We start from the raw sequence: 72,089 nt of genomic DNA, 5'->3' as shown, positions 1-72,089 counted from the left end.
AAAGTCTCAGAAGTGTCAGTACTGATAAATGATCAGAATTATAATATTTCTGACTGTCTGAGTCAAAATGTAATCAAATCGGGATCGAATCAGAACCTTGTGAATTGGAATCAAATCAATTACAGAAATCAGTGACAATACGATCGTGGCTCAAGAGTTGGGAGTTCGTCCTGTAATCAGAAGGTTGTCGGTTTGAGCCCCAGCTCGGACAGTCTCGGTCGTTGTGTCCTTGGGCAAGACACTTCACCTACCACCTACTGGTGTTGACCAGAGGGGCCGATGGCGCAATATGGCAGCTTCGCTTCTGTCAGTCTGCCCCAGGGCAGCTGTGGCTACAACTGTAGCTTGCCTCCACCAGTGTGTGAATGTGAGAGTGAATGAATAGTGGAATTGTAAAGCGATTTGAGGGTCTCGAAAATTAAATAAATAAATTTTAATATTTTGCTGCTTTTTGTATAAGTTCACACTCAAGTAAAAGAAAAACAACAAAAAAAACCACTATTATTATTATTATTATTATTATTAATACCCAGCCCTATTAAATACGCATGTGATCCCTTACAACACTAGGGAACATGTCTAAATCTAATGGGGGAAAACCAGATGGGGAAGGAAAACTGCAACACACACCAGACATGAGACTAACAAAATAAAACATGAAGTAACTAAAGTGGGGATATCAGGGTAGGGAAAACTGAAACTCGGGGGGCTTAACGACAATTCATAAAGTAGTTACAAAATGTGAAAGAAACCGCAATCTAAGCTCAAATTAAAGGAATGGAAATTCAAACATGAATGAAAAAAAGAATATGAAACTCTCAGAAGAACCAAAAAAGACTAAGTTAAGAACAGAATATCAAACAAAACTAAAATGTTAAACTCTAAAAGCACCCTTTTGGGTCGGAGTTCTGATTTTTTCCATTCTTCAGCCAGACAAGCTGTTTGTCATGTACAACATCATCCTCAGTACAAATGGACCAGCTGCGCCTTCCAGTCTCTGCCAGATAATCTACCTCCTAAGTGTGGTAATCAGGAAAAACCTTGATTCCTCTTTCTCATGTAAGCTGGCCTAATTTTTGGCACAATCTCTGGATTACTCAACGTCTACTCTGTGTCTACCTGCTCATCATCTATCAGTAACTGTCTTATCTGAATTTCCAAAAGTTGATTCTGTTCATCTGTACGTAACGTTTTCAGTGGGAGAAACGTTTCATCACTCATCCAAGTGACTTCTTCAGTCTCAGTTGACTGCAGGTTTCCCCAACGTTATAAACAGTATGTTGGGTCTGTGTTTCCACAAGCCCCGCTGGTTTAGAGACTTATTCATCATGAAGAAAACAAGACAGTCAGCGATCGATCGATTTACTTGCAAGGGAGGCCTCGTCGGTGTCTACCGCACAATGACCCCAATGACGGCCTCCTCTCGCTGCCTTTTATTGGGAAAACAGTTCACACAATACACATCACAGCAAAAGCAACACCCACATGGTTCTAAGACAAGGCACTGTATGTACAGTGGGGCAAACAAGTATTTAGTCAGCCACCGATTGTGCAAGTTCCCCCACCTAAAATGATGACAGGCGCTGCCAAAAAGGCTAGGCAGCACCTGTATCACCTACGACAACTGAGGAAGTTCAGGGTCTCTCCAAAGATCCTCAGGATTTTCTATACAGGCGCTGTGGAGAGCATCCTCACACAGAACATGACATCGTGGTTTGGGAACAGCTGTGTGAAGGACCAAAAAGCTCTCCAGAGAGTGATCCGTACAGCAGAACGCTGCTGCAGGATTGCTCTCCCCCCGCTTCAGGACACCTACACCAGGAGATGCCGGACTAGAGCAGCGCAGATACTGAAGGACCCATCCCATCCTGGCAACAAACTGTTCCAACTTCTGCAATCTGGTAGAAGGTTCCGCATCTTCCGGGCAAGGACAGAGAGACTCAAGAGGAGCTTCTATCCCCAAGCCATCCGTGCCCTAAACACACACACCCGCCCTCTCACATCATCTATAATTGACTGAGACAGGACTCTTCCAGACACTCTAAACCAAGGCACAATGTACATTTCAATTCCTTTAATTTTAAATATGTTTATATTGTCTATCCTGTAAAATAGTCAGATGTCTATTCATATTAATGTACAGAATTCACCTGCTTGCTGCTACTACTGCACATTCACCCAGTGTATATACTATATGTATGTATATATATATATATATATAATGTTCTTCCTCTACACCCCCCCCCCCCCCCCCATGTCACATGCATAGTTATACTTGTATAACTATGCATGTGACAAATAAAGAACCTTGAACCTTGAACCTTGATGACAGAGGTCAGTAATTTGCACCAGAGGTACACTTCAACTGTGAGAGACAGAATGTGAAAAAAAAAAAAAATCCATGAATCCACATGGTAGGATTTGTAAAGAATTTATTCGTAAATCAGGGTGGAAAATAAGTATTTGGTCAATAACAAAAATACAACTCAATACTTTGTAACATAACCTTTGTTGGCAATAACAGAGGTCAAACGTTTACTATAGGTCTTTACCAGGTTTGCACACACAGTAGCTGGTATTTTGGCCCATTCCTCCATGCAGATCTTCTCGAGAGCAGTGATGTTTTGGGGCTGTCACCGAGCAACACAGACTTTCAACTCCCGCCACAGATTTTCTATGGGGTTGAGGTTTGGAGACTGGCTAGGCCACTCCAGGACTTTCAAATGCTTCTTACGGAGCCACTCCTTTGTTGCCCGGGCGGTGTGTTTTGGATCATTGTCATGTTGGAAGACCCAGCCTCGTTTCATCTTCAAAGTTCTCACTGATGGAAGGAGGTTTTGGCTCAAAATCTCACGATACATGGCCCCATTCATTCTGTCCTTAACACGGATCAGTCGTCCTGTCCCCTTGGCAGAAAAACAACCCCATAGCATGATGTTTCCACCCCCATGCTTCACAGTAGGTATGGTGTTCTTGGGATGCAACTCAGTATTCTTCTTCCTCCAAACACGACGAGTTGAGTTTATACCAAAAAGTTCTACTTTGGTTTCATCTGACCACATGACATTCTCCCAATCCTCTGCTGTATCATCCATGTGCTCTCTGGCAAACTTCAGACGGGCCTGGACATGCACTGGCTTCAGCAGCGGAACACGTCTGGCACTGCGGGATTTGATTCCCTGCCGTTGTAGTGTGTTACTGATGGTGACCTTTGTTACTTTGGTCCCAGCTCTCTGCAGGTCATTCACCAGGTCCCCCCGTGTGGTTCTGGGATCTTTGCTCACCGTTCTCATGATCATTTTGACCCCACGGGATGAGATCTTGTGTGGAGCCCCAGATCGAGGGAGATTATCAGTGGTCTTGTATGTCTTCCATTTTCTGATGATTGCTCCCACAGTTGATTTTTTCACACCAAGCTGCTTGCCTATTGTAGATTCACTCTTCCCAGTCTGGTGCAGGTCTACAATACTTTTCCTGGTGTCCTTCGAAAGCTCTTTGGTCTTGGCCATGGCGGAGTTTGGAGTCTGACTGTTTGAGGCTGTGGACAGGTGTCTTTTATACAGATTATGAGTTCAAACAGGTGCCATTCATACAGGTAACGAGTGGGGGACAGAAAAGCTTCTTACAGAAGACGTTACAGGTCTGTGAGAGCCAGAGATTTTCCTTGTTTGAGGTGACCAAATACTTATTTTCCACCCTAATTTACGAATAAATTCTTTACAAATCCTACCATGTGAATTCATGGATTTTTTTTTCACATTCTGTCTCTCACAGTTGAAGTGTACCTCTGGTGCAAATCATCTAGTGTGTGTGTGTGTGTGTGTGTGTGTGTGTGTGTGTGTGTGTGTGTGTGTGTGTGTGTGTGTGTGTGTGTGTGTGTGTGTGTCCTCCTGCTGACCAAAAGGGTTATAAAAGATAGGATGTATCTGCAATAAGACACTACAGCCCCCCCACCCAGAACCTCGAGAATCTGGGGAAGGGGACAAAGAATTCCTTTCATCACAGAGTTAAAACAATGTAGAGATGGTAAGCATAAAAATGACAACATTTAACAATTCACTTTAACACAGTAAATTTGCATAATGACTGAAACCTGCCCACTGAAGGAACAATGGGCTGGGGGGTCAGTTCCTTTATCCTTCATCTTAATTATGCAAATTCTTATGACCATTGATCAAAAATCACTGATCAATGGCCATGAGTACCACTCACAGAGAGTTTGGCAATGGCCGCAATCACAGCATTGTAAGATGACGTAAGATGTACCCTTAGGCCCCCTCCTCGATTAAGAGATGGTCTTTCCCTTTTCACGTACGGGTACCTAAGGGATCATTTTAAAACAAATGACCGTGATGAAAAATCTTAGTACAACATAGACATCAAAAACAGTAAGTGACATAGTTGCCAAAGAGAAAAATAGTTAAGCTAAACACAGGTAAACACAGTGCGTAAAGTAGAATATAAAATAACAATTTTACCTGCATGTATTTCGCCCATATTATCCGTCTGTGGCCAAGAGGAATGCGGGACTTTTCATGGCTGTTTTGATGTCGCTGTCCCTCTTAACCAATCAAATCTCACTGTGATAGCAGCTTTCAACTCGGTATGACCCAGGTTGATAGAGGGTGCCCAGTCTGGATTGCATTCCAGCATTTTGTAGGCTGGTTTGCCAAAAAACACAACAAACATTAGCCCGCAAAGCCACAGTAAACAAAGCAGCATAGCGCAGCATAGACTTATTTGTAACCTGCATCAACAATTATGTTATGATAAATTACTTGTTAAACACAACAAAAAACTTACCTTTGTGGAATTGCTTGGAGCAGACTAACGTGAGCTGGAGTGTTCTGGAACGTTATATTTGGTCTTCGAATAGCTGCAATCTAGGCCATCTGTCGCCTCTTCGTGACTTTGGAAACATGACTGGAACAATTTTTCTTCCACGAAGGAATCCAATAAAAATCATTGTCTTTACCCGTCGGTTTCCCGTGTCTGTCATGCTACAGATTATGGCAGTTAATAATACAACTGCTTCTTGCCATTCTTTGTGTCTCTGTTTATCTCTGTGTGACTGTTGTCTTGTAATAGCCCGTGTGGGCTAGTACCACTTGCACCTACAATCCTTTGTGGTTTTAACCTGGAAATTACATCACGTTTTCAATCTCTATTGGTGCCCCTCAAGGATGTTCCTCTCACCGCTATTGTTCTCCCTCTACACTAATGACTGCACCTCCAAGAGCTTGGCTGTTAAACTCTTAAAGTTTGCAGAAGACACCACCGTCATTGGCCTCATTCAGGATGGTGATGAGTCTGCATACAAGTACAGTGTGGCGGAGGTGTCTTCCCTGGCATAGCTGCAGGGGAGGGGTGGAGCGGTGAGCTCAGGGGGGTGGTACCGGGAGGCAGGTGAGCCACAGGTGGTGGCGATTGTGTCATGAGTGTTTTCCTTCTGTGTGTCTATATAGTGACGGCAGAGTCGAGCGGGACCGGGACGAGTTGTCACGGTGCATTGTTATTATAAATAAAACGTTTTCATGAGCAAAAACGACGTGTGTGTCGCCTACATCATATACAGTCTTCCACAGGAGCTGCTAATCCAGTTCTACGCCGCAGTCACTGAGTCTGTCCTGTGCTCCTCCATCACAGTCTGGTATGGTGCAGCCACTAAACAGGACAGGAGCAGACTTCAGCAGACTGCACGGGCATCATCGGTGCCCCCCTGCCATTCATCCAGGACCTGAACCTTTCAAGAACCAGGAAATGGGCAGGGAAAATCATCACAGACCCCTCACACCCTGGACACAGACTTTTTGATCTGCTGCCCTCTGGCAGACGGTATGGAAGCCTGAAGACCAGGACCACCCGACATAGGAACAGTTTCTTTCCCTTCGCCATCTCCCTCCTAAACAGCTGACCTGTCACACTGCTCCCACTGCCAGACTGCAACTGCACCTTATGTACATTCTGTGGTATTAATTTCACCTCATTTAATTTCTGTCATCTTTGTTACATATTGTTGTGATTTACATTGCTGTGTTTGAGAGTCACCATCTACCGGAACCAGATTCCTTGTATGTGTCTGCGCATATACATGGCCAATAAACACAATTCTGATTCTGATTAACTAGTGAAGAATCAATAACCAGAGAATCAGCCAACAGGGGAAGAGCCGGAGAGATTTAACCAACGGTGAGCCTCTGAGACTAACGGAAAACAGCTGAAAACGGAAAACAAAAGAAAATTCAACTCTTGATTCTTAATGGAGATAACAGATGCAGCAGTGCACAGTTGACAGGTAAAATTATGAGCATGAGGATTTATTTATTTATTTATTTATTTATTTATTTTTAACTTCCCATCCCTCAAATCATGTCCTAGGGAAGACAGCAAGAAACAAGTTAAACATATTTTTATTTGCAGATTGTTGAATTCTTGGGATGACACCGCCTGAAATCAAAATGATTGAAAAGGCAGCTAGCACGCAAATTAAGAAAGATATAGACGCAGTCACATGAATGAGAGTCTGAAAATGAGAATGATGGCGAGCACAGATTTAAACCATGCAGAGTAGAGGCTGACTGCCTCAAAGAAGGTGGGTGGACTAGAGTAATGATATCAGTATTGAGACTGACAGCGTGGGAAAGTGGTCGAGATGAAATAGACTTGGAGCCGAACACCCAGGAATGCAGTCAGATGAATGATTACACGTCTTCATTATTGAACTTACGCATAAGGTTCATTTCAATAAGGAGAGATCATCTGTAAGAATTTAACATGATTTTAGATAGAGAAATTAATCAATTTGGTGATTAGACACTGATGACCCATTGTGACAGAAGACACCCCAAAAACTAAGAGCAATGTTACCTTGAGATGTTTGACATTATAGATTGACAACACATGATTTTTCAACTAAAGTAGAAAATTTTCAGATGCATCAGTATTGTTAATAAGTGAGATTAAATTTTCTGACAATTTTGACTTGTTTACATTTAAACTGTCCCGGTTTAAATGTTGGTCAGCTGTAGTTTTAAGAAACTTTATCTTTTCTTTACATCAATACAAAAAGAAAGTGACACATGACCACAAAAGAATGTTACGCTCAACTAACCAGTCACAACTTACATTTCCTTTAATGGAAAAATCTCCTCCTTTCATAACATCCGGCAGTAAGCCTTACTTGATTCTCTTACATCTACAGGTCATCGACAAACATGGGCAGGACGCTTTTTCTTCTCACTGCTCTCTTAGGTATATTATTTAGTTAAATCTGAAAGATTGCATTTGCACTTCATATTTTTCTTTTTGTGTAATAATCGATATTTAGTTTCTGAGTGTTTGAACAATATTGTAACGTTAGTTCTGATGAAATTGTTTAGTTTTTGATCTGATTTTGTGTTTGTCTTTCAGGAGTTGTTTTCTGTAGTCATGGCAAGCTGTCTGGACCAGAGTTAGTGCTAAGAGTCAGACCCGGCGATAACATCACTCTTCACTGCGACTGCCGAAAATCAAGCCGCAATTTCATAGTTTGGTTCAGGAACTGTTCTCATGAGAACCAGCCTTCACTCATTCTGAGGACAAACTACAAATATGATCCATCATACCTTGAGGACAAAGTAGACATTCTCAATCCATTCCCTCGTTTGCATTTAGTGGAAAACCAGTCTTCTGACTCCTATGACCTGTTGATCATGAACACTACTGATTCTGATGAGGGTCTCTACTACTGTGGAACTGAACAGAAGGAGATTGACGCAACATTTTCTCAGAAATATATTTACAAATATGGCAACATCACAACCAGGATTCTGTTGAGTAAGTGTTTGAATCTTATTTCTGTTTGAAATAGCTTAAGTTGAGTGAAATTCATTCAAAGAATATAATCTGAATACTCAGAATAAGAACAGCCTCCATAACTTCATCTTGGGGTGTTCAAAGAATATTCTAGCTCTAGTATTCATACTGTAAATTGCTCCTGATAAATAACCAATTTCAGTTTATGATTTAATTAAAGAAGTTAAGGCACTTAAAACAAAAGAGCCTAAAGTTATCCACAAAATGAGCTGATTTGTCGTTATTTTTTAAATGTAATTGCCAGTGGTCATGTACTATATAGGTCATTTAATTGTTGTTTTTTTTCTTTTTAGTCATTTGAGATCTATATTTATGTATCCACCTATGTTTAAAAAATATTATTGCAATTAACACATGGGGAAAAATCTGTATTTTTAAACATGAACCATGAAAATGCATACAAATAAATTATACAAACTAATTATTGCAATTTGTGTTTGAGACAGCCTCCACCGTGATTCGTCATGACATCCACAAACCTCAGGAGGACTGTAGCATGTGCTGGAAGCTGCTTTTCACTCTGTGTCCTTTTATTGTCGCTCTCTTCTCTCTTTTATCCTCTGTACTGTTTTACCAGCTTCGCCAAAAAATAGGTACCTGCTGTATTTGTAACTTCCATCTGTTCCAGCTGAACAACTTTGTACTTAATTTCCATCCTCAATTTATTGTATTATTGTATTTATTATGTTCCATCTTTGATGTAAAATTTGTCCTCTCCTCTGTTTTCTGTAGAAAATAATACATCTCAAGATGACATGAAGACAACTGAAAGCCAAAGTCACATAAAGCAGGTAATCACCAGCGGCAGTAATTAACAGACTATCTTGGTGTTACAGTTACAATTTTCATTTTAAGTTACAGAGTGAGGTGGGGGGGTTTTTTTTTGGGTTTGCTGTTTACTTACAAACTCTAATACTATATTAACAACAATTTTGAAATCTCAGGATGAAGATGTGTGTTATGCTGCCCTGGAAATTCGTCAAGCATCACAGAGACCAAATAAGAAGAAAATTCAAAGTTCAGATTTTAGCACATATTCCTCCATCAATACTTCCCAGATATAAGAACATTCACATTAAAAACAAAAATGATAATACAGCAGTTTTCTACCACATTTAAGATGAAAAGCAGGTGATAGATTTGTCCCTTCTTGTTTAATCAGCTTTTCACACCAACTTTGACATGCTGTTCACAAACTCCTGATTCTATCTTGTTTTCAGTCTCTTTGGCTGATACTAAATGAAGACCTTTGATGACTTGACATTGTTGTACTGCTTAATAGATTCCTCACAATAGACGCTGATATTTCCAGAAGTAAACTGTGTTGAATTTATAGTGGCATAAAAAGAGAATACGGTTTGGTTCAAAACTCCATGAAGTAGTATTATGAAGGAAGATTACTTATGTAGGAAGGAGTGTTAAGCCTAAATAAAGGAACAGTGCAAAATGTATTTGTGGCATTGTGAGAGAAAAATGTGCATGACTTTAAATGGTGATACAGTAAATGATTGATTGTGTAACTGACTGATGGTAACTGTTTTTGTAATATTGAATAAGAAATCTTATAGTCTATTTGTAGAGAGATTATTCAATGTGTAAAATTAACTTTATTTGTCAAAAACTAACATGAATTTCACATTTCCCTCATTTTGGTGTAATGTCTGACCTGAATGTGCTTCATTAGTATATCAAAATTACTTTATTATATATCATTTGATGTAGTCGAAAGTTTAACATTTTAATAAGAGTCGGTGAAATGATAAGCAGCACTCACAGTCTGCTGAGTGGTAAATTAATGCATTAACTTTGAATTTGCTAAGTGACAGGTTTCTGCAGTATGCATAATTTGCCTTCTTCAGATCACCAGTGCTGTGTTCGCTATTATATTTTTTCTTTATAGATTTCTATCGCCTGTTTCTCTTATAATGTCCCATCTAAAGTAGACGGTATTCAGTCTGTTCATTTTGTGAGCAACAATAGTCAAATACCCCTTTTATGTGAGTATACACAGAGCCTGAAGTTTGGGTTAAAGGTGAAAGTTGATAGCAACCATTTTGATCCCCAGGTTTTATGTTTATTCAAGTTGAGTTTGAAATTTCTGGTTTTCTATATTAAAGGATTTGCATGAGTATGTGTCTTTTTATCTCTCTGAATGCTGAGTCTGTACATTTTAAAATTTGACTTCTGACATGGTTTATTTAGCTGTTGTTGTTTTTTTAATTCTTTGAAGTTCTGTTTTCCTTTACTGTCATCTTTTATTATGTTTTAAACAGTAAAGAAGCTGTTGTTTTTAAATGTGCTTGCTTATAAATAAAGTGACTTAATTTGACTGTGTTTAAGTAAAGTTCTCTTCTTGTGTTGAAGCCTGCTTGTGATAGGACATGGCATTTGTCCTCATGTGATTTCCTGTTTTTCTTTCTTGCTTTTCTGTAGTCAAGCTCTAGTTATGTATCCTTCAATGCAATAAGTATTACAAAAGGTGTTTGATAAAAATAGATAGCTAAAAGAAGTTACTGGACAATGCAACTATCAACACTTGGCCCAAAGCAAACAGGAAAACCTCAGTGACAAACAGTCCATCATACTCTACAAACTGTAACATGGAGGCAGACTGATGCTAAAATGACAGAATTTTTAACTTTCTCAACTTGTGATAATCAGGGAATTGAAGAATTAAATCCAACTCTGTTTCATGGAAATTGCTTATTGTGTTATATACTGTGTAAATGAAAATAATAAAATAATTATTTCTCTCATTTTTGGAGTTTATCTGCTCCAAAACCATGTCAGCTGGGAGACTGTTTTAAGGTCAAGACATCTGATCTAGAACACTGATCCAATACTTATTGGACAGGTCATCCAGGTACACAACGCAGTGGCTACGACGGCTGTTCACGAGCTGTCACTGTCACTCACACTGCAATCTAAATGGTGCAACAAGCAGCCACACACCCCCATCCCCTTCTGGCTGCCTCTGCCTCAATTTTATCCCACAACTTAGACATTCACATTACTCACACTCTCATTACATATACATATAGGAATCCAAATTACCATCAGGGTGTACACCTCACCCCTGGCATCGTTGCCCACCTCTCAATTTTAAATACACGTAGACATTGAGGGCTAGCAGGAGGGGCTTTACGCTTACCTGCTGCTCTCTGGCAGGTAGCTCTATGCCCTCCTGGGTTTTAAATGCACCTTAGAACACACATACATCAACACTACAATGAGCGGGTGGAGGGAGGTTTGGAGTCTTCTCTCACCCCCATTCTCTGTGGCCTGCTGGAGCGGGGGGGCTAGGAGGAGGAGTTGGCCGTCCGACTGGCATCTGGAGTGTGGGGCCTCCCTGCTGCTGCGGAGTCGGGGTGGTCTGCCTCTCCCCACCGCAGGGAAAAGGGTAACACCACCTGGGTCTGGGTGCAGTTCCCCCCTCCAGGGGCAAGGGTACCTAGACCCGGTTCGTAGAGTACGCTTGGGGAGTGTGATTGTGTGTACAGCGTCTCTTTATGTCTGTCTCCACGTTGGTTGAGTGTGGAGTAAGTGCATATGAGAGCATGAGGGTGGGAATGGATGTTTGTATCTGTGTGTGCCTGTATGTCTGTGTCTATATGTCAGGTTGGATGTCAGACGCCACCTCTCTGGGGACATCTCAGGCCCTCCAAGGTTTGGAGGCCTATCTCCCCCTACCACCACTTCCCCTGCCGGTGGCGGACTCCCTCAGATATCGGTGCGTTGGTGGTTCTTTGTGTCCGGGGATGGGCGTCCAGGTACACACCGGCTCACTCCTTGGCGGCCGCTTATCGGGGCCTGGAGCCTGGGGCTCGCTCAGGCCACTTCGGAGGTGGGGTGCCCCCGGCCTCTCGGCCTGGGGCTCGGTCACTCAGGCACAGCTGGCTGCCGGCGGAGCTCACGGGCACGTCACTGCAACCCCCCCTGGCTTCTGCTCCGCAGGTGCTGAGTGAGCCCTCATCTGGGACTCTCCTCAGCTCTTTCCGGGACAGTGGCGCGGCTGCCCCTCTGTTGGTCTTCCTTGGTCTCTTGTGTTCTGGGGGCCTCTGGATGTCTGGAGTTTTGATCTCCTCCATACCTGCTTCATGCCCTGGAGGACGGGGGTGTGGCCCCCCCACACCCTCTAGCAGATCATTACATGAAGGAACCTTTTAAAAATCAAGCGCGTCCATGCTCACAGGTGTACACAGGTGTACACACGGGTGATCACACCCACAAACTACACCCTTTTTGGCTCCTACCTCAAAGCACACTGTGTTCTGTTGATCTTATGTGCTGCACAATAATGTTTAATATTTAGTATTTACTGTCATATTCCCATATATCATTGTGATGTTGTTTATTCTATTACTCTCGTTTTCTTCTGCTTGTTTTCTTTTTTCTTTCTCAACAGGTGATCCAGGTGATCAATATATGTATTTTTTTTTCTGCTCATTCTGTTGGTTTTTGTCTTTTGCCCTTCTCCCCCGTTCTCAGCTGTTTTTCTTTCCCTCTTTCTTTCTCCCCTTCTTTCCCCCAGTCAAGTCTGTCCCGTATTCAGTAAGTGAAAATAAAATAAACAATAAAAGGTGAATCAAATGGACCATTACGGCAAGGCTGGGATGGTCAATTTGGTAAAGTAAATCCGTTGGGCATCTTTGTTTGCCTTTAGACAATAATTCTGATGGCAAAAGAGCCAAACGGGACAGGCAAAAAAAGCCAAAAAAAAAAACAAGCAGCCGCACCTGCACTAAAGCAACGAAACATAAAACATTAAAGAAAACAGTAAAAGAGATATAAATAAAACAAATACACCGTAAGGTACAGTTCTTTATAAAAGCATGATTAAAATATCAAAAAATTCCGAGTAAAAGACCATAAAACCAGGAGTCGGTCAAGGCCAGTCCATAAACCTTTGTAAAATGACAACAAGGCTACAACAAGACAAAACAAGACGGCAGCAATGTGGCACAATCCTGTAACAAAAGCAAGAGTCCCACTTACCACTCTCTAAAGGGCAGTACTAAAATGAGCACGTAAAATCCTACCCAAAATCTACGTCACTACATGTTGATTAATGGTGTTCTTTCATTTTTGATCTACTGCAGAATATTTTTAAAGTTATCTGCTATAACAGCCCAGGCCAGGAAAATCTCATGTTTTTCTGTGTTTTATCCTCAGTTACTTTGACACAAAGGCATCTGCTTGATAAAGTCTTGCAAGTGTCAGCTTTCTTTTTATAGATATAAAAATATGGATATGTACTGATAAGTGATCAGAATTATAATATTTCTGACTGTTGGTGGCAAAATTTCCCTGATTCAAATGGAATCGAATACTGGATCAAATCAAATCGGAACCTTGTGAATCAGAATCGAAGCGATTCTAGAAATCAGTGATGATACCCAGCCCTACTAATGATCTTCTACCTAATCACATGAGCCAAGGTGTGAAAACGGGTGTAGGAGGGAACATTTTTTGCCCCTCTAAGCCTGAAGGGAAAAAGAGAGAACACACACATGTAAAGGAAGCTCTTAAAATGTGGCTATCCCAATTGGGCTTTCACCAAGTCAGCAAAGATGCACAGAAAAGAAGATTAGACAACAACTAGGGAGGATCAGAAAGACAAACGCAAGGACATTGTTATCCCCTATGTAGCCGGTGTAAAAAAAAAAAAAAAACTCGTGACAGTCTTCTCCAAACACGTCATCCCAGTGTACTTCAGACCCAGCCACACACTCGGACTGTTACGGTCCTGGGTCGGTGACCCAGTGTTTTTGGTTTTTGTACTTTTACCTTTGATACGTTTATGTATTATGACTGTTTGTGTTTTGGTTTCCCAGTGTTTAGTCTGTGCTCCCTCTGTTTGGTGTCATCCCTGCCTGTTTCCCCACTAGTGTAGTCAGGTCTCTGTGTTAAGCCCGCGTCTCTGAGTCTGTGTCTTTGCATGTGTGTGTGCTTTTCCTGTTTTACTTTGAAGGTCTGTGTCTGATCTCAGTGTGTTCGGTTTACATTTCCCCTGTCCCGTCATGTCTGATTACTCCCAGCTGTGCCCTCCTTCTGTGTCTCATTCCCTTGTTATCCTTCTGTGTATTTAAGCCTTGTGTCTGCCTCTGTTAGTTGAGATTACAGAATGCGTAATCGCTGTCCGGCATTCTGTGTCCACTCTGCATCAATTTCTGTGTCTTCCCCTCTCTGTTTTCAGGTTTGTTTTTGCTTAGTTTTCCCAGTTTAGGTTTTCTCTGTTCTGTTTTCAACACCCTCGCCTTTGTTGTATGTGCACGCTCCATAAATAGAGCTTCTTCTTTCTCAGGAGACTGAAAAGATTCGGCATGAGCCCCCGCATCCTCAGGACCTTCTATCACTGTGCCGTTGAGAGCATCCTCACTGGATGCATCACCACCTGGTATGGCAACAGCACCGCCTACAACTGCAAAGCTCTCCAGAGAGTAGTGCGGTGCTCTGAACGGATAATTGGAGGTGAGCTTCCCTCCCTCCAAGACATCTACAGGAAGCGCTGCCTGAGGAAAGCGATCATCAAGGACTCCAGTCACCCCAGCCATAAACTGTTCAGACTGCTTCCATCAGGAAGGAGGTTCTGCAGCATCCGGTCCCGTACCAGCAGACTGAGAGACAGCTTCTTCCACCAGGCCATCAGACTGCTGAACACGTCATAGACACCTCAGCTTCACTACTGGAACTTCAACATTATGCACTCCATACTGTATATAAATGCCACTTGTTTTGCACATATTCAACTCTGTATATTTTATTATTATTATTATTATTATTATTATTATATTTTTATTTTTTTTACTATTTAATTTGTAAAAATGTGTATACACACACACACACACACACACACACGCACACACACACACACACACACACACACAGGAAAATATTTAGTATACACATCCAGAAATGCATACACTATTATATATTGTACATATATTTATTAGTTTCAGGTTGGTCATTCTTGTATTTTGCTCGTTTGTGTTGTTGTGTTTGCACATCTCTGTTGCTTGTGGGGCTCGCACACAAGAATTTCACTCGCATGTGCTGTGCCAGTGTGCCTGCACATGTGATGTGACAATAAAAGTGATTTGATTTGATTTGATTTGATTCCTCACCTCAGTTGTGCCGCATCTTGGGTCCTTTAATAATTCCACACGGTTTGCCTGGCTAACCGTGACACGGACAAAAACTGGTTCATCCCAAAGATAAAACTCCTAAACACAAACTTAACAATGTAGTGTATGGTGTACAGTGTAGCAAGGAATGCCCAGACCTCTACATTGGAGAGACCAAATAGCCACTTCATGAACGTATGGCACAACATAGAAGAGCCACCTCCACGGGGCAAAACTTGGCTGTCCATCTGCATCTAAAAGACAAAGGTCACTCTTTCGAGGATGCCAATGTTCACATTTTGGACAGAGAAGACAGGTGGCTTCAAAGAGGAGTGAAAGAAGCCATCTATGTCCACTGTGAATGACCGTCTTTGAACAGCGGCGGTGGCTTACGACACCAACTGCCAGTTCTGAGATCCCTTCCCAGATGCCTTAATGCCCACTCAAACCTGGGCCATTTAACCTCAGAAAATCACATTATAGGCTGGGGCTAGGTTTCACAATGAGCTCACCATAAAAGCTTGGTTGATTGTGACCTACACCCATTTTCACACCTTGGTTCGTGTGATTAGGTAGAGGATGATCAGGGGTCCATTGTCCCTCTTGGGGGAAAAACTCCCACAGGGTTTAAATCTGGGACTCTCCACCATTTGACCATAGAACTGAAGAAGCTTCTCGGATGAGAGGTGAAACGTCTTCAAGCAACTTAAAGAAGTCCAGACGCTTTTCTTTCCAAACTCCTCAGACAATGTAGAGTTATACGGGTTATAAGAATTTACTGTGGTGATGAACTGGATGATGACCATCATGAGGTTACATCAACATTAAATTATATATACACAACAATAGTATAAGTAAACATTTGCGTCTTCATTATTTATTGATCATACACATACTCACAGACTAATATTGTGCAACGAAAGATTACTGGCCAAGCCAGTTTCACAAAATAACTGTGACTCAGCCTTCGATATATTGTATTTGTCAGTAACATCTCTATACATGTTGGTTGCACAATGTTGTTGTGCTCTTTAATTTAATTTTTCTGTTTTATTATTAAAACAAAAAAAACTTATTACCTATAAATGAATAGAAATTAAAGATTTAAGAAGAATCAAAGCGCTCAGCTGAAATTGTTTTCCACATTTGGATTTTACAATTAGTAATAGTCAGGATCGCCATTTTTATTTTAAAACGTAATTTCTAAAATGTTGAATACATTAGAAACAAATCGAACAGTTGAAAATGTCGAGTACAAGAACTGTTACAAGCAACTTTATTGATTATACAGAAAAATGTAAATCAATCGATCTGCAGATGGATTCTAAACTTCCTCACAAACAGGCCCCAGGTGGTGAGAGTTGGTAAGCACACCTCCTCATCACTCATCCTAAACACAGGTACACCACAGGGTTGTGTGCTTAGCCCCCTCCTATTCCCTGTTCACACACGACTGTGTTGCTAAACAAGAGTCCAACATCATCATCAAGTTTGCGGATGACACAACCATCATAGGCCTCATCACAGACAATGATGAGATGGCCTATAGAGAGGAGGTGATGGCACTGTACGAGTGGTGCCTGGAAAATAACCTGACTCTCAACATCAGCAAAACTAGAGATGATAGTGGACTACCGGAAACGACCAGTCAGAGAACACCAGCCCATCCACGTCAACGGTGTCAAGGTCAAAAGGGTCAGCAGCTTCAAATTCCTTGGAGTCAACATCACTAAGGACTTCTCCTGGACCCTTCACACAGACACTGCTATCAGGAAAGCTCGCCAGTGGCTTTACTTCCTGAGGAGGCTGAGGAAGTTTAGCATGAATGCCAACATCACCTCAAATTTTTACAGGTGTGCAACTGAGAGCTTGCTGACGAACTGCATCACAGTTTGGTACGGTAGCTGCTCTGCCAGCAGCCGTAAATCACTACAGAGGGTGGTGAAGGCAGCAGAGCACATCACTGGCACAAGGCTTCCTGCCATTCAGGATATTTATCTCCAGCGATGCCTCCGTAAAGCACACAGCATCATCAAGGACCACAGCCACCCAGCACATCAGCTGTTCTCCTTGTTACCATCTGGCAGATGTTACAGGAGTCTGTCTGCTCGGACTACAAGACTTAAAAACAGTTTTTACCACCAAGCCATACGACACCTCAACCACAACACTTAAACACACACAACACAGCACTCAGAAGCTACCCTGCAGCTTCACAAGTACTCTGTTTAATCTGCACCCGTCACTTCACTTTATTGTTATTGATATTTATATTTAAAAGTGCAATACTGTAATTTTCTGCCTGTGAAATATCCCATCTGCCCTCCCGTCATATTTCTTTTCAAGATTTTCTTAGTTAATCACTAGTGTACATATATTTATATTTTTAGATACATATATATTTAGTCATCTTTTCTCTTTTACCATGTCTCTCTAATATTTTGCTCCTTACTATTTTTCTAGTTTTTTTATTATTTTATTTTATTTTATTATATTTTCTCCTACTGTATCATGCTGCTGAGTGACTGCTGCTCGTCAAACACATTTCATTGCAATGTTGACCCTGTGCTAACTTGCATATGACAAATAAAACTGAAAACTGAAAACTGAATTTAATAAAGAAATGCATCCACTGGTCCTATTAGGGATTCAGTTAGAAAACAAGATGATAAGCAGAGGATGCAGCACAGTGGGAAGCACTATTAAAATTATGACTCACCCAAACTAAGTGTTAGGGTGAGTCACATTGCCTCAAATGGCCCAAGAGCTCAATTTGCTCTCCTCCTTTTCCTCTTTATAAACCGCACCCATGATATGAGGGGAAACACCTGTGGTCAGAGGGAGGAGGACAAGGGGAGAGAGAGAAAGCCACACACACAACCACAGCTGTAACACTCAGTGATTGCCTCCAATCCATACAATTCAACTTTAAAACCAAGGGTCACCACAAACAGTGAGTACAGTGAGTACAGTGGCTGCCACCAGGAATCCCTAATGAAAACAGAGGAACCAGGGTAGAAATCACTAGCACCACATCTTAAAAAGCACTAGTAAGCAAAAAGGTTATATTTTAAAAGTACAAAAAATTAAAAACACTAGTGAATAATAATTGACCCTTGACTGGAATTTCAAAGAGAAACAAAGGACAATTAGAATCACACATAACATACTTAATTTTGTATTACATCATTAACACTAGTTTGTTTTGTGATTGCTTATAAATAAAGTGATTTGTTTCATATTTTGTTTATCTTTCCTTTAACACCCAGCACCTACTACAGCAAATGCAAAACCATTAAGAACTGACAAAATCTCAAAATTGAACTTACTCATAGTACATTTACCACAAATCTATACTGTAGCTCAGAGGTGTGTTGAATGAGCTTCTTTCATTGAGCAAGATTAAGCCTACCACATCTGATGCATGGCCTTTTGTTACCTAAGATAGACACGCAGAAAATGCTTACAGTGCCATTAAAAAGACTTATAGCAACAACAAATGTCCCTTCACAGGATAAAGATACATTTTATGGTACAGTGGAAATCTCCAAAAGTTGATTCTGTTCATCTGGATGTAACGTTTTCAGTGGGAGAAATGTTTCGTCACTCATTCAAGTGACTTCTTCAGTCTCAGCTGACTGCAGGTTTCCCCAATCTTATAAATAGTAAATTTGCATAATGCCTGAAACCAGCCCACTGAGGAACAATGGGCTGGGAGGTCAGTTCCTTCATCATAATTATGCAAATTCTCATGACCATTGATCAACAACCACTGATCAAAGACCACTGATCAATGGCCATGATTACCATTCACAGAGAGTTGGGGAATGGCTGCAATCACAGCATTGTAAGATGGTGAAAGATGTATCCTTAGGCCCTCTCCTCGATTCAGAGATGGTCTTTCTCTTTTCACATAAATAGCCTCCTTGACTCTTTGCTCGAACCAGCGTTCCGCCCTGTCCAGGATGTGTACATCCTCATCATTGAAAGAATGTCCACTGGCCTGTAGGTGTAAATAGACTGCAGAATCCTGGCTTGACGAGGAAGCTCTTCTGTGTTGTGCCATCCGCTTCGCCAGAAGTTGTTTGCTTTCCCCGATGTATAAATCCTGGCAATCCTCCTGGCACTTAACATTGTACACTATGTTACTCTGTTTATGTCGGGGGACCAGATCCTTGGGGTGAACCAATTTTTGGCGCAGCGTGTTTTGGGGTTTAAAAGCCACAGAGACACAATGTTTAGAAAAAATGCGTCTCAACTGCTCCGATACTCCTGACACATATGGGATCGCTACAGGTTTTCGCTTAGTCAGCGGTTGTCCTTCTCTCCTGGATCAGCTGGAGCTTTCTTTAGGCGCCTTTCCAGCTTTGACAAAAGTCCAGCTGGGATAACTCCATTTACTCAGGGCCTTCTTGATGTGCTGTTCTACTGCTTCCCTGGCGGCTGTGCCTGTGGCGATGGTGTTGGCTCTATGTTGTGGCGTCCTGATGACAACCAGTTTATGCTCCAGTGGATGATGAGAGTCAAACCTTAAATACTGATCTGTATGCGTAGGTTTACGGTACACATCAGCTTTTAGATGTTCCCCATTACTGATGGAAATCTCACAGTCTAAGAAGGCTAACCTGCCACTTTTCATATCCTCCCTGGTGAATTTGATGTGTCGGTCCACCAAGTTAATGTGATCCGTGAGTTGTGGTACGTCATGAGATTTTATTTTCATCCAGGTGTCATCCACATACCTGAACCAATGACTTGGTGGTGTTCCAGGGTAGGATAACAAAGCCCTCTTTTCCACTTCTTCCGTGTGCAAATTGGCCACGATGGGTGAAACTGGGGAACCCATGGCACACCCATGTTCCTGCCTGTAGAACTGACCCTTGTATGTGAAATATGTGGAATGAAAACACAGTTCCAACAGCAAACACACTTGGTCGATGCTGAGAGTGGTCCTGTTGCTGAGGTTGGGGTCATCCTGTAATCTCTTACGAACTACCTCCAATGCTTCTGTGACTGAGATGCAAGTGAAGAGAGATTTAACAATATACGAGACCATGGTTTCATCTGCCTCCATAATGACATCACTCACCTTCTCAACAAAATCCAAGGTGTTCTGGATGTGGTGTTCTGAGCTGCCTACCAGCGGGTTGAGGATCGAAGCCAGAAACTTGGAGATGTTATAGGATTGGATGTTTATAAGATTGGGGAAACCTGGAGTCAGCTGAGACTGAAGAAGTCACTTGGATAAGTGACGAAACGTTTTCTCCCACTGAAAAAGCACTACATCCAGATGAACAGAATCAACTTTTGGAGATTTACTTACCTGGATGATTGAGAATGCATATAGTGGAAATCCATCAGGACACACGGAGAGCAAACCTATAGTTCAGACTTGCACCTATTCTGCCATCAATACCTCTGGTGTGCATTTGTGAGAAAGCAACAAGCCTCCCTGATTTGTTTTCCTTTTCAGAGGAGCCACAGTGTCCAATGTCAAGCCTGTTATTTTCAACATATATATGATATTTAAAGTACCTACTATAATTATTTTATTTGAACTGAGCACCAAAATAGATTAAAAGTCTGAGAAATAAGACAAAAACTCTGAATACCGGCCAAGTGAATGATAGATACAGTGGCTTGCAAAAATATTCGGCCCCCTTGAACTTTTCCACATTTTGTCACATTAGAGCCACAAACATGAATCAATTTTATTGGAATTCTGCGTGAAAGACCAATACAAAGTGGTGTACACGTGAGAAGTGGAACAAAACTCATGCATGATTCCAAACATTTTTTACAAATAAATAACTGCAAAGTGGGGTGTGCGTAATTACTCAGCCCCCTGAGTCAATACTTTGTAGAACCACCTTTTGCTGCAATTACAGCTGCCAGTCTTTTAGGGTATGTCTCTACCAGCTTTGCACATCTACGGACTGAAATCCTTGCCCATTCTTCTTTGCAAAACAGCTCCAGCTCAGTCAGATTAGATGGACAGCGTTTGTGAACAGCAGTTTTCAGATCTTGCCACAGATTCTTGATTGCATTTAGATCTGGACTTTGACTGGGTCATTCTAACACATGGATATGTTTTGTTTTAAACCATTCCATTGTTGCCCTGGCTTTATGTTTAGGGTCGTTGTCCTGCTGGAAGGTGAACCTCCGCCCCAGTCTCAAGTCTTTTGCAGACTCCAAGAGGTTTCCTTCCAAGATTGCCCTGTATTTGGCTCCATCCGTCTTCCCATCAACTCTGACCAGCTTCCCTGTCCCTGCTGAAGAGAAGCCCCCCCCCCCCCCGAGCATGATAGTGCCACCACCATATTTTGGCCAAAAAGTTCCATTTTGGTCTCATCTGACCAGAGCACCTTCTTCCACATGTTTGCTGTGTCCCCCACATGTCTTGTGGCAAACTGCAAATGGGACGTCTTATGGTTTTCTGTTAACAATGGCTTTCGTCTTGCCACTCTTCCATAAAGGCCAACTTTGTGCAGTGCACGACTAATCGCTGTCCTATGGACAGATTCCCCCACCTGAGCTGTAGATCTCTGCAGCTCGTCCAGAGTCACCATGGACCTCTTGGCTGCATTACTGATCAGCGCTCTCCTTGTTCGGCCTGTGAGTTTAGGTGGACGGCCTTGTCGTGGTAGGTTTACAGTTGTGCCATACTCCTTCCATTTCTGAATGATCGCTTGAACAGTGCTCCGTGGGATGTTCAAGGTTTGGGAAATCTTTTTGTAGTCTAAGCCTGCTTTACATTTCTCAATAACTTTATCCCTGACCTGTCTGGTGTCTAAATCCAATTGAGAATCTGTGGCAAGATCTGAAAACTGCTGTTCACAAATGCTGTCCATCTAATCTGACTGAGCTGGAGCTGTTCTTTGGACTTCATGGTGTTGTTGCTCCCAATATTCTCTTAGACAACCTCTGAGGCCGTCACAGAGCAGCTGTATTTGTACTGACATTAGATTACACAGGTGCACTCTATTTAGTCATTAGCACTCATCAGGCAAAGTCTATGGGCAACTGACTGCACTCGGACCAAAGGGGGCTGAATAATTACGCACACCCCACTTTTCAGTTATTTATTTGTAAAAAATGTTTGGAATAATGTATGATTTTCGTTCCACTTCTCACGTGTACACCACTTTGTATTGGTATTTCACGTGGAATTCCAATAAAATTGATTCATGTTTGTGGCTCTAATGTGACAAAATGTGGAAAAGTTCAAGGGGGCCGAATACTTTTGCAAGCCACTGTAGGTTGCACATATTACGGAGCCCCGCAGGGGACATGGGAGAAAAAAAAAATTAAGACGGGCTTTTGCGAGATCTCGCAAAAGTTTTAGCCGCATTCTTCGGCCTTCGACCTCCCGTTAGCTCGAAGCTAACACCGCTTTCCCGGCACATCGTGCCTCGACCTCCCGGTCGGCTTCGAGCCGGTGTCCGAAGAATGCGGCTAAATCTTTTGCGAGATCTCGCAAAGCTTTTGCGAGATCCCGAGTTTGCTTTGCGAGATCTCGCAAAAGTTTTGTGAGATCCCGAGTTAGTTTTGTGAGATCTCGCAAAAGTTTTGGAAGATCTCGCAAAAGTCCGTCTTAATTTTTTTTTCTCCCATGTCCCCTGTGAGGCTCCGTAATATATATAGTGACTTAGAAGAGAGTGACCTAAAAATCCACATTTATTTGTTTTTTTTATTAGTTATATTGTCTGACTTTTTGAATATTTATAATTAAATTGCTATTTGCTGTTTTTTTAATTTACTTTTACGTAATCTGGACGCAAACTCTAGAGGGTTAGTGTTTTGGAAGTTATAGTAGCAGTCATTTTTGATTTCAGATAACTGCACTTTAAATTTCCACTTCAACTTTAAACTGTGCCTCAAAGATGTCACAAGATAAAAATTCACAAACCGCAACCATTATGTAGGCCATGTAGTGAACAGCAGGCTCACAGGAAAACCACAGAAACAAACATCTCTCGGACAACTGAATGCAACATTCAGACTTCACGCTGCACACTGTTGACCTTAAGACCTTTTCTCAGAGACTTTGCAGAGTAGATATCTGTATTGCTGCATTAAATGTTTTTTAAGCTTTTTTTTTAGCTCCTTTTGAACACTTGGTCTGCACCCAAAATCACATCACTTTCTTTATCACACTAGCCATAAGTAAACATCCACTGACTCTCTCCCTGAGTGAAAATTAAAGAAAAAAAAGTAAGCACTGAATTTTTTTTGACTCAGAGCTGACATATTACATTTTTTTTATGTAAACTTTGTGCAAAAGATACTTGGCTGTTCACACATTCATTCGGAAAACAAACAGGTTCCTGTACATCTTTTGAAAACCTCTAAGTCATGCAGCCCTAACAGTTTAATGTTTAAAATTTGTCACACTGATTCACACTTCAGACTGACAAACATTTGTTCTCATTAAAATGTTGCTAACGCTGAGCCACACATGTGTGGGAAGTGGATTGTTTTAGAACAACAGCTCGGCAGTGGTTGCTGAGCAGATCACACCTGTATGTGTGCAAATGCATAGCTGTGAGCACATAAGCCACAGCTGGGCCACTGCCCTCCCCTAGAGAACAGACTGATGTGTCATAGGGCAAACAATTTAAGAAGCCCTACAGTTATACTTTTTATGTGAAGTGACTCCAATTGGTCATTTGAATAAGTCTTTGTTGAATATTAGAAAGAACTTTCACCTTTAGATAGAGAGCAGGTTGTAATATACAATTATTATGTTAATTCTGCCTTAATTCTGATCATCAACCATTTCAGCATTTCTACCTGGTTTGTGATTATGTTTATATTTCAGGAGCTGTTTCCTACAGTCATCACATAATCAGTGGATTAGTGCTGAAAGTCACAGTCAGACCAGAAGACAGTACAACTCTTGACTGAGTGTAAAAAATAAACTGGACATTTGTCTTTATTGTGATACAGGAACTATTATCATGTGAACGACCCAATATCATGGCAAAGCCTGTAATAGACACGCCGGTCCACTGTGTCCATTTCATGCTTTGCCCCTCCAAAATGTGAAATGAACATGCAGAAGCTGCAATAAGTTGCATTAAGCTGCAATAACAGCAGAGGGAAATATTTTATTTCAAGCCAGCATGAACATACGGCCGTGTCTGTTACACATTTTGCCATGATACTGGGTTGACTAGTTTCTTTGGCATGACTGACCACAGGCAATAAATGGTTCAATCTCCATCCGTTTTTCTTTGGCTTACATAGGACTGGGAGTTGTTTCCTTTAATTCTTATTTTATTTTGGTAACCTTTGTCTCTTGTGCTTTAGTCCTCTGGGGTCCAGGGTATTGCTGGCCATTTTAAGGGTATTTTGTAATGACTTATGAGATTATTCCTCATTAATTTTCAAATATGGGATAATGGGCTCTAAATCACCATTATATATTTTTCGTAATAATTGTTTAACACAACAAAACAGACCTTTCACCTTTTCATGTATTTCAAAACTGTTTTTTTTTTAGGAGAACTGGATTGTAAATGTGCCTGTCTTTAAAGTACTTTGGGTCAGCTTTTTTCAGTTTTTTAAATATCCTATATAAATAAAATAGAGTCAATACAAAAACAAAAATAAATTCAGATATAATTTATTCATAGTGCATGTCTGAGGCATATTTTTTCACCTCAAAAAAAGGAATTTATTTTATATGGTTAAGTAGGTTGCGTTTGAATGTCTGAAAATAGTCTATAGGTAATTATTCAGCTGAAGTTACAACTGATGACCACTAAGAAGCAAACAATACTTCATGACTGAAACATTGCTCTTCCCGTATATGAGAGATATGTGGTTATTCTTTGCCTATCTGAAGGGACTGCGACAGTGATCTCTGTCTCTGTGCTGGTGGTCTAGGTCTCTCTGAGGGATTTCCTTCCTCCTCTCTTTGTTTCTCTTGCAGTTTGTTCCAGGCTAAAGCTTTTTTCTTTTTGTGGTCTTTTAAGTCTGTATATGAGTTGGTGGTGTTTCACAGTAGATGATTTCTTTGTAAGATGCTTTTCGCAGTGTACCTCTACTCATTTGTCTGCTTTATTACTCACTATGGCCTGAGTCAATCTGCTCAGTGCTATTGAGTCAGGTGACAGCAAGACCACTAAATACAGTAGAGCATTGAGGAGGGGGCGGAGCAAAGTATGCCTGCATGAGGGGAGTGATGTTTGTACATATATTTCTACTTTCTGATGAATGAGAGCAACTTACTGAACTTAGAAGAGAGAAAAAACTAAAGTATCAATCCTATCACACTCATATCGATCCATTACTAATGCCAGTGTTGGTACTGGTATTGTTGATATTTGGATCCGCTCACTCTCACTGCTCATTATCACATCTTTGCTCATACTTGTTGCTCAGCATTTCCTGTGTTCCCTAGAAGTTTAGGTTTTTTTTCCTACTTAGTGTTTGTCAGTGCTTTGTTTTACACTTGTTGAAATCAACAAAGAAGGATCATACCTTTGCCTATGCCCAAATGTTCAGGGACATGGTGCCTATTGAAAGGGGGAACTGCAGCTGCTGGAGCTGGTCATCTTTGAGTAGTTTGTGGTTTTAAGTAGTTTGTGGGGAGCGAAGACGAAAGAATGGGTCTGCTACCACTGGCCAGCAAGCCTGGAGGCAGCAGTTATTCCATTCAATTAAATGTTATTAATATAGTGCCAAATCACAACAACTGTTGCCAGAAGGCGCTTTTAATTATGCTTTCAAAGGACCACCTCCCTGGACCTCCTGCCTGCACACTCCTAGCTGTGAAGGACAAGCCAGTTCCAGCTTAGAAGAGGAAGCTCATCGGATCCTCTCCAGTGCTACCAACCACTGTTGAGTGTTTGCTGGGGGAACATCCTAACAACCCTGTTCTCTCTACTTTGGTCTTCTCAGGTCCCACTTGCTATAAGCACTGCTTCCAACTCACATCGAGGTACCCAGATATCAGGGAGGAAATGTTGGAAGTACAGACAACCCGGATACTCCTGTTAATCAGGATGGTATGGTCAATGGTGTCAAAGGCAGATGTCAAGTCCAACAAAACCATGACTGAGGATGCTCCGGAGTCAGCTGACATCATAATGTCACTAGAGACTTTAAGTAATGCAGGTTTCTGTTGAGTGACTTTTACGGAAACCTGACTGAAATTTGTCATAAATTTCATGTTTTTCTAAAACTGTGGTAAGTTGATCTGCAACTACTTTTTCCAGAATTTTCGATAATAATGGAAGCTTAGAGATAGGCCTATAATTCTTAAGCTGAGTTGGATCCAAACTGCTCTTTTTTAATATCGGCTCAACAACAGCATGCTTACAGAACGTAGGGACCACACCTGTTAAAAGAGAGGCATTGCATATCTCTACAATAGAGGGGCCAATGACAGAGAGAGCATTTTTAAACAGCCCAGCAGGTAGAATGTCATTTGCACAAGTGGTAATTTTCATTTTATCCAGCAGGAGTGAAAGGTCATGTATGGTCATTGGGTTAAACACTGACAGTAAATGAGGGGGAGGTGGCCCAGAGACAAAAACAGATGGTATTGAAGAACCAATGCTCATACGGACATGATCAACTTTATCCACAAAGAAATTCAGAAACTCATCACTCTCAGATATAGATGTCACAGGTACTCGGTGAACCACGGGGGAAACAATAGAGTTTATGGAGTCAAACAGTACCTTGGAATTTCTCTTGCTTGATGATATTAACTGAGAAAAATATCCTGATCTGGCTGTTTTTATGGTTTCATGAAAGGAAACCCTAAGGTGGAGCCTGTGAACTTCGAGTTTGGTTGATTTCCAAAGGCGTTCTACTTTTCTACAGATTCTTTTGACCTTCCTTACATCATCATTTATCCACGGATGAGCTCTTTTTGGGGCAGCAATGACAGATTTCATAGGTGCCACTGAATTTAAAACCTCCAAGCACTGATTATTAAAATACTGTGTAGCAACATCAGCATCAGTGCAGCCACTGATCACATGAGGGTCCAACATATTAGAAAACTTCAAAGCAACATCCTGATTTATGAACCGCTTATGGAACATGAGATTAGAAGGTGGTGCGTACAGTGGGAAGCTAAGACTAAAAGTAACACAGGAATGGTCACTCACTTGTACGTCTTTAACACAGACATTAGTTATGTCTAAGCCAAGAGAAAACACAAGGTCCAAGGTGTGGCCTTTAATGTGGGTGGGTCCAGAGACATGCTGAATATAACTAAAAGAGTCTGTAATAGATAAAAAGTCAGAGGCCATGCTACAGCTAAGATCATCCACGTGGAGGTTGAAATCCCCAATCATTAAGACTTTCTCCAGTTTAATAATGGAAGATAAAAAGTCTGTAAAATCTTTAATAAAAACACCAGCGGGGCCGGGAGGGCGGTAAATTAAAACACAATAAAATATATCTGAAGAACCAACCTTAAGAAGTTGTGACTCAAAGGAAGGGAAAAACTCAGAGTCCATAGTCCTGCAAGCGAAATTGTCTCGGTGAACAGTGACCAGACCACCACCACGACGGTCCAAACGCGGAGTCCCAATGAAGCGACAGCCGACCGAGCAGAGCTCATTAAGGTGGATACATTCATTCTCCCGCTGCCAAGAGAAACATGAAGTCCAGATTATTACTGCTAAAAAAGTCATTCAGTACAAATGATTTGTTGGCTATGGAGCGAGCGTTCAGGAGAGCGATCTGAAGCGGAGGTGACAGGCTGACGTTATCAACAGCTGATTGACGGGGAATTGACAGCAGACACCTGGAAAGAGGACGTAGTCTCCCGGTACTTCTAGCTGTGGAACTGTGGTCTTGTAGAATGATAGGCCAAAGTGAAAACATCCCGCATCTCCAGACAAGACGCCGATCCAGGTAATCGTTCTGTTCGCCCGTGATGAAAAGCCGGGTAGGTGGTAACCGATCGGCCTTATCCGCGTCCTAGAGGGGAACCGGTACCAAATACCGGAGACGTTCTCTACCATGGAGCGGAAGAAATCCCCTCTGTCGGGCACGTTTCCTTTTAGTCTTGACACCAGACCTACAGCCCCTTCTAGACGATCTCCTTAACCTTGTTTTTGCTCCTGGGTTATTGTTTGGAGCTAAGAACAGGTACCGGTAGTCGGGAGAGGGAGGAGGGCAGACAAATGGCGGAGGGAAATCCTGGTGGTAGCTCTGCCAGCTGTCAAAAGTTTTTTCCATACATATTTTGATACTCAACAATGTATGTGAACTGTAGATCCGAGTAGCAATTAGACCTTCATGATATATCACAGATGAGATGACAAGATAAAAAACAATATCCTGAAGCAGTCGACAAAAACACGGAGCAGCAACAGCGGCCAAGCCGAACACAGGCGCCATGTTGCAAGCATCCACTAGTAAAGCTAGTTTTCGGTGGTACGTTCATGGTGACACTGACAAATATCCCATGGTGCCAGTGGAAATTGTTAGGATGCCTGGGTCGTTGACCCAGGGTTTTTGAGTTTATTATCTTATTTATAATTTCTAGTCTTTGGGTTTTTGTTAGAGTCATGTCTTATGGTTTGTCTCTGTGTAATCCTTAGTTGCTGTCTCCCCTGTCCACTATTCCCCGTGTCCAGTTAGTGTCTGTGTCTGCCCTGGTCCCACGTCTCTGTTCCCTCTGTTGTAGTGCCTGCATGTGAGTCTGTGTCTTTGTTCAGTCTGTGTTATGTGTTTCCTGTTTTGAAGGTCTCTGTCTTATCTCAGTGTGTTCAGTTTACGCTTCCTTCTCTCGTCAGTTCTGATTGCCCCAGCTGTGTTTCCCTCCTGTTGTCCATTCCCTGATTGCTCCCTCTATGTATTTAAGCCCTCTGTTGCAGTTTGTCATTGTCGTGATCTACCGTTTATTTTGCTGTGTGTTTTGGCTGCCTGTGTAAGTTATTTGGATTCTTACTTTTGTTCTGTTTGAGTTCAGCATTAAAGCTGTTTCAGTTTACGTTTGTCTCTGGAGTCTGCACCTTGGGTCCTTTTCTTGCCTGCACACAGCCGTCACATAACAGAAATAAATAGGAATAAAAATTAACCAGAGTTTAGGTTGAGCACGCCAGCTTAAAATTTGTGTAGGGTTCTGTGATTGGGGTTGTTGTTGGTGTGTATGTTCAGCTGCAGCCGTGTCTGGAAAACAGAAACTGTGAATAAAATATGATGGAAAGCATGAAAATGTGGTCTGATCTTCTGTGGATCTAATACAGTAACCTTTAAGTGAGGTCCCATTTGAGCTCATTGGGCCATTTCACCAGAGTGCACCATTTCACATTAGTTCTAGGGATTATGCAACACAATATCCTGAAGTATTGCCCCTGTGCAGCATTTCTGCAGACTGTGGTGCAAGCAGTGTTTCAGGTCATCTTCTGAGTCAGCATCCCAAAAGAGATCCTGACTGATCGGGGAACTCGTTCATGTCTCACACTTTAAAAGAACTATTGTGCATTAAATCAGTTCCAACAAGCATCTATCACCGTCAGACTGACGGGTTGGTAGACCAAACGGAACAAGACTTTAAAGTACTTGATTTGTAATGAATCTAATTGGGACTGATTGTTAGACCTTCTGTTGTTTGTATGGGAGGTACCCAAGGGCTGCATTGGATATTCTCCCTTTGAGCTGCTGTTTGGCAGGAAGTCACGGGTGTGTTAAATATAACTCACTCACTTCCTGTTTTATTTTGGGAGGTTGTGTTCCTTATTTGTTGTCTTAAGTTTTGCTTTAGTTTTGATTCACTTCAGTTATGTGGTTTTCCCCTTGTGTCTCCACTTACCCTAATCACCCTCCTGTCTCAATCTCCCTTTGTGCTTTTTCAAGGCAGTTCACCTTCATGTTGGGAAACATGAAGGTGGGGTAACTTTGCACCAAATGCAAAGTTACCCCACTCACACTCACGCAGCGGGAACACAGATACAGATATTTGTTCACCTTCTCTGCAAAAAGGCCAGAATCAAAAAATTGAAATGTGGACATACCAAACTTAAATATATAAAATTCCCCTCGTCTATCCATTTTTTTCTGACTTGTTTTATTTGTATCAGTCTCTTTCAATATTGGTCTTCTGCGCAGGTTTAAACCAAGAAGGAACAATTTACAAATTCAATTCAATTCAATTTTATTTATACAGCGCCAAATCACAACATCAGTTACATCAAGGCAGTTTATATTTTAAGGCAGACCTTTCAATAATAATTACAGAGAAAAACCCAACAATCATATGACCCCCTATGAGAGAGCACTTTGGCGACAGTTAAAAACTCCCTTTTAACAGGAAAAAACCTCTGACAGAACCAGGCTCAGGGAGGGGCGGCCATCTGCCGTGACCGGTTGGGGTGAGAGAAGGAAGACAGGATAAAAGACATGCTGTGGAAGAGAGCCAGAGATTAATAACAAGTATGATTCAATGCAGAGAGGTCTATTAAGTGAGAAAGGTGACTGAAGAAGAAATACTCAATGCATCATTGGAATCCCCCCAGCAGCCTACGCCTATTGAAGTGTAACTAAGTGAGTATACAGGGTCACCTGATCCAGCCCTAACTATATGCTTTAGCAAAACGGAAAGCTTTAAGCCTAATCTTAAAAGTAGAGATAGTGTCTGCCTCCCGAATCCAAACTGGAAGCTGGTTCCATAGAAGAGGGGCCTGAAAACTGAAGGCTCTGCCTCCCATTCATTGGTGTGTGTTATCTGACTTCAAGGAAAGATAAAGTTGGGTATCATCTGTGTAGCAGGTTGAAAAAAGCTACATGTTTATTTTTGTAAGAAAACCAATTACCCCCTTATTTTTTGTTTATTATTGTGACTTATTTTGACATTGTTATGTGTTGTTATATTGGTTATATTTCATTATGCCAGTAGATGGTGCTCTTGCACTGCTGTGGAACTACCAGAGACTCTAGCTATAGGCTCTGCGCATGCGCAGCTCAGAAATAAATGAGCTCCGGCCTGAGCAAGACGCTAACTTCGGTGTCCTCTCTATTAATCCACAGGTACTGACAAACAAACTTTTATGTTACCGAACTGGTTCTAAATGTCATGTAAGTTGAGTAACAACTGTTCGGCTATATTTTGAGATGAGAGTGATGATGTTGTTTTGTGGTATTTTGTTGTAATGAGTATTAGTGTATCATCGGCATAATGCTATAATGCTACGTAGCACTATAAGTATATGCTATGACAGTGGCAACCTGCGACTTCCGAAAATGTGTTGTAGTGTTTGTTTTAGTGTTAGCCAAGCAGTACTGAGTACATGTATTAAGAGGAAAGCCTTTTGTTGGTGAAACAACGTTGCAGTCGTCTGCCGCCATGTTATGTTGCGTTCAAGGGACGCCATGTTCAAAAGTAATAGCGTATATGGCGCGAATGTGGGGAAAGGTTGTGTGAATGTGAGATGGGTTATTTTGGTATGTTGTTATGCTTTAACCGTGAGTGTTTTGTTTAAGTTGTGAGTATGTAAAGTCATTTTGAATTAGTTTGTATTTATTTTGCTTTTGAGAGAATGCTTTTTGTAACTTCATTTTTGTTTATGAACTCTGTTATTTTATGGGAAGAATGCATGGTCTAGTGTGATTTGTATTGTGTATATGTAGAGAAATAAATGAGCTCCGGCCTGAGCAAGACGCTAACTTCGGTGTCCTCTCTATTAAGCCACAGTTTGCTCATATTTGGCTACGCAGTGCTCTCTAGCCTGTGTGCCGCTTGCTGCCGGTCCAGATTCCCCTAGGTCTGGTGCCGGTAACATCTGCAAAGCAATGAAAATAAATGTTTTGCCTTCTGATGATACTACCTAAGGGAAGCATGTATAAAGTCAACAGAATTGGTCCTAGTACTGAACCCTATGGAACTCCATAATTAACCTTGTATGAAGTGTATGAAGAAAACTCTCCATTTACATGAACAAATTGAAGTCTGTTAGATATGATACAAACCACTGCAGCGCAGTACCTGTAATACCTACAGTGTGCTCTAATTGCGCTAATAGGATATTATGGTCGACAGTATCGAATGCTGGACTGAGGTCTAACATGACAATCACAGAGATGTGTCCACTGTCAGGGGCACTTCAAATAAGCTATTCCTCTGCAGATGACCTGTTAGCTGTTTGACAATTACTCTTTCAAGATTTTTTAATATGAAAGGAAGGTTGGAGATTGGCCTGATTAGCTAAGATAGCTGGATCAAGAGATGGCTTTTTAAGTAAAGGGTTAACTATTACCAGCTTGAAGGCCTGTGGTACATAGAAGATAGGCTGATCATATTTAAGAAGCATAAATCAATGGTAGGACATCCTTGAGCAGTCTTGTAGGAATGGAGTCTAAAAGGCACGTCAATGGTTTGGAGGAAAGTTGGTTGTTTTCTTCAATCAGTGATCAATAGTAAGATATTCTAGCTTTCCGGAGGACTTTCTTATAAAGCAGCAAACTATTTCTCCAGGCTAAATGATGATCTTCTAAATTTGTTTTGTCATTTCCTCTCCAGCTTATGAGTTATCTGCTTTAAGCTACGTTTTTGAGAGTTATACTGAATAAAGTACTTCTCATCTGAGGCTCTCTTTTTACAGGAGCTACAGTATCCAGAGTTATGTGTAGTGAGGAGCTAAAATTATTAACAAGATAATCGATCTCTGTTGGAGTAGCATTCAGGTAGCTGCTCTGCTCTGTGTTGGTGCAACGCATTGAAGATGTTAACAGTGGGTGAATTATGTTCTTAAACTTAGTTACAGCACTTTCAGAAAGTCATCCACTGTGATGAAATCTACTCCCCATAGCGAAGACCCTATAAAAAAGTGAACATCAAAAGGTGTTTCTGGTTAGGATACTGGAAGCACTGATAGAACATCTAGTGACAGGAGGTGTAAATTCTGAGACTTCTAACTTTAACGAATTTATTATGAACAACAGACGTGAGACTTAGCCCTTCAGTGGTATTGTTCTCATCAAAGTCAGTTTTCATTTGGAGAATTTTCTACAACTTTCATCTATCCATCCATCTTCTTCCGCTTATCCAGGGCCGGGTCGCATGGGCAGCAGCCCAAGCAGAGAAGCCCAGACCTCCCTCTCCCCAGCCACCTCCTCCAGCTTATCCGGGGAACACCACGGCGTTCCCAGGCCAGCCGAAAGATATAATCTCTCCGGCGTGTCCTGGGTCTGCCCCGGGGCCTCCTCCCGGTGGGACATGCCAGGAAAACCTCGCCCAGGGGGCATCCTTGTCAGATGCCTGAACCACCTCAACTGGCTTCTTTCAATGTGGAGAAGCAGCGGCTCTACTCTGAGCCCCTCCCGAATGGCCGAACTTCTCACCCTATCTCTAAGGGAGAGGCCAGCCAGAAGCCCATTTCTGCCGCTTGTATTCACAATCTCATTCTTTCGGTCACTACCCAACGCTTGTGACCATAGGTGAGGGTAGGGGCGTAGATCGACCTGTAAATTGAGAGCTTTTCTTTTACACTCAGCTCTGGAAATATGAACTTTTCTATAACTTTTCTATCCCTACCCAGACTTATGATTTCAGCTAAGTTCTCTCTCAAGAACTTCACAAATTCTCTCTGAGTGCTAGAGAAAACACAACCTTTATCACTCTCACTATCTGGCAATCATATCAAGCAGATCAGGTGAGTTGTTTTTGAAGCATCTCGCACTACCTTGGCCTTTGGTCATCCCTGGCTCAGTACTTTTAACCCCAGTATTGATTGGTGTCTGTGGTGGTGTGAGGTCTTTAGGAGGGGGAGGCGTGGTGCAACAGGCTCAAGGGGCAATGCCAGGGAGGCTGATGGACCAGCACCAGCTCATTTGCAGTAATTAGGTTTCTCCCTTTTTAGTGACACTGGGAGCTGTGATGGGTTAGGGGAGTCCAACACGACATTGGTGCCAAACAGAAAACGGTGCACAAACCGAATAAAAGAAAAAGAAACCCATAACAAGAAAATTGTGTGGTCTGATTTGTGTGTATGGTCAGCATCAACACTTCCTTGGTTTTAAAAAGTTTTATTGCTGTTTCATCTGGAATTTCAGCAAGCTTGCTTAGCCGCTACTAAACTGACATCTCCCAGAACTCCACTACTCAGGAAGCCTTTCTCTCTCAAGAAACACGCTGATCCTCCAGATTTTGTCACTGGTCTTTGATGTTCCTCAGGTAACACAGTCATCTTGAAAATCATTGAAGAGTTTTCTAAGTCTGTCCATTTTGTTGCTCCTCTCAAACTCTCCTTGGTTGTAAAAACAGCCCAGTTTCTCACCTTTCTTCTGACTATGTGATTGCCCACGGGACATTGTTTCTTCCCATGAACCTCAGTTAACCTCATTTCTTTGGAAGGAGCTGTGTCCAGCACTGGGAGCTCAGACTAGTCCAGGGGTGGGCAATTCCAGGCCTCGAGGGCCGGTGTCCTGCAGGTTTTAAATCTCACCTTGGGTCAACACACCTGAATCAAATGATTACTTCATTACCAGCCTCTGGAGAACTTCAGGACATGTTGAGGAGGTAATTTAGCCATTTAAATCAGCTGTGTTGGATCAAGGACACATCTAAAACCTGCAGGGACACCGGCCCTCGAGGCCTGGAGTTGCCCACCCCTGGGCTAGTCTCTCTTCTGGCTTCCATCTCCAGATCAACAGGCAAGTGGAGAGAACTAACCAGGTTCTCGATGAGTCTACCCGTCAACCTGGAGCTCTCCGTTGTCCTGGATCAGGTGAATACCACTACTAATGACTTCCTCCCATTCAAGTCTTCAACGGGCTACTAACCTCTGCTTTTCCCTGGTGTGGTGAGAAATTGAGAAAATCTGTCCCCTCTTTCTTAGAATCAAGCGGAAGAACAAGTATCTGGCTGACTTCCACCAAAAACCTTCACTGAGCTACCTTCCAAGTCAGTTCTGGTTATCCACTAAAAATCTCCCTTTACAGTTTGAATCTAAGAAAAATCCCTCTCCAAACTAAACGGGTTATGATGAAATCAAGTCTCTATTTAACCCTGTCTCTCTTTGTCTATGTTACACAATACAAGAATTCGCATTTTTTATGTCTTCCAGCTATAGCCTGTTCGGTTCAGTCCATTTTACGCACAGTTTAGAGTCTTGGTCACAAGTGTAGGAAGAAATGAGCAAGATACTGACATGCTGATCAATGAACCATCTGCAACGATATACAAGCTGAATAGGTCTGTTTTAATGCAGAGACTTAATTAATTGTTTAAATTCTTCAACTTTTGTCCTGATTTTTCTTCTTTAGAGTTGTGTTGGTTTAATTTCCAATTTTGTGTTATGCATGACCTTTATAAAGATCATTGTGACTGGCATCAGTGAAAAGTGTCACAAGTTTTACTTGCTTTTTTTCTTGATTCAGTGCTGGTGAATAAACATTCCTCACCTCACTTATATGGACATGGGCTACTGAACTGCTGCTTAAGTGATCTCTTTGGAGGTAAAAATGGAGGGATGGAACTGGGTTAAACTGTCCTGACTGCTTGTGAAAATGTGACATTAGCATTACATGTTTTCTAAATCCAAATCTAGTTTTTAATATGTTCCAAGCACTAGGGCTGCCACAATTTGTCGACTAGTCACGATTACGTCGACTATCAAAATCGTCGACGACTGATTTAATAGTCGACGTGTCGTTTGAAGCTTTGTAAGATCGCAAAAGACGCAGGAATAATAGCAGGATTTAAGAGTGTAATAACGGACTGAAAGAGAAGATGGCAGCACAGCATGTACAAGGATGCCAGCTGCCGTTAAACCCCGAAGAAGAAGAAGCAGCTGTGTCCCAGAATTCATAGCGCGGCCCAGCTTAGTTTCCAACAATGGCGGTAGCTAGTTAGTTTTAATATTACTCTTATTATTCTTTCTGGGTCAAAAAATAAACGTTTAACATATTTTCAGGCGAGAATGTAGCTGTGTAAACCTCAAATATCTGCTCAGTTTATCAGGACACCACATATTTTCAAAAGCGCTCCGACGTTTTCGGAGACGTCTGTTACCCACTAGCTCGATAGCTAGCCGGGGGCTAGGTCACTAGCGCCGTGAGAACACCGGACTCCCGGCAAATTGTTTTCAAACCCACCGCCGTCTTTCGCGACTCAGGTTAAATATATATGAGTCACTTAGATAAATTAAAAATGTTATTGTTTGGCTTTTTTTTAGTATTTTATTTGTTCCTGAGTAAATCGGTTTGGCTGAGATTAAAGTTATAGTTTTTACACAGCTGAATAAACGTCAAGCAGACAGCTGATTATCAGAAGTGTGAGATGCTGGAGAATATACTCCGGTGTCCTGTTATATTTTAGATAGCAAGGAGTTTATTAAACTTTACCGAAACAATCTCCAAATTTCATTAAAATTTAATAAACTATCATCTTAGCTTTATTTTTAGTTAGCACCTTAAAAGCTTAAAGCTGTAAGCTAATGATAGTTATATAAGAGCAGATGCTGCTGGTGCAATAAGCTGTGCATTTTACGTCCAGTGGATGATGATGATCTGATTAGTCGACTAATCGCATAAATAATCGGTGACTAGTCGACTATCAAAATAATCGTTTGTGGCAGCCCTACCAAGCACAAACTAAAACATATTTTGCACACTTCAAGTCTAATACATAATTTCATTCATGCTTCCTGATTTTATTATGGATCTATGCATGCAGTGCAATTGTGTCCATGTGTTATTTTCATTCACATAAAATCAAACGAACAGAAAACAGCCACAGAATAAAAGGTTCCATTCAACAAGCCAATCAGAACTTGAATTTCCTTAAAAGGAAACGTCTGTGAAGGGGACACTCAAGAGTGAGACCATTTTTGATATCTTTTAACTGCAAGTCGTCGTCAAACATGGACAGACTTCACATCATTTTTGTCCTTTTTTTAGGTAATATTTTGGAAGGAGCTTTTATGAAACATTCATTTTATTTAACATTTACCTGTTCTACTGATTATATTTGACATCATCTAAATCTACTTCTTTAGTCAACACTTACAACTATGTTGTACAATGTGAAACACTGGCAAAATGTGTTATTGTGTTTTGTATTTCAGGAGGTGATTGGATTTCTGGATCAGTGGTGGATCTGACAGTGAGATTGGGTGAAAACATAACTCTGTATTGTGACTCTACAAAACCACCTGAGGAATATATTGTGTGGTACAGAAATTGTACCCATGAAAATCAGCCTCCTCTTGTCCTAAAACTAACAAAGGATTCGTGGAAACCCATCTGTAACCGAGCAACTTTAGTGAATTCTCTACCTCGCTTCCACTTTGTAAACAACCAGTCCTCTGGATCGTATGACCTGCTGATTGTGAATATTTCTGATTCTGATGAGGGCCTCTATTACTGTGGAACTGAGCAGAAACAGCTACAGGATAAAAAGGATATTAACCTTGAATTTGTTCAGAGTTATGGCAGTGTGGTGACAAGGATTAAAATCAGTAAGTGCTCATGTGATTTTTTTTTAACATTAAACATTAGTATCAATATTTAAAAAATGTAACTGTAACTTAGACTCAGGTTAATTGTCAAAAACAATTTTAAAAATGACATATTCTGAAACCATTACATGATTACACAATTATTTGAAACTTTTTAGGTTAAAATTGTCAAAATGCATTTTATATGAATTGCAGTTTAAATATTCTATCAGTAACATTGTGCATTGCTGACATATTTAATATGAAGTGTCAGGCCATTAATAATGAAAAGCAAGATTAACTATTTTTAAACGAAACAAATATTTTGATTGCCATGCATGTTTTCTTTTCAAATGAGTTTTTCTAGTTTTCTGATGACTGAGATTCAACATCTCAAACATTAGAATGATAAAAAAAATATACACAGAGACCTAACTGAAACATGTTTGTGAACAATTTAGATTTCAGTGATCCACATTCTTCAATTTTAACTGGTCAAACATCTCCACAAGACTGCGGCATGTGTTGGAAACTGCTCTTCATCCTGTGTGCAACTTTTGCAGCTCTCTCCTCTCTTCTTGTCTCTCTTCTTGTTCATTACCTCTGCCAGAAAACAGGTAATTGCTAAATATGGTACTTTTTTCAATCAATCCTCTTATCATCAAATTAGTATATTACTTAGTTTTTTCATCAGCTCAATTTGTAAACTTAACAATTTGTGCAAAATTTAAAAGCATTTTGCTAACATAAGAAAATTCCAGGCAATGAGGTTACTACATCTAAGTCAGTATAATGGTGGATTTTATTTTTTAATGATGTATTCATTTCTGTGGCCAGAAGTTGATCAACAAAGACCAGAAACCAGTGGGAAAACAAGAAGAACTCAGGTAAATTACATTAATATTCAATCCGTATTTTTTCAGCGCTTGTCATAATTAATAATTAATTCTAACAAAATGAATTATTTATAGAAAACCAATCATATTCATAATTACAAACAAATTCATTCACAGGATGAAGATGTGCTTTATGCTACAGTGGAAACACGTCAAGCAACAGAGCGATCCAAGAAGAAGATAACCTATAGTTCTGACTTATGCACCTATTCTACTGTCAAGACCTCTGGGGTCTAGATTTTACATTCAAAAGTGCATTATGAATTAATCAGAAGTCATTAAGTTTTTTGCTTTTGCCATTTTTCCTCTACCTATCAAGCTTAGTAATAATTATAATCGTCTATTTCTTCTTCAGTGAGCTGCTTGGTTTAGATGATATTTAAAGGTATATAGTCAGACATTTTTTTTTATTATTTTATGCAAAAAATATTGTTCTTGTAATTTCCGACAGACTGATGTATCATCATTAATCCATTAAAAATACATATGAAAATACATGAGTGCTTGTGAAAGCTCCCATGTTGCCCTGCCATCATGAATAGTGCCTGTGATGAAAATCACCTTTCTGCCTAATCACATTTTATGTATGTGGCTAGAGACTGGTCTCATATCCTGTATGCCAAAAACAGAAGACAGGACACCTCACAGGCATTTGTGTGGAGACAAATTTCAATTTCGGCTTGTTTCATCATGTCTGTGTTTTTTCATTTGAGTAGGGGTCCCATTCATCAAAGAAGCAAATACACAAAGAAAAGAGACAACATGACCAACACTGGGATAAAGAGAAAGTAAACACTGGCACCAGTGATACTGAAGTTGCCTGCTTTCTCGTTTAGGTCTCAAACCAGGGATCTTGGTTGTTACATGACTGTTTAAACCAATTCACTATGCAGCCCCTATAACTGCATATAACACAATGGAAGTAGACACTCACTTATTTCATTAGGATTTTCCCATCTCTATGGTTTACGTCTTCAGTACTAAGTACTAATGTATGTCTCATGGCATGATTAAATATCTTTCCATTTGATACATAAATCTATACTGATATTATACAAAGTAAAACTGAGTAAATACCAATAACATCAGTGTCAATTACATCACAAATACCTTAGTGATGAATCGTTGGCTGTTCACGTCCTCTGATGGTGCCTTCTGATATAAAACCCAGCTGTAATGCTCTTTACACTTACACAGGTCTATTTCTACTGCCTTATAAATTACATATCTGCTTCTTCCTGTGTAAAATGTTTAACTGTTTGTTTTCTTTTGTTTCTTTGTTTAGTATTGTAATAAATAAAGTGTAATTAAGCAAGCAATAAGCAGTAGAGTGGTATTTATCAAAATCCATGCTGCATATAGTTTCTGGAGGCAGACAGAACAAAAAAAAAACCATACTGCTGGAGGTCAAAGGAGAATGGCCAGATTGGTTCAAGCTAGGATTCTATGGGCTACACCTCCAAAAAAAACCCATAAACTCCCCCAAAACAGAATTCAAAGTTCCAAACATGAACTCGGTAATGAGTAGCTCCACCGTTATTGCTGATCACTTCAAAAGTTCATTGTGGCACGCTTGATGCAAGCATTTCCATGAGGTGAGTGGGAACATTTCTCCAAGTGGTAAAGACGGCCGCACGAAGGGCATCTACTTTCTGGAACTGTTGTCCATTTTTGTAAACTTCTCTTGCCATCCATCCCCAAAGGTTCTCAATTCAATTTAGATCAGGGGAACAAGCAGGATGGTCCAAATGATGTTATTCTCTAGGAAGAAGTCCCTTGTCCTGCAGGCATTGAATACTGTAGCACTGTCCTGTTGAAAAATCCAGACGAAGGCCTTCAGTCATGAGGGATGGTCTCTGCAACATCTGGACATAGCCAGCGGTCGTTTGATGCCCCGGCACCTCCTGAAGCTCCATTGTTCCACTGAAGGAAAAGGCACCCCAGACCATTAAGGCCCCGCCTCCACTGTGGCATGTAGAAAACATCTCAGGTGGGATCTGATTGTCATGCCAATAAAGTTGGGAACCATCATGACCATCAAGGTTACTTTTTTTTCTTATCAGAGAATAAAACTTTCTTCCACCTTTCAGTGTTGCATGTTTGGTGCTCTCTTGCAAAGTCCAAACGGTCAGTTCTCTGGCGTTCATGGAGACGAGGCCTTTGAAGACAATTTTATTTTTGAAGCCTTTCAGTCTCAGATGCCATCCGATGGTTATGGGGCTGCAGTCGGCACCAGTAATGGTCTTAATTTAAGTCGAGGATCGTCCAGTATCTTGAGCTCCAGCTGAGTGCTGGTGAATTTTTTGGGGGTCTTCCACTTGACTTTTTTGTTCCACAACCCTCAGGATCTTTTAAGAAATTCCAAATGACTCTCTTACTGCATCCCACCTCAGCAGCAAAGGCACGCTGCAAGAGACCCTGCTTATGCAGTTCAACAACCCAACACGTTCAAAAAGGGAACGTTTTTTTGCCTTTGCCATCAGGACATCATGACAGTGTAACTACCTGAACGAAAATGACAATGAATCCACATTTTTGCACAGATTTGGCCTTTTGGCATACAGTCAAAACCTTTTGTTCAGTTTCAGTGTTGTTTCCAATAAATTGTGTGCTCAGAAAATGTTTTCACTCCCATTTCTTCTCGTTGCATGTTGAAACTCTACTTGTAACCTTGTTAAGATCCATGCAAAATATCTTAAACTTTTTGATCGGGACTGTACCTTTTTTGGATTTTGCAGGTGAATCAGTCTGTCACTGAAGGAACTGCCCAGCGTTGTCACTGTTTTGTACATGGTGTGGGATTTCCATGAGAGTTGATAGCCTAGCCATCAATCTCCTCTCAGAGGACTGAAACCATTAATATACTTTTGAAAATTCAGGCTTTTTTGCAGCCAGAGTAGTCACCCCATGCTGACCAATAGAATAACTGGAGGTTTAACGCACTTACACTCCTCTGGTTTAACCCTTTAAGACCTACCATAGAACCAAGTCCGCCAGAGCTTATATTATATTTTTACATGGTGTGGTGCCATTTTTGGGAGCATTTCAAGTTGCTATACATCAATACAACAATTATAGCCCAGATTTTAATAATATGTATTCATTAAGTGCATAGTAATTACATAAATTGCAAAAAAGTGCAATAAAGTACAAAAAAACTGAAAATCGTTTTCGCTTTTTTAACATATATTTCTAGTTAGAGAAATTTAAGAGGCTTATCCCTCAAAACTGTAAATACAAAAAAGTTGCACAAAATAGTTTCCTACCACAGGAAATTTATTTTGAGTGTCTTCATAGTTTTATTTTTGAAATATACCAATTTTTATATACTGCAGGAAAAACGAAAATAAATATTATACTGCAAATTTGCAAAAAAAGCAGCATATGCATCAAAATAAACTATTTCCAGCAGTGCAATATGAGTCCTAAGCATCCCAGAAACGACACAGAAAGTCATAAAGTCAAAGATAACTTTTAAAAAGACCAGTATAGGCCCTCAGGCCCTGATGGTAAAAAGACTACATTTCCGCGAAAATGACGTCACTTCCGGTTTCGGGCAAGTAATGGCGGACATGCAAAAGTTCGTGCTGATGTCTATTCCAACGTAGGAAGTGTTATGAACAGCTGATCGGATCGGCAAAGCGTGTTTCTGGAATATTATGTTTTTGTTGCTGCAAGTGCTTTTTATGCAGTTTTTGCAAAGCTTTATGTGGAAGGAAACTGTGACCGAGGACAAGCTGATGGCATAAGATGTAAGTACAACTCCTCCGGTTTCATATGCAAAAAAAATTATTGCGCTAGCTTACGTGGTTGCAGAGCTACCGGGATTTAAAAATAGTTACGCAAATCAGAGCGTGCCCGCTCCGACCGGCTCTAAAGGGTTAAAGGATATGTTAACCTTTTGTATATATTTTTGTAGGATTTGCCACCATGCAACAAAGGTCAGTGTTAGAACAAGAGAAGTGTTTCTCATTGTAACAAGGTTACAAAAATATGATGGGACATTGAAAATCCAAATGTCACAGTCCGTCCAAGTATCACACATTTTCTTACTGCATTTCGTTGCCCTGTACCTGTGCATGTGCAATGACAATAAAGTTGAATTCTATTCTATTCTATTCTATTCTATTCTATTAATTTCCTTTTGAAAATGAATAACTTTATGTTTAAGCTTTTTTCTTGTTTTATTTGAATCTTTATTTATCTCCTGGTCCAGCAGTTTTTAACCCAGTGTTTTTGAGTTGTGGATTTCCAATCTTGCAGTTGAAATTCAATTACTTTTCCAATCTAGTTTCTGTTCATTTAATTTATTTTCCTTGTCTGCGTTATCCTGTCTCCTATGTGTCAAGTCTGCGATTGTTTCCTGTGATTTTTGCACCACTTGGAGATTTGCTTAGACTCCATTAAAGGTAAGTTTTTACTCCATATCATGCCAGCAAGTACTTGAATATCTGGATGAACCTATTGGGCTTTCTTTGAGATGATCAAAAAGTTGAGCTATTTTTTTAGCACAATTTTTGTGCCACATCATAACCACATCATCCTAGCTGATATTTGCAGTTCAAATAAAGAATTCTGTCGTCTCTTGGTCTTATTGTCACTTTCGGCACTGATCCAGAAACTCATTTGTACTGCAAGAAACACCTACTAAATCAATATGACAACCAAGCAAATACATATGTTGACTCCACCCTGCTCAATACAAAACAGATAATGTAGATATACATTTGTTGCCCAGATAGAATCAATATAATGACTGCAACTGAAATAAGATAATAGAACTACACAGCAAAAAGTAATTTAGTTTCACCTTTAAGTTTCTGTGTGCATGTGTTAATAGTGATCTGTTTTGCCAAAAAAGCATGAAGCCAGTGGAGAACTGACTCCAAAAAAAAGTCGATCCCCATAGAATCCCAGCTTGGAAATCTGACACAAATTTGTGGCGCAAACTACAGTGTCAAACTAGTAGAGCAATCAGAAGGAGGTTTTTTTTTTAGTACAGCACCACATTGGCACAATTTCAAACTAGCAGTTGCCATTAACCTCCAGAAACCACTCGCCAACTGGTGACAGAATACGTATGTTTTTTTTACCTTTTTTGGTTGCTTGAGTCTCTAGGCCTAAATAACGTAAACCATTGTGATAAGACGTTTTGTCTACCTTTAATACTGTGAGTTTTCTTCTAATTATTTTTTACTGCTATGTTTTTTTACACATGGCTTTTTATGCTTTTGCTTATGCTGCTACCTATTTGCCGGTGCAAATATTCAAAATTTACTAATATAGGACTGTCTGTCTAAAATGGACGATAAAGCAGGGTATGCTTCTCAGGGTGAGGACTTGTGTTTAAAATGAGTCTTGAGCCTGAGAAGGGTACCCTTTAATAACCTGTAAAGCGTACACCAAATCCACAGCAGCAACAGTCATTCGTACATTACAAAGTGCAGAATGCTGACAAACTGAAGCTGGAAAAAAAAGTTTCTGTTTTCTTGAATATTGTCAATAAGTGACCTAAAACACCTAAATCCAAACCTATTTTATAGAAGTTTACTCTCAGGTTTAGACACTGTTAATAAAAATTCAAAAATTTAAATGAAAACATTTATTGGCTAACAGGTTGTAGCACTCTGATGTCCCACTTAGATTAGGCCTTGACATGTTGTTTAGTATCACACTAGCTGCATACCACAACTGAATGCCACTGCAAATCATTGTGGTAGACATGCTGGTAAATGGTGCCTACATAAGTTTTCTGCAGCATTATCAGAAAAGACATCTACCCATCCCCACCCCCAACAACTTCACGTCTTCAAGATCACTTCACGTCTCTATTTCAAGTGAAGAGCATACAGTACAAAGAAACTTATCAGTTTGTGATAAATGCAGGGGGGCTTGCTAATACTACCTCTGTTTCCATAAACCAATGGTACTTATCTCAGAGAAGTTAAATCAGAGCTAATGGGAGCTTGTCTAGCACTCTAGTTTCCCAACAGTGTCCCATCAAAGACCAGAAGGTTTACTCAAGACCAGTAGTCTCAGCTTGAAAAGCTTAAGCCACTGTTGACAATACATGGAAATGCCCATTAAAAATGCTAACCGCAAACAGATTTCAGTGGTTTGCTGTCAAGCAGGGGCACTCATTTAGAGCATGGTGCAAATAGGCGAGAAGTTTTTCTGACAGAACACTGTTGGAGATGAAAGGAAAGAGATTGCTTTCACTTTTGTACATTTTTAATTTATGTCTATTTTTAGATTTCACTAGACAACCACTGCTTGCCTTGTTTGGCATGATGGGGCCCCACTGCTTTGGAAGCATTTATGTAGGTTGTGATAAGAGATGATTAATTCTGAAAGTGATTAAACTTCTTGCATTTGTACCACTAATGAATTGATCTTTTCTAAAGCAAAGTTGACATTTGAACTTATTTTCCTAGACTGGTCCTTATCATTCTCAGTGTTTAATGGTTTTGCTTCCTCTTAGCCTGTTTACCAGATTTTATTTCTGATTTCTCAAACTTTTTATCTAATTCTGCATTTAAGTCTATTAAAATGAAGTTGGTTTATTTGATTGTTTGTTTTTTTTAAACAGACTCAACACTTCATTCATTATTAGACTTAGGTAACAACAATATAATTCAGAGATGTATACATACTTGCATTTTATAGGGTCATTTGAATACTCTGTATATTTTTGAATAATGTCTTTTGAATAGAAATTCTCAGTGAGGAGACACCATTTTGCGATGCTAAAGATGATTTCTGCCCTTTCTTCAAGAGCGTAACAATAAATTTGTGGCACAAACCAGAAACAGCCATTTACATTAACACTAAAAATTGCAAGACCAAAGGCCGTGACAAGGGACATTTTCATTTCTAAGAATAGCAGGAGTATGGAGCTAGGACATGTGAGGGTAAGAGACAACACAGTTATACACGGGATGGAGTATATGGATTCAATAATCATAGTCACATGTGAGGGGTCAGTTCAAAGTGTGTGTATTGTGCGACATAGGTTACAAATGTAACAGACTGAAGGAGCACCCTTCAGATCTGCAGGAGGCTTCACCGTGCACGGTGCTCTCTGCATGCACATGGGTTAATAAAGTAACATTGGAAGTGAGGTATTCTGTCTCGAGTCGTGTGTGTCTTTACAGGTCAGAATCAAAGGGTCGGGAGCGACAGTGGTCGCGACAAGTAAATATCAGACTAAATACTGTGCTTTATATCACTCAAGAAAACCTCCATAAAATTTGGACATCTTACTATTTGTCATTGAGAGACGGAAATGGGAACAACCAAATGAGAACAAAGCTTTTCTGACCTCTAGTGGAACCGTACATGTAGATATATATGTCACAATAGTCTAAATTCAGATGTAGTTTCCAAGTTAATTGTCTTACCAGACAAAACAAGCTAAGCCATTCTTCTGTAATTCATTGAAATTGTCATTGAAATATTAAACAATTTTCAAAACTTGTGACAATATGTGACAGTTTTCAAGCCTATTACAGTCAAGACTAAGACTGAGACAAATGAGTGTAAAAGGTAGGTCACTGTAAAATGAAAAGTAGACTTTTTTATTGTAATAATCACAAATGGTAAGCTTGAAAAAAACCTAGCTAGACCCACTAGACCATCTTATAACATTACACCAATAGAAAAACAACACAGAATAAAGGTTGCATTTAGCAAGCAAATCACTTTTTCTTTCATGGAAATGTCTACCCAAGTCATGACATCTGAGACTCCATGTTTGACGATGGCCTGCAGTTCAAACAGTAAAAGTGGTCAGATTTCACATTGTTCTTGTCCTTCTTTTAGGTAATATTTTTTGGGTATATTTATTAAACGTTAAACATCTAACCGTGTTAGGTCTGCACCCGCAGGCCTTGCTAGCTCAGAGACTTATCACCATGAACAAAGCAAGACACTTAGAGCTCAGTCCATTTGAACTTGCAAGGGAAGCTGGTCCGGTCAGGATCCAGAGCTGCAAGCTTCTCACCTGATCCCAGCCAACTTCAAATCCAGTCTTCCCTCGCAGCCTTTTATTCAGTGAAAACAGTTACACAAACACCCCACTGTAAAAACCCATATGATGTGTCATAAAAGCTACGGCACTGTGTGTGTATGTGCATGCACATGCGAGCATGTGAGTGAATGTGTGTGTGTATGTGTGTGCGCATGTGTGTCTGTATATGTGACTTCCTGGTTACAACCGTTTAACGACATCCCTAGTCATAAAAGGGTCATGTCCCCTCACCCAATATATGGCTTAAACCCTTTAATGGTCAACCATATACAAGCACAGGTGAGCCCATAAAGGCCAGGAAGTGAACATTCCTTAGCAAATAAGGAAACCAGAATCTTACATGCAAGTGTGCCTGCAGTTTAAGGCAAGGTTTACAAATTTTAAGCACAACAACAACTTTTAATAAAATTTCTCCAACAAACTGAACTCAGCATTTACAAGAATTTGGTATAATGTGAAAACCTTAGTGCATTTGTTACTGCACCTGAAATCAGCGGGCAAAAGAGAAAAACTCAGATAAATTAGATTAGTATCCAATTTGTATTATATTTTCAGTTGTTTTAATTGAACAAATGGCATTTATAATGACAGCAGTCCATTGGTGATTGTGTATGATGACATTCTTGTGTGTAGATTTTGTTTGTAGGAGATGCATATGGATAACCTCTAATATTTAATCCTTGTGAATAGTGTCAAGTGCCATACACTGTAAAAAAAAAAGTGATATAAAAGTATTTTACTGTGTATTTTACAGTTTTGTACTGTTCTTCTAGAATATCATTAAATTTACATAAATAGACTGTGATTTTACATTTCAAATGTAAATTAACGTAAAATCACTGTAAATGTAATAAAACATCATTTTCTTGTTTTTTAAATGTATTTGTCTGTACAAATGCATATTTAGATTGTTAAAACACATTCACAAATGTATCATAATTTCACAAATATTTGTCCATTATTTGAAAGATTGAACTGTTAAATTCAAATGTAATGCTATGGAAAAATATATAAAATGATTCTCATAAACAATTATTATTGTTGTCTAGGGCGATCGTGGCTCAAGCGTTGGCAGTTCGCCTTGTAATCAGAAGGTTGCCGGTTCGTGCCCCAGCTCGGACGTTCTTTGGGCAAGACACTTCACCTACTGGTGATGGCCCGAGGGGAATTGTAAAGCACTTTGAGGGTCTCAAAAAGCACTATATGAATACAATCCATTATTATTTAAACCAACTGTTAACTGTATATTTCTGTACATTTAAGTATTATTATTCATATTGCTGCATTCATTGACCTTGTTTATAGGTAATTTCATTGTTTGATCACATTAAAATGTACCTAATTTAATGTTTAAAAGCACTTGAAAAAGGCAAAATCCCATGTAAAATTAGGGCAACAAACTGTATTGTCATTACTGAAAATAACCGTATTTTCATGAGAAAGTTATTTTCTGTTATTTTCTGGTATTATTTTGGTGCCCCAGCTGCCGGAATATTACTGTTTTTTTTTTAGGATTTTTTTTACTTACTATATTTATGCCAATATAAAGAATAGTGTTTTAAACTTTATAAAGATAATTTCAAACAATTAATGTCCATTCAACATGAACATCTGTGTCAGTCTAGAGTTAAAATCAGAATCAGAATACTTTATTGATCCCTGGGGGAAATTATTTTTTGTTACAGTGCTCCATTAAAATTTTTTTTAAACCAACATTAAGACAAGACAGACAATACACTAACTAAGAATAGTACAATATATACATATATATACATACATACATACATAAGTCACTCATAAATAAATAGTTGGAAAAGAAACATGTGTAGTTGTAGCAGCAAACAGTGTGTTAAGTGGATGCGTTGTACAGGGAGATGGCCACAGGCAGGAATGATTTCCTGTGTCGTTCAGTGGTGCTTTTCGGTAATCTCAGTCTCTCACTGAACGTGCTCCTGTGACTGACCAGCATGTCATGGAGTGGGTGGGAGGTGTTATCCAACATTGTCTTTATCTTGGACAGCATCCGCCTCTCCGACACCACCTTGAGGGAGTCCAGCTCCATCCCCACAACATTGCTGGCCTTACGGATTAGTTTATTAAGTCTGTTGGCATCTGCGACCCTCAGCCTGCTCCCCCAGCATGCAACAGCATAGAGGATCGCACTGGCCACAACAGACTCATAGAAAATCCTCAGCATTTTCTGGCAGATGTTGAAGGACCTCAGTCGCCTCAAAAAATAGAGACGACTCTGGCCCTTCCTGTAAAGTGCTGTGGTGTTTTTAGCCCAGTCCAGTTTATTGTCAATGTGTACTCCAAGGTATTTATAGTCCTCCACAATGTCAACACTGACCCCCTGAATTGAAACAGGGGTCAAGTGTTTCCTGGTCTTCCTGAAGTCCACGATCAGTTCCTTGGTCTTTGCCACGTTGAGCTGCAGATGATTCTGCTCACACCACGTGACAAAGGAGTCGACCACAGCCCGGTACTCTGTCTCATCATCCCTGCTGATGCATCCAACCACCGCAGAGTCATCAGAAAACTTCTGAAGATGGCATGTCTCTGTGCAGTGGCTGAAGTCTGTGGTGTAGAGGGTGAAGAGGAAGGGGGAGAGGACAGTCCCCTGTGGTGCCCCTGTGTTGCTGATCACCTTGTCAGACACACACTGTGGGAGACGTACATATTGTGGTCTTCCTGTCAGGTAATCAACAATCCAGGACACCAGAGAAGCATCCACCTGCATCGCTGCTAACTTATCACCCAGGAGGGTCGGCCTGATGGTGTTGAAAGCACTGGAAAAGTCAAAAAACATGACCCTCACAGTGCTCGCCGGCTGGTCCAGATGGGTGTAGACACGATTGAGCAGGTAGATGATGGCGTCCTCAGTTCCGAGACGAGGCTGATAAGCGAACTGAAGGGGATCCAGGTGTGGTCTTACTATGGGTCGCAGCTGGTCCAGGATGAGCCTTTCCAGGGTCTTCATGATGTGGGAGGTCAATGCCACGGGCCTGTAATCCTGGGGGCCACTGGGACGTGGCGTCTTTGGTACAGGGACGAGGCATGATGTCTTCCACATCACCGGGACCCTCTGCAGACTCAGACTCAGCATAAACAGTTTATGAAAGACTCCACACAGCTGGGGGGCACAGGTCTTGAGGACAAGGGGACTCACTCCGTCTGGTCCAGCAGACTTGCCTGAGTGAAGTCTCCTCATTTGCATCTCAACCTGGTATTGAGTGAAGGTGATGGGTGGGGGAGGGGTGTCAGGAATCTCACAGGAGGCAACAGCGCCATGTGAAGAGAGAGGCTGGCACAGTGGTGTGGCTCTGGATTCCAGGCTGACTACAGGTGAGGTTGTGGGGGTAGGAGCAGACACTGTGGTGTCGAATCTATTGAAAAACAGATTCAACTCATTGGCTCTATTCTCACCTCCCTCAGTTCCCCTGCTGTTGGTTGGCCTGAATCCAGTGATGGTGTTCATGCCCCTCCACACCTCTCTCATGCTGTTCTGCTGGAGTTTCCACTCCAGCTTCCTCCTGTAATTGTCCTTAGCCTCTCTGATCTTGTCCTTTAGTAACACCTGGATCTTCCTCACCTCCTCTTTGTTGCCCCCTCTGAAAGCCCTCTTCTTGTTGTTGAGGAGGGCTTTGATGTCCTTAGTCACCCACGGCTTGTTATTTGGGTAACAATGAACAGTCTGAGCTGGAACAATGGAGTCGGTGCAGAAAGTTATGTAGTCTGTGATACAAAACCCACCACCTATGTCAAATACTTCAGAAGGTTTGATATCATAATTTTGAGAAATATATTTTCTTTTAAACACATACATGTAAATAGTATATCCATTAAGATGGTTCCCTCTGTTGCCTCTATAAAAGCTTATTTATCCTGACCCCAAAGTCCATTGTTATTGATTCCTTCTATGAGTGGTCATGCTTTGGATGATCAGTCTACGCTAAATTATCCATATTATCGCTGATTTTTTTGTTCAATCTTGCGTGCTTTTTGTTTTGTTTTGGGGGTTCTTACAGCGCATTTTCTACTGCGTCCTGATTGATTGACAATGGTCTACAGCCAATCTCCTGTACAGTACAGAATGCCTTCAGCTTGTTACATTTACATAAATCTTTGATTGCTAGCAGTGTGACTCTGAAGTGCTGTAGTGTATCTTTGTAAGTTTTCTCTCCAACAAACACAACAATGTCGACAAAACGTGTTGCACCGTCAAAGGCACCTGCGGTAGTAAACATGTTAAAAGGAAGGTAGAAGTTACCATATTGTGGCAAGCTGAGTAATCTTAACAACAAAGCACCCACACAGAGCTCGAGCTTGCTGTTCTACCCCAAACTGATAGCGAGAGCTCTTTATTGAACACTTCATCTGCACTACACTGTGTATGAAAGGGTCAATAACTACATGCCTGAACTCACTCATGGTACTACATTCTTTCCATCAACAATAACTGTCGGTTATTTTTGTTTGTTACTGTTGGAAACAAGCAAAGGCTGATTGGGTGGCTTAGACCCTCCAGCGGAGGCAGACAAAGGCTGGACGTTCCCCTTGGACCGTCGGAGGAGCTACAAAGCAGTGTGGCTGAGAGCTCCTCGACGCTGGATCGTTGAGTGACTACCCGTCAGTGTTTCCAGCAAAATCAGCTAGTGTGTTGCTTTGTAATTGTATGTTAATGGCTGCCTCTGTGGATTTTCCAGCAGGAGTGCGGGAACCGGAGAGCAGCGAGTACAAGTTTCACAGGAGCAGAGACACGGAGCACGAGCACTGAGAAGGAGACATGGCCCGGGATTTTGTTGTTGTGTGTTATTTACTTCACTGTAAATAAACGCACTGCATTCATTACACAGAGTTCGGCATTTTGGGTACTCCTTCCCCACACACCCACGGACCATGACAGAATGATCCAGCCACATAATGGACCCAGCGGACTCAAATGTCGCCTCAGAGGAGGAGTTGCCCGACCAGCTCTGGAGTTACTGCCGGAACGTAATCCAGGCAGCCAATCAGCATCAGAGACACATACAGGTAGTGTTTTTTGATACTTTCCTGTCATCCACTACCTTTTTGGCGAGCTTTTTGGACATTAACAACCTAATTCAAATTGTAACCATGCTGAGGGCAAGCTCCAGCTTTGAGCTGTTTGGTTTGGGCGGTCTGGGCAAGGAGGACGCGGCTGCCTCCCTGGGAGCCCTTGCCGCCTGTTTTTTTCTTCATAGGCAGACGATTTCCCCACCGTCGCTTGTGACTCACTTGTTGGACCCTCCATTGCGGGGGAGACATTCCCACGCCATCGGCACTCCACCACATCTCCACTCCACTCATCTGCTGAGTCAGTAGACAAAAGACCGGCAGCACAGAACTACACAGCTGCTCTCCATCCCGACCAGCTGGTGGATCCTCAGCCTGACACGCCAGCCCCGGCATCGTTAAAGAAGCGACGCTCGCGCCGCCGGTGCTCCTCACCGGAATCCCAGACCTTTTATCAGCCGGCTGTGGAGAGTAATATGGACAATTCTTCTTCACTAACCTTATCTGGGTATTCGACCACTGACTGTGTGAATGCTAACCCCGTAGCCGTAGCTCAGTCAGCTGTCCAGCATGTAGCTCAGTCTTCAGCCCCGCTTAGGGTTGCCAACCGTCCCTTAAAATACGGAATCGTCCCGTATTTAGAAACAAAAGTACACGTCCCGTATTGAGCTAATAAGGGACGCACTTTGTCCCGTAATACAGTGAGAATCAAAAGTAGTCTATAAATGTTTATGGAATTAACGCTTTGTTTGAAAACATAATTCCCAGCCCCTCTCCTGCTTTGTGACCAATGAGCTGACAGCACACTTATGACAATTCGAGTATGACAATTCAGATTACCGCTCATCTCATTGGTCGAGGAAAGGTCGCTTACGGAGAAAATACCGGAAGACAACAGATGACCACAACAAGAAGCACGGCCAACAGGGAAACAAACGCCGTCACTGCGGTGCAAGTCTCGGACGACAGTACACCTAAAGCTGGGCAGACACTGCGATTTTTTCAGTCGCGTTATTCAGCTCCTGCTCAAACTGCACGATTGACTCGCAGGGGTTAGACGTTGGTAGGTCACGATGCAGGTCTCACACTATACCGCCCGATGCTCTGATGCGACCTGAGTGCTCACACTGTGCGTCCATAAAATTAAGGTTATAACAGAAAATCTGTCGCTCGCTCTCTCTGTCTCTCACTCACACAGACACACCACCACCATCAACTTTGCTAAATTGCTAATGAAAAACATGATCAGGCAGCTGTGATTTAGCAGCGATGTAGATCCAACTATTTTCACGGTTGTTGTGGTCGTGATAATTTTGTGAGGCCACATCGAAAAGGCTCGGATGAGCTTTTCAAAGTTCTACAAGTTGTGCCTCCATCGCTTGTGTCCAGATCACACGCTGCACAGCAGTGCTGCTCCGTCTTTTTCACGGTGTTTACGTGTTTGCGCGTGTGCAGTGTGAGCGGCTGTGGTGACACCCTCACGAGCGATTGATGATCGGGAGCTGGTCGTGAGGTGTTAATCACTTCTCGTTACCCCACGTATACTACACGACGCACGATGAAGGCCAAAATCGGTCCGATCACTCAAAAATCGGCTCAAAATGGGCCTAAAACCGCACAGTGTGAGCCCAGCGTTAGAGCAGCAATGTTTGTTCCCCTCAGAGAAAGGAAAGAATGGGAAAAGGAAAACACCTGGCTGGAAAAAGTTAATATGGGCATGTGCAGTGAATATCAGCGCTATGTGGCCAGAAGTGTGATAATATAATTTATTTTGTGTAATAAACGACTGCAAGGATAGATGATTACAACAAATAGATGACTAATACATAAAAGTAATACATAGATGAATAATGATGATGAGTTAAGATGCGTAATCATGGGAACAAGCGGGTTTTCAAACGGGAGCAGCTGATTAGCATTAGAAAAGCTGAAATAATACCTCAGCTGAAGCCAATTGTACTAAATGCACTAAATGTGCACTGTTACAAGAATATTTTTCTTTCTATTGTTTTCTATTATTTTAAGTTAAGCAGGACAGAGTTCTTTTAAAGAAAGATTTACTTATATTCTCAAAAGTTAAGCATGACAGGCTTCTGTTTAAGAAAGAGACCTGTTTTATGTGTTAATGTTGTCATTTTGAGCTAAAAATAAATGGCTAAATGATCATTTGTTTCACATGTGTTCATATCACAAAGAATACACATCTACTTAAATCAAATTCAAGTCAAAGGGTTAAAAAAAATAATTTCACACACAAAAAAAGAGCTAGAAAATTCACCACACTGGGAAGGGTGAAGACAACTGGGTCGCCCGGCCCTGGCCACGAGGTGTCCCTTATTTATTTTTCAGGGAGTTGGCAACCCTAGCCCCGCTACCTGTAGACCAGTCTTTAGTCCAGTGAGCCACTCATCTACACCCTCAGCCAGAGGTCGATACACCTGCTGGTCCCACATCAGTCACCGCTGGAGGGTCAGAGGGGCTGCTTCTGCCATCATCTCATCTGTCTGCAGCTGCTACACCACGGCCCTTTCACCTACCTGCAACCACTACACCACAATCGTCTCCTCCACCTGCAGCTGCAGTGCCACGTGGACCTGCTTAAACCAAGCTGGAGGTCAGCAAGCCAAAGGGACCCCCGCGTCCATGCGCCCTCCACTTCGTCCACGTCCAGCGCGCCCTCCACATCGTCCATGTCCAGCACGTCCAACGCGTCTAGCATGCCCTCCACGGCCAGCACATCGGGGATCATGGGCCATTCTACACTCTCACTCACCAGAGCTGCACCGCCGCCAGACCCGTGGCAGACCGCCAGAGCCGCAACATCGTCGCCGCCACTGGGCCCGTGGGAGGCCACCTGAGCCGCAACAACGTTGCCACCGGACCCATAGCAGACCGACGGAGCTGCCATGCTGCTGCCGCTGGACCTGTGGCCGCCCACCAGAGCTGCAACACCGCTGCCAGTTCCATGTTACTGTGGTCACTGGACCCGAGGTAGGCTGCCTGAACTTTGTTTGGGGGACTGTTGTGACACTGCTGCTGGAGCCGCAGCTGGTGTTTTGCAATGTTTTGCAACTCTGCTTGCCAGACGATTTTTGTTTTGTTTGTTGAGTAAGACAGGAGTAAGACCAGGAGAAAACATCACTCTCTACTGTGACTGTAAATCATCAGTTGGAAGCTACATAGTGTGATACAGAAACTGCTCTCATGATAAGCAGCTTTCCCTTGTACTGAAAACCTGGCTTGACTGGACTCCTGGCCAACATTTAAATGATGACCATGTTTTTCAGTCACTTTCTGAATCCAATTCCTAATTTCATTTGATATGATGAGGGCATCTGTTTTTATATGAGCAGCATGTGACGCCTGCTGTACCTAAATCACTGAATGAAGAGCAACCATTGTGTTGCATTGTCACAGGAATATGCGTGTATTCATTTGGTGATTTCTTAAATGTAAAAATTTTATTATACTTGATTCTAATCTGCTGCTGAGTCTCCTACTCTGATGAAAATGCAGATAGCACAGAACACACATCACGATAAATCGACTTTGATCTGTGGCAAACCATTCGTCTCTTGTCCTGTTTTATGACATTGTTGCATTTGACTGGTATATTTTTATGCCCTTTCATTTTAACCTACAAGCATAATTTTCTGTGGAAGAACATGGATAATGTGTTGATAGGAGTTATGTGACAGATATGACCCAAGAATTAGATCCGCGGATCAATCATAGATGAGTTTCATACGCCTGTGCTGGGAAACCATGGGTTAATTTAGAGAGCCGATAACGAGCTTTGTGTGACCATTTATCCTGGTCCCAGTGTTAGGGTCAGTGATTCCAGATAACAGAAAGATATCCTGGATATGCTGAATTTCCTACTTGGTATACAGGGCTCTAAAGTAGCATCTACCAAGTCAGGTACAATTAAACCTAACAGTTAGTACATGACAGAAAACCAATGTTATCTCTTTTATTAAAGATTATGCGTGTATACACAGTTCATGCTGATTATTGAACAAAAAAACAAAAACAAAGATGAGATATTAATAGGATGTATTTGCTCTCTCCCTTAAACATGTTTTTAATGTTAGTTTTAATTCAAAATTTGGACTGAAACAACTATGACACATACGAATGTCAGGAGACAAAGACCTGACAGTTATAACCTCAGTAAATAAAGTCAGTGTTCTACCTCTGAGAGGTGGCAGTCAGCGGGGGTTTATGCAAGTTGTCTTCTGGGAGCTGTGCTTTTTCAGCGGTATAACAACTCGACTGTTTGTGAAGCAAACTAGTCTATTACATGCTTTGCTGTGATACCGGGCTGGGCAGACCTCTCCGAAATCATGTAAGCACTTTGGCAAATAGGCTCTTTCTTGACAAACCGACCAGATATCTGAAGATTAAACCACTAAATTCTGCTAAAGAAATATTAAAAGTGTATTTGGTGACACACAAACAGGGTATTTCAAATTATAGTTTAGTTTTTCATATGTCCATTGTTGGTGTTGAGAAATGCCCACTGAAACAGTGGTTTTCACTCGATCAGGTTTTAACCCTTCCCCCTTTGATCGGTGGGAGTGACAGATAAACACAACTCATGAACACAGCCGCAGGGCCAGGAGTGCCAAATGAATTAAATAAATACATCAATAAATAAGTAAATGTGTCAATAACTAATGTTACGAAATCAGTTTTACCCCGTTACTTTTATTCGTCGAAACTTCCAGAGATGCCACCGGAACTCAGTAGTCATTTCACAAAACCTTTATTCATCTTTATTCATCTTCATTTAAGCATGCACTTCTAGAAGGGAAGACGAGGCCGGTGTGTCCCTCTGCAAAAAATCTTCACTCCTTTGTCTGTGAAACACAGTTTTGTAGGGGCGAGCCTATCATAAAACCCCCCACGGTGTGCTGCAAACTCTGTCTGTGTTTATGTGCACGAGCACATGAATGCCTACATGTGCGCATTCCCACGTGTCTATGTGAGTGCTCGTTTGTGACTGTGTACGCATACCTGTGTGTATGTGTGTGCACATGAGTGAGTGTGCGCGTGGATGTGTGTGCATGACAGTTAAAACACTGTGGGTGTAGGTGACTCCCTAGGTCATAAAACCCATCTCCCTTCCAGACCACAGTTATCCAGTTACAAATGTTGAGACCCCCACCCAAACATTCTCTGGGGAATTTCCACTCAGCATTAACTCCTCTCTGTTTTACTTTCACAGTTCAAGTGGGGGAGGGGTCTCCTACAATCTACTCCTAAGTTCACGACACAGTGACGCCTTTATTACATTGAGGGCAGTGTCAATGTCTCTACAATAGTTCTACATTCTATGATAACACATTTCTAAACTCTAAAATAAGCTAAACATTCCTACACTAACTAATTAAAGCTATTTAAAGTGCGTGTTCTCAACGATATGGTCTGCAATTTGTTGCAATCCACTTGGCACTGTGTGAGTCAATATCTCCGAGGTAGCCTTACTGAGTCCCCGGTGCTCCGTGAGTGGTTTGTCCTTACCTTTGTGCATAATACTTTACGTCAGTCGACTGCTCCATTTTGTTATTTTTTTAATACTCAAATTTCCCATTGAGAGGGCCAATGTGCGTTTATCATCTTCCAAATTGAGTTGATTGGTTCAGCTGTCCGTCACCACCAGATCAACTGCCCATTTGCACATGTGCGAAGGTAACTCTACTTGGACAAACTGCCCGAAATGCGTTGACAGAAACATTTCAGGGATATTTTGAGTCATTCTGCACTCGAGATACGTTAATAGCGTTACATTTTTTTTATCGCATTAATCGTGATGACGGCTTAATTAGGAAGTATTTTTTGTACCAGCACTTTCAAGATTACCTTTTTTATTTTTCCAAGAAATGATATTTGAAAGAAGTTGTAAACATTTTCCTTGTGTCCTTAAAGTCAAGATTGACCATCATACAGGCTCTGTCTCATGCTGCAGAATGACAGAGATCATCCAGTGTAGTGTTATTCAAAGAAACGTAATCAACACCAAGTGAATTACAGGAGCATCAAGAAACCTCAGCATTACTTTTCATACTGCAGTGTTTTGAAGGGTATTTTGATTCAGGCACCGCCCAAGTTACTCACACTGCCCATAGTCCCCTGATATTCCTATCTTGCATAGATAATATCAATCAAAGGCTTATGCACTGGTCATTATTGCTGCCAAATTTTAACACTGAGTTACCGCCTAAAGGGAACCAATAACATAGTGATAGACACTCTGTTTCAGGGAGGCTCTTAAAGCAAAAATGTAATATTCATTTTTTCATTCTGTTTGTGCTCTCCAGCTTTGCTAATGTGGAAAAATTTCCCTTATTTATAACCCAATAGAGAGCAACTTCTTCAGATTTCATTGATATAAAACAAGGTTAAATAATATTCTTGCATGACCAGAAAGTTTAGGTTTGTATAAATATTTAAAATGCATTTATAAATTGATTTCAATAAAAGTTTTCAATAAAGGGTAAGGCTTATTCATTTTATTTTATAGGTTGTGTGTGTTTTGTTGTTTTCTTTCTTTCTTTTGTTTTTGTTTTGTTTTTTCATTTTCTTTGTTTTTGGAAAATTAGCTTTCAGGTTACCATCATAACTTCACTTGGTGTTGCACCTATAGAAAACAACCACGAAGAAATGTTCCATTCAGCAGGCCAATCACAACTCACATTTCCTTTAACGGAAAATGTTCATGTGTCATGACATCTGTTAATAGGACGTGTTGCTGTCTTCTAACTCCAAGTTATCGTCATTAGACATGGACGGGGTGCATGCATTTCTGGTTGTTCTTTTCGGTAAATCGTCTAAACATTTTGAAGATATCCATTTTGGTCCCATTTTAACAATGAGCATTTTTTCATTCTGAATTTTTTTTTTTTAAATGTGCATATGTGAACATTTTTTTGTTTCTATCTTCCAGGAGCTTTATCTTCGAGTCAAGATCTGAGAAATGAATCAGTGATAGAGATGAGAGTGAGACCAGGAGAAAACATCACTCTCTACTGTGATTGTAAATCATCAGTTGGAGTATACATAGTGTGGTACAGGAATTGTTCTCATGAGAAGCAGCCTTCCCTGGTATTAAAAACCAGGCTGGATCAGAGATATGGTGCCCCACACTCAGATTATCAGTCTACTTTCTTCCATCTCCTGAATCCATTTCCTGATTTTCATCTGGTAAAGAACAATTTCTCTCAATCTTATGACCTGCTGATCACAAACATCACTGAGACTGATGAAGGCCTTTACTACTGCGGAACTGAAGAGCTCAAGGTTAAGGATGAAGAAAAAATTATCCAAAGATATGTGCGCACATATAGTAATATCACAACAAAGATCCTGCTTCATAAGGATTCTGGTGAGTCTTGCATTATCTGTGCACTGTTTTTTAGCCCTTTGAAAAACTAACCACAGTAAGAAGATATGATCCTACATTATGATGCATTTTAAAATGGACAGTTTGATTGTTTAGTAGATAGTAGGTGAATGATTATGATGATTTGCATGCCACCAGAATAAATTTAAAATGAAACAAGAAAGATGCAATTTTTTTTAATTTTTTGACAAACGGAGTTGTAAATGAAATGCAAATTTTTTATGTTTTCTTTGTGGTGTTTTAACACTTTCCGTCCCTCAGAATGCTTTGCTTGGCCTTAAATAAAGCTGTCTTAAGCTTTTGCCAGTAAGCAAACTGCATTCTAAACTGAAATCAAGTCAATGACGTGGCCATTACTAAATATTTTATTTATTTATTTATTCGTTTTACTTCTTTAAAACAAGCTAGATGCTGTTACAGCACATTCTGGGTTATCCTCTATAATATCAACTACATCTGTAAAAAGCCCTCATCTTTGTGGCTAAAAGATGAGCCTGGTGTCAGAATGTAGGTAAAAATGAGAACATTTATACTGTACAACTTCGTCTGAAGTTTTAAAGCACATATCTTGCAAAGTTATATGATCTTTTGTACTCTAATTTCTACTTTGTTATGATAATTCATAGGCAATTAGTTTTACTATTGAAACTATCATATATAGTAATGTTCAATGCTGGCAGTAGAGCAACAGAACAAAAAATAAACTTGAGCTTCAGATTTTGAGATTACTTAAAAACTGTTTTTCTTGCAACTTTGGTTGCAATTTTTTAGAGGAGCTAATATGTTTATTTCGAACATAAAATTTTTATATCACTTGCTCCTATATTTAAAAGTTGTATTTTGTGTTGTGATTCACTGTCCACAACCTAAATAGCATTTGGCTTAATCTGAGCTGAAAGCAGTTGAGATTTTGGTGAGGTCTGATGCAAAAATTCACAGAGGGTTCCTGCATTTGTTTGGATTTTCACTCATTCACACAGGGTCAAAATTATATGTACAGGTTCAAATATGTACAGTGGTGGCTGTGACACATTAAAAAATAACACATTACTGTAATCACATTATATTTTCCAGTAACATTTTACTGTACAAATTCAATAATGCAGCACATTACAGTTACAATTATGTTGTCACTTGCGTTACAAAGGTTCATTCATTTGCTGTGCGGCAGAAACCATTTGCACATTGTTAAAATCAGGTGATTTCAGTTCATGTCTGAGAGGAGAAAATTGGTGGAGCAGTACAGCAATACAGCTTTTGAGGAGTGGACATTAATTACATTTTTATTGCACAAAAGGACACAAGCACGATGGTCAAGCGGAAACAGCTTCCAGGACAGAAACAACCACATTATACTGCTAACACAACATTAACTCTTTGCAAGCATCTACATACACAACATGCTAACACAAAGCTAGACAAGAACTGAGAGAAATTTTAAAGCTGAGAACAAACTGACTGATCTTCAACAGGGACAAAAAACAGTGATGAGCATTGAGGCTAATAGTCACCATTTCTACCTGTTCATGTTTCTAAAGTAGAATGACTGTGTCGATCATTTTCAAGTTTCTTTGAGCTGGTTTTAATCTTTGCTTTGTGTTGTCAGGTTAGTGTTCCTATCTAAAAACTGAAAGAAATATTGTACGTGTGTCCCCATTAAGATCGAGATTTGTGTTGGTACATGGGGCTGTAGCCTACATTAGCTGGTTATTATCAAACGATGTGTTTCAGGTCATTTTATGGAGTAATGACTAACTTAATGTAACATATGAGTAGTGTAACAAATAATTTTTCCTGGCAAGTAATTATGCAAAGCATAGCATTACTTTTAAGTAAAGTAACAAGTAATGTATTAAAAAGAGGTGCTGAAGGTTCTACAATGTCTTTGAACCCGATAAAGTCAAGGCATATTAATGTCTCATTAGTGATCACAACTGACTACATTTGGTAGTTTCTTTTTGCAAACATAACAATTTGTGCAATAATTATAACCATAATAATTTATTTGTTAGCAATCTTTGGATTGACCAAACTCAGAACAATGGGAAAGTCCAAGGAACTAAGTGAAGACCTAAGAAAGAGAATTGTATAAGTTGGGAAGGTCTCTTGGAGACCTTTCTAAATGACTGTAGAGTCCAAGATTATCAGTTGAGACAATTATAAATAAGTGCAACTTATTTGGATGTTGCCATTTTGCCAAGGAAGAAGACCCAGACAAACCCTGAAATAAGAGGAATCTGGTTAAGATGTTCAGGGGCAATTCAGTGCTCAAACATGCCATGAACTGAAAACTCCTCAAATGCCAGCATCACTTCCCACAGTGAATTGAGTTTTACATTGCCATGGACTGAGAGGGTGTTGACCAGTAAAGAAGTCCCTGCTCCAAAATCGACATCTTCAAGCTCGACTGACATATGCAGCTGCCTATGATGAGTTTATGTGAACCACAACTGTAGAAAGTATATCCCTCTACACGTCAGAATCATTAGGTTTATGTGACATATTCACAAACAGAACTGGACAGTGTGCACTATTTCTTACATGTGATGCCATATGCATGGATCAAGAATTTTAATTGTTTCATTCCAGAGTTTCAAAATTGTCACAGTTTCTTGTATCATCAGTCTACACAATGAGCTAACCTCGATAACTTCTGTTTTTCAGGTTCAAGTGAGAACCGCTGTTTTACAGCTTCAAGTGAGCACCATCATGAAACTTGTTGGATTCTACTTTATTCCTTGTGTCCAGCTTTTGCTGTTATCTCATCACTTCTCTCTTCTCTTTTGATTTATTACTGTCAGAAGACAAGTAAGTCCTCAACGTTTAATTTGTCTACCAAATTATTTTTCATCTCTTTATTTCCGTGCTCATTTTGCCATCATGATTAAATTAAGTTTTTGTCTCTAAAATTGAAATATTTTCACTTTCTCTATAATTCTGATATTATAATTTTACTATGATTTTTCCTTTGATCTGGTTATAGTTGTTTTCTTTTGGTGTACTGAATTATAATAACACTATGTTAATTTCTATAGCTAAGACACCTCAGGATGATGAGAAAAGATACAGCAAAAGAGTACAGAAAAGATGGAATGAGGTAATTAAGAACTTTCATCAGTCTTTACATGTACTGATATTTAATATTTATAATACCGTATTTTCTGCACTATAAGGCGCACTTAAAATCCTAATTTTCTCAAAAATCGACAGTGCGCCTTATAATCCGGTGCGCCTTATGTATGAATTCTTCTTCATCTGTTAATTAGCATTAGATTTTTTAACATGAGCGCATATGGATGTATCATGTCTATCCCCATTCTTTTAATGATATATGCTACTCAAGCAGAACGTGTCTATTTTAAAAATTGTTTTAAAATCATTTTTAACTAGTACTCACTATTAAGTTTTCTTAACTAAATAAAAAAAACTATTTTGAAATTTCATGAACTAATTGATTGTAATAGCAGTGATAATTCTAAATAACAAATGTCGTATTGTTTTTTTTAGGATGAAGACTTATGTTTAACACAAGTGTTGTTCTGGGCTCAGGATGGATATAAACATCAATAAACAAGATGAAGAAAACAGTGGGAATTTTCCACATTTTCACAGAAAAATTAAAATCCCAGTGTATTACTTAATAGTTGTGACTTGCCAGTCTTATTGTCATGGTCCGGAGTCTGGTGATTCCATGTTTGTGTTTTTTGATTATTAATATTCTTTAGTTAGTTTCTGCTTTTCTTTAATGATTTTAAGATCTTAGGTTTTGTCATTGTGCCTCTCTTGTGTCTCACGTCTTGTCAAGTTATGTTTTCATGTTTGTGCTTCTCATGGTTTTCTTGTCAAGTCTGTTTCTCCATGCCTGACTTGTCTTTCCTATTTTACTTTGATAGTCTTGTGTCCTGTGTTCAGTGTTTTGAGTTCTGATTCCCCCTTGTCTCATTATGACAGATTAGTCCCAATTGTGTTTCCCTCCTGTTTCCCATTCCCTCATTACTCCCTTGTGTATTTAAACCATGTGTTTTCTTCTGTCCTTTGTTGTGTTGAACACCCTCGTTGCTGTGTGTCTCCTCTGTGCACCTGACAATTCCTAGTTTTCTGCTCTTGGTTTGTTTTCTAGTTTTGAGTTTCTTGTTTCTAGTTCCCAGTTAGTCTTTGTATTAGATGTCTGAGTTATCCCCAGCAAATAAAGCTGCCATTTTGAGTTCAAACTTTTGCTTGAGTCCTGTGTTTGGGTCCTCATCCTGCCTGCCACACAGCCGCACGTGACGGTTTTGCAGTTTTAGCTTCTATCTTCTTTTTTGCTGCTTTTCATTTCAATGAATTGTGAAGTGGCAGCACGGTGGCACAGTGGTTAGCACTGTTGCCGCACAGCAAGAAGGTCCTGAGTTCAATTCCACCATCAGGCCAGGGTCTTTCTGTGAGGAGTTTGCATGTTCTCCCCGTGTTTGCGTGGGTTCTCTCCGGGTACTCCAGCTTCCTCCCACTGTCCAAAGACATGCACTTAGTGGGGATAGGTTAATTGGTTAATCCAAATTGCCCATAGGTGTGAATGTGAGTGCGAATGGTTGTCTGTCCCTGTGTGTTGGCCCTGCGACAGAAACCTGCGACTGCAACCTGTCCAGGGTGTACCCCGCCTCTCGCCCTATGACAGCTGGGATAGGCTCCAGCACCCCCCGCGAACCTGAAAAGGATAAGCGGATGCGAATGGATGGATGAATTGTGAAGTGTTAAAAAAAATAGTTGTAGTTGTTAATGTTCACACATCCAGAAACTATAATATAGTCAGTTTTTTTTATTGTATACTCTTGCATATTGATTGTAATGGACTGCAGTACTTAATATTTGGGGAAAAAACCTTTACAAATTACAAAAAAATGTCTGCCTGTCAGATAAGTATTTTTCTGGTCAGAATATGTATTAATGAAATGTCATTACAAAATAAATTTTCTTTGTCGTCCATTGTTTTCTTTCTTTGTATGTTTTTTTTGTTTTGTTTTTTTGTCTTTTAAACCTCAGGGGACTCTCATGTTTCCTCAAATCCTCTCACCGAGGTTTCCTAGACTGTTTCTCTACAACAGGTTGCTTTTCTGCAACTCTGGGCAGCCTAGGCAGAGTCCTGCCACTACACAAATAATATAATGGATTGCATTTATATAGTGCTTTTCAGGACCCCTCAAAGCGCTTTACAATACCACTATTCATTCACTCACACATTCACACACTGGTGAAGGCAGACTGACAGAGGCGAGGCTGCCATATTGCGCCATCGGCCCCTCTGGCCATCACCAGTAGGCGGTAGGTGAAGTGTCTTGCCCAAGGACACAACGACCGAGACTGTCCGAGCCAGGGCTCAAACCGGCAACCTTCCGATTACAAAACAAACACCCAACTCTTAAGCCACGATCACCCACTATATACACACACACAGATACCAAAAGAGGAGAGGCAGAAAACTATAAGGTGGAGTGAAAAAAAAAAGGAAATTGGCAGGTCCACATGGATATCAAAACATCTTTCTTCATTACTAGTTATGTAATTCATTTACTCAAATTGAATTGTTATTGCAACTATACAATAAAAATAGCATATTTTAAAGATGAAAAATCAATACTTTTCCTTAACAAAACTTGCAACTTTGGTCCCAAAGTTTGTGGTTATGAGGTTGAGAATGTAGATTGACCAGTAACTCGACAGTATCATTACTAAGCTCAGCTCTCTGTTACCACAACAGACAGGACACTTTCTGTATCACTGTTAACACTGCACCAATCAGTCTGTTAATTTCCTGATCAACTCTCCTTTGAAATATGAACAAGACCCAATAATACTTAAACTCCACAATTTGTTCCTGACCCACATTAGGTACTCCACCTTTTACTGGCTGAGAAGCATAGCATGGATGTGCTAATTCTCCTCCCAACAAGTTCACACTGATCTTCTAACCCCACCACGTACACACTGGGGTTGATGCATCAAATTGTGTGACTGAAGCCAAATGCTACCTTATCAAAGTTGGTTGCCTGTCCACTTTATGTAGTCTGGCAGTTACACTGCATGTTTCCCATCCAACATTAGTTTAACTATTTAGACACTGCTGGTACCACCACTTAACACTTACAATCTATTTTCAAAATATCTGATATTTCTACCCTGATTTTGGTAACATAAATCCACAGTGTTTAACATGATATACATTTACATCTCATTCTTTTCTCTTGTTGATTTCTTCTTGTGCGTATTTCAAACAGCTACATTACATTCACTTTCATGTCACAAGATAATAGAGCTCACAAACCACAACCATTTTGTATGTGAGCAGCAGGCTTACAGCAAAACCACAGAAACAAACAACCCAAACAACGAATACAACAGACCAGTGGTGGTGGTCCAATGCATTTGTGCACCCCTCTTTTTTTCAGTCTTCATTCTTTATTTTTAGAAGCCACATGCATATGATGCCGAAAACACACACAAAACTGATTTCCGAGCAGAGGGATGCAGTCAGTTGTTTCAAATACAGATATTTGGTGCGCCTGCTTGCTGCTGCTGCTCATACACAACACAAAGGGGAGGGAGTGGGCTGCTTCCCATGCACATTTAATTCATAATGTTGTAAATCCAAGCCCACTATGTATTAATTACAGTGGGATGCAAAAGTTTGGGCAACCTTGTTAATAGTCATTATTTTCTTATATAAATCGTTGGCTGTTACAATAAAAAATGTCAGTTAAATATATCATATAGGAGATACACACAGTGATATTTGAGAAGTGAAATGAAGTTTATTGGATTTACAGAAAGTGTGCAATAATTGTTTAAACAAAATCAGGCAGGTGCATAAATTTGGGCACAACAAAAAAAGAAATGAAATCAGTATTTAGTAGATCCGCCTTTTGCAGAAATTACAGCCTCCAAACGCTTCCTGTAGGTTTCAATGAGAGTCTGGATTGTGGTTGAAGGTATTTTGGGCCATTCCTCTTTACAAAACATCTCCAGTTCATTCAGGTTTGATGGCTTCCGAGCATGGACAGCTCTCTTTAACTCACACCACAGGTTTTCAATAATATTCAGGTCTGGGCTGAGATGGCCATTCCAGAACGTTGTACTTGTTCCTCTGCATGAATGCCTTAGTGGATTTTGAGCAGTGTTTTTGGGGCGTTGTCTTGTTGAAAGATCCAGCCCCGTTGCAGCTTCAGCTTTGTCACTGATTCCTGGACATTGGTCTCCAGAATTTGCTGATACTGAATGGAATCCATGTATCCCCCAACTTTGACAAGATTCCCAGTCCCTGCACTGGCCACACAGCCCCACAGCATGGTGGAACCACCACCATATTTTACTGTAGGTAGCAGATGTTTTTCTTGGAATGCTGTGTTCTTTTTCCTCCATGCATAACGCCCCTTGTTAAGCCCAGATAACTCAATCTTAGTTTCATCAGTCCACAGCACCTTATTCCAGAATGATGCTGGCTTGTCCAAATGTGCTTTAGTATACCTCAAGAGGCTCTGTTTGTGCTGTAGGCGGAGAAAAGGCTTCCTCTGCATCACTCTCACGTACAGCATTTCCTTGTGTAAAGTGCACCGAATGGTTGAACGATGCACAGTGACTCCATCTGCTGCAAGATGATGTTGTAGGTCTTTGGTGCTGGTCTGTGGATCGACTCTGAATGTTCTGACCATTCGTCACTTCTGTCTATCCGAGATTTTTCTTGGTCTGCCACTTCCAGCCTTAACTTGAACTGAGCCTGTGGTCTTCCATTTTCTCAATATGTTCCTAACTGTGGAAACAGACAGCTTGAATCTCTGAGACAGCTTTCTGTATCCTTCCCCTAAACTATAATGGTGAACAATCTTTGTCTTCAGGTCATTTGAGAGTTGTTTTGAGACCCCCATGTTGCTACTCTTCAGAGAAAATTAAAAGAGGAGGGAAACTTAAAATTGACCCCCTTAAATACTCTTTCTCATGATTGGATTCACCTGTGTATGTAAGTCAGGGGTCACTGAGCTTACCAAGCTATTTGAGTTCCAATAATTAGTTCTAAAGGTTTTGGAATCAATAAAATGACAACAGTGCCCAAATTTATGCATCTGCCTGATTTTGTTTAAACAATTATTGCACAATTTCTGTAAATCAGAAATCTAATGTGTTCTCAGCTTGTTATACTTCTAGACAAAGGGGAGTAGCAATTTTAATACATAAAAATTTTAATTTCACAGTACTCGATACAGTTATAGATACAGAGGGCAGATTCTTAATCATTAAAATATCTATACTTGATAAAAAGCTATGTATTGTAAGTGTATATGGTCCAAATGTTGATGATCCCTCATTCTTTCATGTTTTTTTCAGTGCACTCTCTGAACACTTAGATGGCACACTTGTTCTTGGAGGCGACCTCAACCTTGGATTAAATGAAGACATGGATAGGCTCAATACAGCAGGAACTCAGCGTAATTGGCAGTCCACAAATATAATCAAACGGTATATGAGCGACTTTGGTCTTTGTGATGCATGGCGCTCCCTTCACCCCACCAGTAAGGAATATACTTTTTTCTCACATGTTCATCACTCCTACTCTCGTCTGGATTATTTTTTGGTCAGCAGCTCACTGCTGAGCGACATTTCAGACACTGAGATTCACCCTATAGCTGTCAGCGATCATGCTCCTGTATCTTTAACACTAATGCACAAGAATAACACTACGCCAGGTAAAAACTGGAGATTGAATACATCACTGCTTAAAGATGAAGACTTTATTAAATATTTTTAAAAAGGAATGGACTTTATATTTAGACTTTAATGACACTCCCGGAACATCAGCTTCTGTTCTATGAGAAGCAGGGAAAGCTGTGATGAGAGGTAAAATAATTTCTTTCTCATCACATGAAAAGAAAGAAGAAAACAAAAATATTCAGGAATTAGAAAAAACCATCAAATCCCTTTAAGAAGCCTACGTGTCACACCAAGATCAGGAAACATTGAGCAAAATACGCAAAACAAAACTAGAATGAAATGAGATAATTAATAAAAAATAAAAAAAAATTCTTAGTACAAAGACTACGCTTACAAAATTATGAACATGGTAATAAATCTGGTCAATTTCTAACGAACCAGCTAAAAATAAATAAAGAAAAAACAACTATATGTGCTGTTCAAGATTTATCTGGGAACACATGATATGACCCGGAAAAAATAAACAACATTTTCAGGGATTTCTATAAAACTTAGTATTTGTCAATATAAAATTGTACTTAGTAGTCAGTATAAGCTTTTAATGATATAAGTTTGCATATGATAGAATACTGCATGATGACCTTTTTATGACTTAGTCTGTTGTCCACTACAAGACTTGTTTTATAAATTCTTTCTCACAGCAATAATAGCTGAACAAGCTGTTATTATTTCACTCCTGCCAGGAAGAGGAGAGCTGGACACTCTTATCTGCACTCCCTAACAAGAAGAGGGGCCACGTCCTTCAGAATCACACACACACACACACACACACACACACACACACACATACACATACATACGCACTAACATTCTTCTGTCTATGAATAGATGTATTCACTGTTGTATTATTTTTGTATATAAATAAAGACAAGTGCAGGAACAGAGCGCACATCACAGGGCCCCCACTCTGGTGTGAGCGTTCTGTGATCGCCCTTGCAAGTAAAAGCTGCAGCGTCTGTGTGTGTCTTCACTCTTAGACTCTCAGCTGAAGAAGTGTCATTTAGAATAAATCTCTTGACATTTATTCACCACAAATAAACCCATCTAAAAACGAAACTGATCAGTTTTTGAACAACATAACGCTTCCAAAATTATTAGACACTCAAGCAATGGCACTGGATTCGCCACTGACGCCAGGTGAACTCCAGGAAGCCTTGATAAGTGTGCCCAATAATAAAGCTCCAGGTCCAGACGGCTTTCCTGCAGAATTCTACAAAGAATTGTAATTAATTCATTAATTCATCCTGACCAAACTGGTTTCATAAAAGGTAGGCACTCATCAACAAATACACGTAGATTACTTAATTTGATGGACTACTCATACAGTAAAAACATCGAAACTACAATATTTTCTTTAGATTCAGAAAAAGCGTTTGACGGAGTTAACTGGAAATTTCTATTTGCAACTTTACACAAATGTGGTTTTGGTGGACGGGGCTATACAATTCCCCAACAGCTTGTGTCAAAACAATAGTGATGTGTCGGTTGCAAACGAAATGGCTCTTAGAGCCGGGTCTTTGACATGAACGACGCGAGCCGGCTCCTTATCGCGAGCCATGGTTTGTTTTTTTTCTTTCTCTCACCCTCTCTCTCTCGCACTTTTTTCCCACTTCACTCCGCATGCGAGCCTTGTGCTTTGTGCTGGGCAGAGGGGGGAGGGGCGGTAGTTACACTCTCAGTAGCACAGGAACAGAACAGGAGGGAGAGAGAGAGAAAGAGAGCCAGGGACAACAACGTCACATTAGAAAGGTATAGTAATCATCCACAACTATTTTCAGTTGCGGATGATAAAGGATTCAGAAAGTTTATTCATGCAGGTCCATATGACAGAGAATATGAATCTTCTTTTTGTTTTCATATTTTAATTTATATTTAATTGTGTTGTGGTTTGCAGCATTTTGTGTTATTTCATTTTAAAAGGAAAAAGCTAAAAATTTAAATAGTTGAAAGTTGAACTGTGACTAGTTGGTTTTTGTGTTATATGATTTATTTATTACATGTTATGTGGAGTGAATAAATAAAAGTATATTTATGGTGGCCCCTAGAGACAAAACACGTAAAAACTTCAAAACACGTACAAACCCTGAAGCACGTACAAACTCCAAAACACGTAAAAACTCCAAAGCAAGTACAAAACACAACAGAAGTGCTCCAGGATGCTAGGCCCAGTGTTGAGCTTTTGTTACCTAGAGGCTACACAAGCCAGCAAGTACCAACGACCGGATTTGGTGTGTGGTAGTAACAGGTAAATGAAAATTTTTTTTTAATTTTTTGAATATGTATATGAGTGCTTGTGTATAAATACACAAACAATACACATATGCTTTCAATCTTGTAATATAAGTGATCTAGGTAGCTCTGCTTTGGAAGTTCAGTTAACGCTAGAAATGTGTTTTGGAGTTTGTATGTGCTTTGTCTCTAGGGGCCACTGTATATATTTATATATAAACATATATAAATAAAACCACTTTTTTTTACATTAGTAATTCCTTTTGTGCATAATTTTATATTATTGTTAATAATAAATTAATTAAAGCAACAAAACAACCTGAAGAGCTGGTTCTTTTTAGTGATCCGAGCCGAAAGAGCCGGAAATCCCATCACTACAAAACAAATGACCAGACATCCTCCAGCTTCTGTCTCCTGAGGGGCACCAGGCAGGGATGCCCACTCTCCCCTTGACTGTTTGCAATTTTTATTGAACCACTAGCAGCAGCAATTAGACAGAATACAGTAATTAAGGGCATAAAATGCAAGAACGTGGAACATAAAATCAGCCTTTATGCGGATGATGTGTTACTTTTAAAGAAAGTAGAAGGCGATCTGGCTAGATGCAAAGGTCTAACCATATCACTCATGGGAAGGGTTGCCACTATAAAAATGATGGTCTTACTAAAAATAAATTATTTATTTTCAATGATCCCAACTAAACCTCCTGGGTTTTATGTGGCTCCCCACACCCTCTAGCAGATCATTACATGAAGGAACCTTTTAAATACAAGCGCGCTCATACTCACAAGTGTGCTCACAGACACAAACTCACAGACACAAACTACACCCTTTTTGGCTCCTACCTCAAAGCACACTATGCGCTGTCGATTCTACGTGCTGCACAATAATATTCAATATTTAGTATTTACTGTTATATTCACATAGATCATCGCGATGATGTTGTTTATTATATTGCTCTATCTTTTTGCTTTTTTTCTCTTTTTCTTTCTTAGCAGGTGATCCAGGTGATTGATATATGTATTTTTTGTCTGTTTGTTTTGTTGGTTTTTGCCCTTTATCACCGTTCCTCTTCTCCGCTGTTTTTCTTTCCCTCTTTCTTTCTCCCTTTTCTTTCGCCCAGTCATGTCTGTCCCATATGTGTAGCAAGTGAAAATAAAATAAAATAAACAATAAAAGCAAAGGTGAATCAAATAGACCAATATGGCAAGGCCGGGATGGTCCATTTGGTAAAGTAAATCCATTGGGCATCTTTCTTTGCCTTTAGACAATAATTCTGATGGCAAAAGAACCAAACGGGACAGGCGGGGGGGGGGGAATTAAAAAATAAATAAATAAATAAAAGGTAGACTGCAACATCAGCAGAATACTTTCATGAAAGCTACAGCCCAAAATAATGCAACACTGAAAGCTAGCTTTGTTGTGGCTGGAGAAATGGCCCAAGTTTCAAGTATTTCTTGGAGGGTGCATTTTTTAGGTGCTGCATGCCAGGATCTTGGGGGTGGGCATGATACACGGAGTCCAAAGTACCATCAGGGTGTACACCCCACCCCTGGCATCGTTGCCCACCTCTCAATTTTAAATACACGTAGACATTGAGGGCTAGCAGGAGGGACCATGCGCTTACCTGCTGCTCTCTGGCAGGTAGCTCCAAGCCCTCCTGGGTTTTAAATGCACCTTAGAACACACATGCATCAACACTACAATGAGCGGGTGGAGGGAGGTTTGGAGTCTTCTCTCACCCCCATTCTCTGCGACCTGCTGGAGCAGGGGGGCTAGGACTAGGAGGAGGAGTTGGCCGTCCGACTGCGGTCTGGAGTGTGGAGCCTTCCTGCTGCTGCGGAGTCGGGGCGGTCTGCCTCCCCCCACCGCAGGGAAAAGGGAAACACCACCTGGGTCTGAGTGCAGTTCCCCCCTCCAGGGGCGGGGGCACCTAGACCCGGTTTGTAGAGTACGCTTGGGGAGTGTGATCGTGTGTACAACGTCTCTTTATGTCTGTCTCCACGTTGGTTGAGTGTGGAGTAAGTGCATATGAGAGCATGAGGGTGGGAATGGATGTTTGTATCTGTGTGTGCCTGTATGTCTGTGTCTATATGTCAGGTTGGGTGTCAGGCGCCACCTCTCTGGGGACATCTCAGGCCCTCCAAGGTTTGGAGGCCTATCTCCCCCTACCACCACTTCCCCTGCCAGTGGCGGACTCCCTCAGACATCGGTGCGTTGGTGGTTCTTTGTGTCCGGGGATGGGCGTCCAGGTACACACCGGCTCACTCCTTGGTGGCCTGGAGCCTGGGGCTCGCTCGGGCCACTTCGGAGGTGGGGTGCCCCCGGCCTCTCGGCCTGGGGCTCGGTCACTCAGGCGCAGCTGAGTGA

At 40.7% G+C, this 72,089-nt stretch overlaps 3 protein-coding genes across 7 annotated transcripts; all 3 read left to right on the top strand.

The window, feature by feature from the left end:
- The first annotated feature begins 7,205 nt into the window (after window positions 1–7,205).
- LOC113023384 (uncharacterized) lies at window positions 7,206–8,957 on the top strand. The gene is made up of 4 exons (XM_026169392.1): window positions 7,206–7,251; window positions 7,411–7,815; window positions 8,587–8,645; window positions 8,799–8,957. Exons 1-4 carry the CDS (start codon window positions 7,215–7,217, stop codon window positions 8,916–8,918), a joined length of 621 nt encoding a protein of 206 aa, XP_026025177.1. The 5' UTR covers window positions 7,206–7,214; the 3' UTR covers window positions 8,919–8,957.
- A 21,919-nt stretch (window positions 8,958–30,876) lies between these two features.
- On the top strand, window positions 30,877–39,510 carry LOC113024125 (uncharacterized). Of its 5 annotated transcripts, none has more exons than XM_026170847.1 (8): window positions 30,877–30,980; window positions 34,594–34,675; window positions 34,787–34,851; window positions 35,328–35,405; window positions 37,016–37,408; window positions 37,849–38,004; window positions 38,225–38,274; window positions 38,401–39,510. In XM_026170847.1, coding segments are annotated over exons 3-8 (798 nt in total). In that variant the 5' UTR covers window positions 30,877–30,980; window positions 34,594–34,675; window positions 34,787–34,850; the 3' UTR covers window positions 38,521–39,510. The 5 variants fall into 5 exon arrangements, 4 of the variants coding, with proteins under 4 accessions (XP_026026632.1, XP_026026631.1, XP_026026635.1 ...); XM_026170846.1 differs by lacking the exon at window positions 30,877–30,980 and adding an exon at window positions 34,436–34,467; XR_003272636.1 differs by lacking the exon at window positions 30,877–30,980 and adding an exon at window positions 35,015–35,142 and having other exon boundaries at window positions 34,518–34,675.
- Window positions 39,511–58,302: 18,792 nt separating this feature from the next.
- On the top strand, window positions 58,303–63,053 carry LOC113023280 (uncharacterized). The gene is made up of 4 exons (XM_026169306.1): window positions 58,303–58,736; window positions 61,419–61,562; window positions 61,790–61,851; window positions 62,262–63,053. Exons 1-4 carry the CDS (start codon window positions 58,346–58,348, stop codon window positions 62,322–62,324), a joined length of 660 nt encoding a protein of 219 aa, XP_026025091.1. The 5' UTR covers window positions 58,303–58,345; the 3' UTR covers window positions 62,325–63,053.
- Window positions 63,054–72,089: the final 9,036 nt, after the last annotated feature.

This window comes from Astatotilapia calliptera, chromosome 6 (genome assembly GCF_900246225.1).
Source record: "Astatotilapia calliptera chromosome 6, fAstCal1.2, whole genome shotgun sequence".
NCBI lineage: Eukaryota > Metazoa > Chordata > Actinopteri > Cichliformes > Cichlidae > Astatotilapia > Astatotilapia calliptera.
This window is presented reverse-complemented; position numbering and strand designations above follow the sequence as displayed.

What these genes read in the sequence shown, in the direction of transcription:
- LOC113023384 (XM_026169392.1), top strand. Translation starts at nt 7,215, where the DNA reads ATGGGCAGGACGCTTTTTCTTCTCACTGCTCTCTTAG. An exon ending in CACAACCAGGATTCTGTTGA is followed by an intron (nt 7,816 to 8,586) that starts GTAAGTGTTTGA and finishes TGTTTTCTGTAG; the next exon opens with AAAATAATACATCTCAAGAT. An exon ending in GCCAAAGTCACATAAAGCAG is followed by an intron (nt 8,646 to 8,798) that starts GTAATCACCAGC and finishes TTGAAATCTCAG; the next exon opens with GATGAAGATGTGTGTTATGC.
- LOC113024125 (XM_026170847.1), top strand. An exon ending in GGTGACAAGGATTAAAATCA is followed by an intron (nt 37,409 to 37,848) that starts GTAAGTGCTCAT and finishes TGAACAATTTAG; the next exon opens with ATTTCAGTGATCCACATTCT. An exon ending in TTACCTCTGCCAGAAAACAG is followed by an intron (nt 38,005 to 38,224) that starts GTAATTGCTAAA and finishes TTCTGTGGCCAG; the next exon opens with AAGTTGATCAACAAAGACCA.
- LOC113023280 (XM_026169306.1), top strand. Translation starts at nt 58,346, where the DNA reads ATGAGAGTGAGACCAGGAGAAAACATCACTCTCTACTGTGATTGTAAA. An exon ending in TTATTACTGTCAGAAGACAA is followed by an intron (nt 61,563 to 61,789) that starts GTAAGTCCTCAA and finishes TAATTTCTATAG; the next exon opens with CTAAGACACCTCAGGATGAT. An exon ending in TACAGAAAAGATGGAATGAG is followed by an intron (nt 61,852 to 62,261) that starts GTAATTAAGAAC and finishes TGTTTTTTTTAG; the next exon opens with GATGAAGACTTATGTTTAAC.